Genomic DNA, 72,089 nt, shown 5'->3' on the forward strand with positions numbered 1-72,089 from the left:
AATCATGGAATGGTTTGACTTGGAAGTGTTCTTAAAGCCCATCCAGTGCTACCCCCTGCCACGGGCAGGGACACCTTCCACTATCCCAAGTTGCTCCAAGCCCCAATGTCCAACCTGCCCTTGGACACTGCCAGGGATCCAGGGGCAGTGTCAGCTTCTCTGGGCATCCTGTGCCAGGGCCTCCCCACCCTCCCAGGGAACAATTCCTTCCCAATATCCCACCTACCCCTGCCCTCTGGCACTGGGAGGCATTCCCTATGTCCTGTCCTTCCAGCCCTTGTGAATTGTCTCTCCACATCTTTCCTGCAGCTCCCTCAGGCCATGCAAGGCCACACTGAGATCACCCCAAAGCTTCTCCTCTTCAGGCTGAACAATTCCAATTCTCTCCACCTTTAAGGAAAGTTTAAAGGTATACAAGAGCAGCACAAAAACAATTAGGCAATGGTATGTGGTGGTGCATTTTTGGTTTTACCAGTTTTCTGTATGCGTTTTTTCTTTGTTTCATACTGTTTTTATATAAGTTATAATGATTTGTCCAATGTACCCCCATGTTAACCCCTTTTTGGTTTCCCCTGAGTGACTGTCAGGTGTCAATCATAATTATAGGTCCTGTCCATCACTTCACAGCCTCGCCCTGATGTCTAGAAGGTTCTAGTGAGGACATCAAGTGATTGGGTTCCTGGTTCTCCTCTCCCTTGATTTATTGATTTGTTCTATTGACTGTCATTTATGTTCAGGGTCACTCCTTCACCTTTTGGATTGGTTCCAAGCTGTCTCCTTCCCATTTCTCCACCCCCATACTTAAGGTGCTGTACAGAGAGGAAACCCAGCTTTGGCAGGTTGACTCTCTGGGTGTGAAGGAGTTCTGCATGGACTTAATAAAACCCACCAGAAGTGCCCACCAGAGTCCTGCCTTTATTCCTTTGCCACTGTTGACACTTCTGCAGGGCAAGGACCCACAGGATCAGGGATGCATCTCAGGATACCAAACCGTACCTTCACTGCAGCTCTGGTGCCAGGGCTGGCCAGGACGTGGGACACGGGTCCAGAAAGACACACCGGACCTCCGCAATGGTAAATAACAAAGAGTCAGTTGCAGCATTAATCTGCACATTTGGGAGACTTCCTAAATTGTGGCCACATACACCAAAGTCAGACACTGAAACACAAGGGTGGTCTTCCAAAGGTCTTCCAAAGCTGCTGTAAGAAGTACCTCTCTTGACTCTCTTACTATTTCAGTCAATGTTGCTTGATGGTCATTGAAAAGGAAATCAAATTGAACTCCCACATCATGAGGCACTGGGAATATTTATTTATTTTTATTTATGCAGAGTTACATAACCATACCTTGGAATTGTAGAATATAAATGTTTGTGGATGACTGGACATTCCTGCTCTGGCACAAATGTTACCTCCTTATAAAATTTAATCATATAATTTTTCTGTATAACTGCACTGTATCACACCATATCATCAGTCCCACCTGCCCAACTGTCCTCTTTCAATACGCAACATGCTCTACGGAACCATTGGAACAAGTGCAAATTCCACCGGTTTGGTTATGAGAGATCACAGAGTCCCATGAACATTACTGCAAATGCTGTTACCTTTCAAAGGGAGGAAAAGAAAACCCTCTTCCTTTTTTATTTTTTATTTTATATCCTTCCAAGCCATGCAGGCACTATCAAGCAATGTATTTTACTATTGAATTGTCTGACCCTTAGCTTTTGGCAAGTAACAGGTGGAATGGATTATGAGTTTTATTTTAAGTAGACACCATATCTGGGCTTAGAACAGTCACTGTTCTAGTTTTCATAATCTAAAAAGCTCAGCATTAAACAGCATATTACTGGTTTTTATCAGAAAGTCATCATTACAAAAAAAAAAAAAAAAAGGAAAGAAAAAAGAATTTACATTAGATTGCTATTAGATTTTCAAAATTAATGCTAAGCCTGCAGTACTTTTTATATTATTAAAAGCGGGTTATGCTTGTGCTGAAAGAAAACAGTGTCTCACCAGCTGGGACTGATTTCTAGCCTCAGATTGAGGGACTGTGGTAGTGCAGAATTTTCCCAGCCTTGCGCCTATGCTCCAAGCCCTGCCTCCCAAGAGATGGATCCCAGTTGGCATGACTGCATTTCCTCTTTTGGATGTGTTGGTACAGCAGCAGAGAGTGAAAGCAGTAGGAAACCAGAGGAAGTACCATGAGTGATGGGATAATGCCAGAGTGGAGCAAAGATAGCTCCAACTCAGATTCTCCTCACACAGAAGCTGGTTCTCCTGAAAAAAAAAAAATGCTTTGTGTTCCTGTGTTACTGCTTTTCTTCCCTAGATGAGAGTTAAATATAATTCTGATTTGCAAGGTTTGCAGGGAATTGGGCTCTTTCTTATTATTTGCTGTGACAAGATATGGTCTACGCACCACAAGAAACAAGCCTGTAAATAGAATAATGAAAGTTCTCCAGCCACCCTTTCCCTCCTCCTATTCCATTTCTCAGGAGGTGTGGTAGCTTTTAAATGTACTCAGAAAAACACAGAACCAATTGATTTTATGTTGCACAAAACAGGATTAATTGATTTGCTGCAAGCCATATTTGCTTGCCAAACTTTGCAAGGTTGTTTTGCTTTATTAAATGTATTATATTTTTTATTTTTGGCACAACACAAAAATTGTAAAATAACAGCTGGGTGGACAGGAAAACAAATACATTGTTACAAGGAGGCAGAGTAGAACATAAGTAAAGTGAGAGGACCCTTAAAAATAAATGGGAAGCTGGATGGGAGCAAACGCAGATCCAATGACTATGATTAATGCTACATTCTCCGTTTATTTCGTCTAAAATGGCAGGTTATATACTCTTCTAGATAGTTTACTGTGGTAGTCAGGGACACGCCCAGAAGATCTCGGGCTGTCACGGGCAGATAGGACCGCCCTTCCCCCCGCGGTTTTATTGTCAATTATGTTATATCAGCCAATCATTAAGCCAGTTATGAAGAAGAAGGATGTGACGACACAAGCATGGGGTATATAATAGCGTGCAATCCGTTAATAAACGCCATTTGCCATCCACCACATTGGTGTTTGCGTGCCCTTGGCCCGAGCGACTTGAGGTAGTTGCCATGCTGCGCTTGAACCAGGTTGCCACGCCTCGATTCCCCCGAGGCAACAGTTTACAAATACAGATACATTTTCATTGGCAGGCAACACAAAAAAAGAATGTAAATAGATACTGTTTCACTTGTTCCTTAAATGAAGTGGCTAAAGGGTTCACACTAATAACTATACTTATTAACACCTAGAAAACCCACTATTTCCCATTAACACCTTAACATCTAATTTTTAGCTGCACCACAGGCTTCACAGTTGGCCTTGGTGTGGGGCCCAGGATGGGTAGTTCAAACTTAATTCCAAAATATCTACACATAAGTAGAAAAGTTCAGCTTAAAACCACATTATTTGGTGTTTTTTCACAAGTCCTCTTTAATTTAAAAAATAAACTCATCCATTTATGTCGATCTTCCTGAGATATCATGTACATACCTGCAAGATATATTTCAATCAATTTTCTATACAATCAAGAGATTATATTTTCTATATTACACAGCTTTATTACCAAAATTGCCTGTTCCTATTGGTTGGTTTAACTGAAAAACTGTTTTGATTTTTATAAACTGGTTATTATGTTTAACACAATGTGACAATGTAGGACTGAAAACTCTCATTACAGTACATCAGAATACAAGAGGAGAGTTTATAACCCAGTCCTTTACAGCCTTCTTCTGTCCTGATACAATCTCAGTTCTCAAAAACATGCTCCAAAATCCTGAAGCACAAGCAAGTATTTATTTGCAATCCTGTCTGAGCTCTGTAGCACCTTGGGTTTAATTGCCTAATTTTAAAATATTTAAGGGAAATTATAATCAGGACTCAGCAGATTCTGGAATAAGCTTCAAAACACAGTTGACTGCATTGTTTTAACCTGTTTTCATAGGTTTCTTTAGGAAATATTTTTGTCAAGGGTCTTTGTTTTGGGGTACAGTAACAAGCAGAAGTCACTGCACAGACACACAACAAAGCTACCATGACATGAACTTTTCTTATAAAATGTTTTTCAAGCTGATTCAATAACAAATCTTTCTTACCTGCTTAAGTCTCATACAACATTAAAAAAAATCCTGTGTATCAGAAGTATTTTGATCATTAGCATTGACTTAGAATGTTTTAACCCTTTATGAATTAGTAGGAACACAAAACAATTATCAGTTTTCTGCATCCTCCACTGCAAGTAGTTCAGACTGAACACCACTAAGCTGGCACTGAAGGATTTGAATTTGCAATGACTGCTGCATTTGTGTCATCAAATAAATGGAGACACAACAGAAGATTTTGAGAATACAGAAAAACTAACTCAAAAAAGGAACCTGAAAACTTGAAGTAGCAAGAGATTTCTATCAAATAAAGAAAATTATGAAAGCACGGAAAAGAGCATTTTTCTTCTCATGCTTTGCCTTTCCTTCTCTACTGCTTCTGTGCCTTGCCTTGCCTAAATTTCCAAAGGTTTGGTTGCTTTGCCTACTCCTCCCTAACTTGCCTAGCCTTTAGTGCCTCTGCTTGCCTTGTCCTGCCCTTTTCCACCCATGAGAGATGCATTTTGTCTCTTTATTCTTTTCTAACCACTGCTTTTAGACTCACAGATTTCTTTATAGAGCACTATTATACAAACACACCTAAAGCAGCCTAAAACATGAGAAATGTATTTTCATGGAGATTTCTAAAAGTGAGGCAGTGCCAAAGTTATTTCCCACCTAGGACTCACTCCTACCATGCTGCCAGCTATTCCATGTGGATCAGCTCCCAGCTATCCATCCTTGCCATATATACAGAGTTAATAATCTGCAAAATCAGTGTCCTTGGCCCTTCTGCATTAACAGGGCATGACCTGCACAGATCACTGAACTAAGAGAGTGAATCTCCAGCTTCCTCGAGCACAATTATGTCCATGCCTTACAAATCAACTATCAAAATGGTCAGTTCTTAAACACTCTAAAAATAAACTAGTGACAATGTAACACTAGAGAATAAGAATTAAGAATGACACAAATAAAGATCAGTGCCACGATGCATCAGTAAATATCCATTGGTCAGGCAGGTCTATCACATTGTAGATCTCAAGATAAAATTTGGAATAAAGTTTCTGTTTTATAAAATAATCAAAATAGTGAAAATCACAGTTGAGAATGTTATACTCTGCTCCATATATATTGCCTCTATTCTTAAAATATATCTATGTACATTTTAGAAGAAATGGATAAAAAGATGGATTTTAAAACAAGGAACTATCCTCATTTTCATTGCAAATCAAGTATTTCTGTTAATGTCTGAGATGCTTGGTTGCCTTTTAAGTATCACTATTTTGTGGTAAAAAATAGAGGAACTTATGCACATTCATCTCCTCTTCGGTGCAATACTGTTTGGAATTATCTCTATACTGAGTTTTGTGAGACCTTACCTGGAATGCTGGAAACAGTTCTAGTACCCCCAACACAAGAAGGACATGGAACTGCTGGAACAAATCCAGGCAAGGCCTCAGATACACTGAGGGGACTGGGGCACCTCCCCTGTGGAGCCAGGCTGGGAGAGCTGGGGCTGCACAGCCTGGAGAGGAGAAGGTTGTGTGGAGACCCCAAAGCTCCTTCCAGGTCTGAGGGGCTGCAGGGAAACCAGAGAGGGACAATTCCTCAGGAACTGCAATGACAGGACACAAGGACTGGCTCTCAGTGCCACAGGACAAAGATAGATGGGATATTGGGAAGGAATTGTTCCCTGGGAGGCTGGGGAGGCCCTGGCACAGGGTGCCCAGAGAAGCTGTGGCTGCCACTGGATCCCTAGCAGCATCCAAGGCCAGGTTGGACATTGGGGCTTGGAGCAGCCTGGGACAGTGGAAGGTGTCCCTGCCCATGGCAGCGGGGCAACTGAGATGAGCTTTAAGGTCCCTTCCAACCCTACCCAACCCAATCCATGATTCTGTGATCTCTGGAACACAGTAGTAAAAGCAGTATTTCTTTATTAATTTCTTGTCATGATGGGAACATGTTCAGTTTTCTAATTGAATGTTGTCTAATTCCAAAGTCAACTCAATCACTCAAGGAGGGACAGCTGAATAGGAGTTCATAATGAAAATACACATTTGTTGGGAAAAACTAGTGAAAGCTAAAAGGGTTTGAAATAGTGAGGAAAGAATTGTTATAAGGATTCTTTCAAAAAAATTATAGCTGTATTTACACACGTAGTAACACACTCTAGTTTGTCGTAAGCAAACCATTGGTTTAGGCTTAGGGTGGTTTATGGAAAATATATAATAGCACTGGCACATTTTCTATCAGCAATTGAGAAATGGGAGCATTTCGAGTTCTGATCAGAAGCCAAGTGATATTGAGCATACAAGGTGTTTATATAGGGGTTTTCTTGTATAGCACTTATACAGAGCTCTAGTTTTGGTGACAATTTCTCATTGGTTATATATTCTTTATGACATCAGTTACTTGGTAATCATTATAAAGTTTCACAAGGTGTTTCTTGGTCACTTCTACCCCAGGGAGCCTTTATCTGTGTTGGTCTCTCCCACAGTTTCTGCTCGATCAGGACTAAGATAACAGTCTTCTTTATCAGTTCCATTATACTCTCTACTTCATTCCCCATAATTTCCCAGAAGGTTTTTAGGACCTGACAGTAGAGACATTAAAAAAGAATCTTAGGACTTTGTTGATTAGTCATAAAACACTTAAGGAATTATACTTCTCCAAGATGATAAACCAGTGGGATATTTATAGGCTGAGTGAAGCCCATGAATCTGTGTACAGGCTGAAAAAGAAGAGGTGAACACTTTTGAGTACTTTCAGGAATACCAAAGAGGTACCCTGCAAATTACTGGAAGCTCCATTATAGAATCCACTCTCTAAAACATCCCCTACATAGCAAGAGGGGATGGCAAAACTGCAAGAGCACTTGTCAAATGTAAAATACTTCCCCAGTAAACAGCTTCATGGAGTGGACACATTTCCAAGATCACCAAGAAACTGTGGAACGGAGGATATGTAGAGTTTTTGAACAACTATATATATAAAAAATACACTTTCCTTCTAAAACATGGTAACATGATGTAGGATATCAGCCATTCCAGAGGGCAAACTGATCCTGATAAACTGAAGGAACAGACATAAACCAGCAAGGTACAATATAATACAGAAAAGTGTGAGGGATCACATTTTCATACAAATAATCTGTTACACACAACACCAGGAACAACTGGTTAAGCAGCATGAATAACAAGTGGGCTTGCAGCAATCCACAAGCTAAATTAAAATCAGGATTATCTTTTTTTTTTTTTTTTTTTTTTTTTTTTTTTAAACAGGTTAATATCTTACTAGGTCAGTAAGATTTGTTGCAAGTCAATTGAAACCATCCTTTTACTTTCTTCAGTACTCTCACCATCCTGTGAAAAGACAAATTAATCAGCTGGAATGGATCTAGCAGAGTCAGAGTGGTTGAAGGTCTAGAAAATAACAATTTGTTAATCCTAAGGAAGGACTGAACTAACAGCCCTGTTAATGCAGAAAAGCACATACTGAAAATCAGACATTAAGAAAATCTACATTCTGAGACAGCTAAAAAAACCCATAAAAACTTGAGTTTTGATTTTCAAAGAAGTTGTAATGCTCATAAATTACAACAAGGAAGAATAGAAGTGTACATTAGGGAAAAAATCATCAGTGTCAGGATAACTGAATATTGGTAAAATTGTTCATCTGTGAAGGTGTTGTATCTTTAAAAAACCACAAAATATAAGCACAAAAATAAACAAACAAGCAAATGAAAGTTGCTAAAAATACAGAATTTTGTCAAATAAACACCTGACCGAGTTACAAATATTAGTATTTAATAAAGGGACCGATCTAATCACTTTCTCTTTGTTGCCAATATTTCAATTTTTTACAATTTTGTGCTTCTACTGTTAGCCGAGGAAAGAACACACAATCGCGAAATTGTATGCGGTGCTTTATTTCAGAGCTCTGGAAGCCGGGGGTCCAGACCCAGACCTCAGCTTGTCCAACATGCTTTATGGTTACAATTTTATACCTTTCTTGTTACATAAGGATTCGTGTTAATCATTAAACCCCATTGTTCCATTGATTCCATCCCGAGGAACAATAGTCTGTGTGATTCTTGCTTAAGATTCTGGTTAGAGAAAATAATCACATTTAATTACCAAACTGATATTACAATTGACAATTCTAGCATGTGTCCTGCTAATGATTATATCGGTACAGATCCTCCTGACCTAACTTTATTCTTTTAGGGCCTGTGCATTCTACCAAGGTTCCCTCTTTCTCTCCCCCTACCACCTGTGCAAAGTTATGCTTTATACTTCATTTAATTAAAACAATAGCATGGAATAACATCCTGGTTACAAGTGGAGCCGATCCCTGTTCTTGGGCCCTTGCTATTTCAGAAATCAATTTAATCCTATGTTATCACTACAAGAATGAAAAATCCTCTTAAACTGCTGAAATCTATAAATGTTTGGATGATGGTGATGTGACCAGTACAATTGTACACTCATTTACTCAAAAAACCCCCAAATTTAGGGAGATGACAGAACCTGAAACATGACAGGTTTCCTGATAATTCCACTTTCTCTAATGAATTTAAATTCTAATTTAACTGATGCAAAACTTGTCTAAATGAGTTTAAAATCAGACTTATCTTCCTCATGTTTCTGGGGAAGGTTTTGAATCTTCAGGCCTATGGAATTTTCCTGATATAATAAGGAAAACAGACAATCCCTGCTGTAACACTGACACAGCAGAATAAATGGGCATTTTATGAGTTATACTTTTGGCATCAAAATATGGTACAGGGGAGGGTTTTTATCCCAGAGTCTTGAAAACTGGCTGGAATTTAGATCCAGGAAGGAAAGGAATTGGCTGTGCAGAGACTGACATGAAAAGCATTGATATCATCTAGGTGGTCTGTCACACACAAAGATGCAAGAGTCACTCAACAGGATCTGCTTGAAATATGTTTAAAAAATAGGTAAGTGCTTCTTAGGTAAATGTGTGTATAGCAAAAAGAAGAAAATTTAATTTTTAATGTCTGCTTAAAAGAAATGCACGTCCTATTGTCTTCAGTCCTTCATACGGAATGTTTTAATTTTCTATATATGCCTCCCAATCCAATGTCTTCAGAAGTAAAGGTAGGTGAACTAAAAATTCAAACAAAATTTAGTATCAGCTGATATCAGTAGAATCAGACAGGTATCAGTCCTATTTATTCTCCTCCAGTTCAGGAAACTACAAACATATGTTTTCAGAATCCAGTTTATTCTCTGTGATGCTGAGAGCTCTATTTCAAAATATGTAGCACACTTGCTTTCTGCTTGTAAATCCTAAAGGATCTGTGTGTTCCAGACAAATTGTGGCAAACTAGGAATCACAAATACAACCAGGCATGCATGTCCAAATTAGCGGAAGAGTGGGGAATTGCAATTAGCAAATACTACCTAGAATTGCACTGCATTGCTACTTGTCCTCTTAGAAGCACAGCAAAGCCAATAAATGTTTTTGTTTGGCAAACCATGAGCTGTGAACTGAAAGAAGCAGGTCACTTGCGTCTGAAGTCAGGTACACTCTGCTCACCAGTGCAACATGTTTTTCCAGATTGTTTTAGGATTTTTCTTCTGCCTGAAAGAGACGACAGTTACAAAATCTGCCGCTTAATTCCCTTCTGATTTAATTCTGCTTCAGTACACATTGTCTCAAGATGTGAAATCATAAGCTTGGGATGGATTTCAATTAACGTCTTTAAGTTCTCCTTTCTGGCTGGGAAACCCGGCTTTTAGAACTAGAAAGAGGAATTGGATGTTGGCCAGGGAATGCAAAAAATCGGAAAGGTGTGCTGCTGGTGCTGTTTCTCTGCAGCCTGATTTCTAATCTCTGACATGGTGCACATACCGGCCAATATTAAACCAAGCTTAAGGACATGAAACAACAGCCCCCCTGAACTTGACTGGTTTTAGCTGTCACCTATCTCAGCTTGGCACCCTCAGCCTTTTCCCCCTGATAACCCCAGACAGAGATTACCAACCAAAGTGAAAATAGCCTGGCCAACACCAAGATCCCTGAAGCCAGAGAGGAGCAGGTGATCCCACAAAAGTCATCTGGTTTCTGCTCTTCCTCACATGTAAGATGACCAGAGATACCAATCTTCAGGATTCCATTCCTATTAGTCATACACCTGTTGGAAGCTTTATTAGCTGTAAGTTGATTTCTTCTCCTCTTCCCTAATAAAAACCATGCAAAAATAATGACATTTTAAGTCACCTGAACATTTCCACTCCAACACAGTTATTTGGGGGTGGCCTCACACTAATCTATATCATTTTGATGTGACAAGAAAAGAGAACTTGTAAGCGATGGGAAGATGGAAACAAAGATTTGTTGCAATTTAATTTCTTAAGCTATTTCAGAAAGATCACCAAGGGCAGATTGTCTGAACACAGCATTTTAATCTGCATGCACAAGTGGGAACAAATTTTAGTTTCACAGGTGGTTGATATTCTATATGCACTTTCTATAAATTCATCAAATCCCTCTTATAAATCAAAAGAAACTTTTTATGTTGCTGGAAATATGTAACTAAAAATAGATTACATAGGAAAAAGATAAGTAGATTGTGCAAGAGACAAGTGTTACAGGCTAAATGTAAAAATCTCACAAATAAACAACCTCAGCTATTTGTTCAAACCATTTTCAATAATCCAAACAGTTTTAAGACAACAATATTTTGCATAAGTTATTCAAATTTCAAATATATTCAGTGGGAACAAACAAAAACAATTCCAATCTTAAATGAATGAACAATTACTCTTGTGACAGGTATTGCCTTTGATAACCACTGGGCTGAATCTCTGAGATTCAACTGAGCAGACTGAGGAGAATGTAAATTAAAACAAGGTTGCAGTAATATTAACTCAAACTAGTAATTTTTCTTTGCCTCATTCTATCTATGTGAAGTTCTACTTTGCTTGGCAGAGGTGGGAAAATGCATGAGGCATATGTATTAAAGATATCTGAAGAAGGAATTCAGAACTCTGAGAGATTTGTTTGGGTTATTAATCTTCATATTAAATCTGAGATTTTATGAAGGGAAAGAGAAAGATACTCATAAACATGCACTGTTCTTGGGGCAACATAGCATCATTATCTGTGTTATCTGTAGGGTATTATCCCTCCAATCATTACAATTCTCTAAGAAAATTATACATTACAAATTTCTAAGAAAAAAAAAATTTTGTGAAATATTGAAGGTGTCAGTATTGCAATTTTCCTTGCACTGATGGACACAGCTCCAGTAACTGGAATTTGGAGTTATGTCTTTCTCCACATATTTTCCCTTTACCTCCTAAAACTTCTGAATGTACTTTTACCTGTGTTTTAAGTTTCTTAATCAAAAATTACCAGCTTTATGCTCTCAACTGATTTCCACAAGTCAGTACAGACCATTAGCCAAATTTGTAGGGATTTTTCTCATTCCCCCTTTAATTTTAGGAAGCCTAAGGATAACACCTTGCTTTAACAGGTGAGGTTCTTCCTCTCCCTGCTGGACAAATGTTAATCCCTGCAACATTTGAATCTACAATCAGCAACATATCACAGCAATGTGGCAGATCCAAAGCAGCAGCACAGAACAGGCTATAAGATGTCAGTATTTTCTATGTCAGTGTATTCTGTGCAGAACAGTAAAAATCTGCAAGAAGAGCTCGTCCCCTGCAAAGGACAGATCTGTTAGAGCAGCACTGTCAAAATCATTCCGTCCTGCTGGATAAATCTATCTTATTTGAAATTATGTCCAGGACCTTTTTTATGAGATATACCTTAACAGATAGTAGCAGCAATTACTAGTTCAGTGCCCATCTCAGCTAACTGAAGGACAAAGGCAAGACAACCTCTCAGAGTACAAGAGTTGTAAATTATCAGAAAAAGCTCTCCAGCTATTTTGGTTCGGGGTTTGTGTGGTTTGGTTTGGTTTTTTCCCTTTAGGTTCCTCTTTGGAGCTCTTTTCTGCCTTAAAGTTTTAAAAATGCACAGGTAAATAGCAAAAATTAGAATTCTATCTACTATGTATGTACATGGCTTCTCCTCATTACTGAGGTTTACATTCTGTAATCTCATTGATACAAACCAACAGGTGTTCCCTCAATTACCAATAGGAATTTCTCCATTAGGGATTTACCAGAGTGCAGCAAACCATGGAAGGAGGCAAAAAAGCCCACAAACCCTGAAGGCAGGAAAAATGTTGAAGTTAGACAAATAAAGTGTTCTGCCTTTAAATTGAAATTCCCTGTGCCATTGCAATTCTGTTAAGAGTTCTGCAAATATTTCTGTGAAAGGAGTTATTAGGAGCTGTCAGCAATCTGAAGAGATCATGGACCTGCCTGTGGCTGAGGAGAGTGCTGGTGGAATGGATGATGCTCTCCATTCGTCACCACGACTCAGGATAATTCCCCTTCTGCAGAGGGAGCAGGAAAGGGAAAACAGTCCCAACCCACTAAGTGCTCATAATTTTTGCAAGAACCAATTCAGCATGAACAAGACTGTTTCGCCTCAGTAGGTGATCAGTGGAGAGCCTGAGACACTGCCTGAAGTGCAGTTTTATGGGTTTGTCAGAAGGAAAAAACAAACACAGCTCCCCAAACCCACAGCCAGCCCTTTTACCCACTACCAAGAGTAGTCAGTGTTTTGATATTGCATTGAATCAGGCATTCCCTGTGCTGTGATAGGGGCTGCGCCCATGACCTCTGTGACTCAGGTGGCAGTGCAGAGCAGAAAGGCTATAGCTGCTCTTCTGCTGTGTGACTGATAATAAAATGTGTCGAGGAGTGACAGCGAAGAAGGAAGGAGGAACTCCTGCATACTGTATCCAAAAGGACCTCACATACCGACGGGACAGCAAGGACAAGAGCCATAAGACAAAGGGTAACGCAGGGTTTTAACTGGAGGAGGTACAAGGGGTGGACACCAGACATAAACCAATCAGGGGAAACCAAAGGAGGACTCAGCCAGGAACAGACAGGTTAAGTAATCCAATCATGGTGCAGGGGACGAGGGTACATATCCAGACAGCCAATGGCTTATCGAGTGCCAGAGAACTTTCTAGAGGGGGAAGGGTTCAGGGAGGATTGACAACTAGGTAGGTGTTGCTTAGGGCTGGGTCTAGAACAAGGGGCTGGGACATAGATAAGACTGGCAGGAGAATGGGCAGGGTTTAAGGTTGGAGTATACCAAGGGGAGAGAGGAGGAGACCTGGGAGTACCACATAAATATGGAGGTACTGAACAGTCAAAGAACTTAAACTAATTAATTAACACACGAGCACAGTTCTGTGACTCTCTGAAAACTGGGCCCAAATCACACATCATATGGACTCTCCTGAGATCCATTCTGACACCTTGGGTGGCTTTTTTTCCCCTATTTTTTTTTTCTAGTAAGTTTGCTTAAATTTAGCAGTCCCTGCCCAGCTCTCCAGAATTATGAATGAACTTATACTGAAAGTATTTGCTTTTTTTGTACCTCTCACATATTTCAAGAAGCTGAATGTCCATAACATTAAACTGCCATGAGGCAGAGCCACATGACTGAAATTGGAAGCCTAATCCACAGAAGGAACATAGTTCTATGTGTGATAAAACTCACATAGAGCTCAGGGGAGCTCAGCTATCCCTATCCTTACTCCTTTTCTCCTGATTTGAAAAACTGCAGTACTTCCAAAGCTTTAATTCTAACATTTATTTCATCTGCTCTTGTCTTGGGGTGCTTTAAAGAAATGCACCTCATTTAAAAAAAAAAAAAAATAAGTATTTCCACAGCCTACAGAAAAATGATCATCAGACACCTGTGGAGCAAAGAATGGGGAAGAAACTCATCATTTTAGGGGTAAATGTTTTGGCAGGTGGGAGAATGTATAAGGAGTAAGGTGACCACGACCCCACAGCTTTTTAGAATATTTTTGGCATTAAGTGTATTTGTTTACAAAAAAAAAAACAAAAAAAAAAAAAAAACAAAAAACAAAAAACAAAAAAAAAAAAAAAAAAAAAAAAAAAAAAAAACAAAAAAACACACCACAAGTAGCTCTGCTACAATGAAATTGGTAAATATTTTAATAATTTTTTTAAAAAAGTAAATATTATTACTTTGATTTTTCACTGCAGTAGAACCTTGGAGTTTTAATTTTGTTGAAAAATTTCAAGGAAATCATAAAAATAATCTCAAAATTTGTCTATCCTTTAAATTACAAATATTATTTCACCTGAATACTCTCAGTTAGGTGCAATATGTATTTAGTTCAACTTCTTGCATGGCAGACAGCTTTCCTCAGGCTAAAAGGAAGGGAAATAATGCGGACAAGCTGCCCTTGCTAATGAGGCAGCCCCAGGTTTGCAGAGGGGTTTTTAGTGAGACTGTTCCTACCCAGGACACATCCCTGTCATTAACACCACATCATTCCCCTTGTGATTGCAGGTGGGAGCTTTGGAAATGATACTGCAAGTACGTCACCAGAACACTGCAATTTCACTGCACACACTGAAAACAGTCATTATTTGACCTTGGCTGTGTTATGTATTCATTTAACCCCAAAAATGTAAGCTATTTCAGCATATTCTTGCACTGGCTTAAGCTCTGGGTTTCTTTTAAAACCTCTAGGTTCTATTTAATTCAAGTTTATTAGAACTTTAAGAAAATTTAATGAGGTTGTAATTAAACATGCTAGAATATCTTCTGGTGCAAACTTCTCATGTTCAGTTCTACAAGTTAATAACCACCCTAATTAGAATGATGTCCTTATTTATCCCATTTTTAGTTTTAGATTTAAAAGTACACTGATCTGTCTGAATTAATTGTCTGTACTGATATAAGCCTCTTGCCAAGATCCTATTTCCCCCCAAATTAACCACTTTCCATGATATTAATTTGTTTCTTCAATACATTAATACTGCACAACATACTAAAAATAGCATCTTGTACAACGCCGTATTTAAAATTCCAGATGAACCCACATTCTGAGGTCATTGCAGCTGTTCCCTCTGTAAAAACTGTTCAGTTCCTTTTTTTTCAGGAGAAAAAGAATGGATAACAAGTATTAAGTGGACTAAAAGCAAATAAAGTATTAAAGAGACCATCCTTCTGTATTTAAAAATACATTAAAATGGAGTCAAGTAACAACCCTTAACTTCCACAGCTACCGTTACTGCTGATTTATGATTTATGACTCACTGCTGACCTTGCATTGTGCAAACATTTATCTCCAAGCCACTTTAGCCAACCAAAATCCTCAAAAGGATTTTTTAATATGCCATATGGAAAATGAGAACAAAGGTTGTCTCACCAGTTTTTTAATCTCAAAAAAATTAGTTACTCACAACACTGAACCAAACATCAATACCTGAATTAAAAGGTTGATCCAACTCTATCATGCTGCAGTGTTGCTTTCCTCTTACACTTGGAATATAGGTATTTATATTTTAGATTAAAATATTAATAAATTAAAATAATCATTTAATTTATACTAAGCTTGCGAATTAATACACCACAATTAAGATTCCTTCTCTGCATAGTCACTATTTACTCAGATGTGTGTACTGATTATCCTGTTTTGATAAAAGCAACTGGGCATAACATTCCCCCATGATAAAGAATTTTAATAAGGCTTTTTCCATTGTCTTCCTCATCCATATTCCCATAACCCTTAATGTAGATCATGACCATGCACTGCTTTCTTAAGGGAATTCTCATTTTGGGACAACCTTTTGATAGGAAAGAATGAGAATATTTTGTCCTGTTTTTATTATTGATCACCACATGGCCATAGAGTAATGCCCAGGACAGATTGAATTTCACCTGCCAGTTCCCTGCCAAACAAACTGAGTTTGCATTTCATATAGGCAGAAAAAAAAGCCCAAGTGATTAGTCTATTTTAGAGATATGTTCAACTGATTTTTTCCTCAGAAAAACGCGAGAAACAATACAGGACTGATTAGTAATAATTATGACTAGACTAGAGATTTTCTTTCATCAGGAATAAAAATTGATGGTCTTGTTTCCTCTGTTTATGGCTCCTAGAAACTGATTTCAGAAAGACATCCAAGAGCTCTTTTCCTCCTCTTTCCCTAGACAAGGATAATAGGATATTCATTTCCCACCAAAAACTAAACAGAATGGGATCTCTTTTCATCAGCTGCTCAAGTAGGAGTCAGAATTCCTGAGTATGGAACTGTTCTACTTCCCAAAATTACTTCCTGAAGGAAGTGCTGGAGCATGAGCAGGACTTGGGGAGGATTTCCTATTTCCTTATGCCTTGGGAGCAGAAGGGCTCCATTTGGGAGGCACTTGTCATCTGGAAACATTGAGGCAGAAGCTGCAGCGAGACATGCTACGAGGGGAAAACAACCTTCTGGCACTTCCAGATGGTGCATCTCCCACAGATCCCTACTCCCCAGGGACAACAAACAGGGAACAACATGAGGCTGAGAAGGGAAGCAACAGCCTGGTCACAAAGAGAGCAGGAAAGAAATGCAAAGGGACTGCCACAAGAGACAAATGACCTTTCCTACCTTCGAGGATGAGAAATGCTGAACTCTAGGAAGGATGATTTGAGTGAACAGACTTAGGCCCTATTTTAGGCAAGGTTTCATCAAGGCAGGATTTACTCAATCCTTTCACTCAGAGTGAAATTTACTTCTCTCTGTTCCAAAGCTAAGGCAAGTGTATAGGAGAGACCCTTCTCCACTTGATAATCCATGTGGTATCTTAGCAAATGTTATAGATCTAAGGACTGAAAGAGCAGCTACTGTTCCCCTAACCCCTGGATTTCACTCTATACATAGAGCATGCTTCCAACAAATGCTGATTTTAGATAGCAAAGGATCTTGCACAGACTTCTAAGCAAAGCAGATAGTTTAATTTCATAATATCCAGAAAGACTCTGTTTCTTAACCCTTTGGTGGGCATCTGACATGAATTTCTGTCTTAAACCCCCTTGTCAGTACTGAGATCTGTGTCAGTAAATTTTGATTTCTAATGGGTATTTCTGCCCCTAACTTGCAGAAGCCATATTAATATCAACTCCAAGTGGATTAGAGTGGGAAAAGTCACCTTCCAGCATCAAAGTACAAAAGCTACAGTACTGTGCCATATGTGGCTTACATAATGATTAGTTCAACTTCTATTATTATTGTGTTTTATCTATGAGTAGCTCATTGCCACTTATGTCTGGCACTGTTTTCAAGAACTACAAATGAAAACACCAAGCAGATGCTGTGAAGAGAATACCCCTACAAGGCAATGTGCGTTGGATTCATCCTGCAAGCAATTCAGAGGGTTGCCTAATAGCAACACACTTCCACTTTGACCATTAAGTGCATTGCTATTATTATGTGTTATGAACCATCCCAAAGAATCAAGACATTAAAAATCAACTCCAAAGCGCATCAAGAGTTTGTTTCTGCAGGGTGAAAACCTGAAGCATCTTTGCAGCAGCTGAGTAATATGATAGATTTCATAAGTGGTCCTGGTGAAATACAGTGGTCTGATTGCTCTGGCAATCAGCACGGATAATGGCTGGGCTTAATGGTCTCAGATAACAACTCTGGACAACACTCACTCTGCACTGAATTCTGCAACTAAAATACATTATTATTGGTCTTCCACCTCTCACTTTATGAGCTTTCTCTAATATGTGGGTGTATTTTATAGACTAGGGAGACTGATAAGGAAGGAGCACATTTGCTGCAGTTGAGAGATTTCCCTATTTTCATTAACGTTTGTTTTCATTAAGGCAAAGTTGCTGTGTGTTGAAGAACCTGATATTTATCACTATATGGACAGATGAATTCCTGCCTAAATATGAATTTAGGCAAAATATTATCTGCAAGAAGAGAATAAGAAAATAATTAGCTCATCTGGAAATGTTTTATCCCTGCACACACACGGCACCCCACATTTGAGGACAAAAGAACTTTCACACATCTGCCTTTTATTCTTTCTTCTTTTGCATGCTATCTAAATATGCTTTTGAAGACACCTTCTGGCACATCTAACTTTTAACTTTTAGATCTTGAAATATTGCTTCTACTATGCTTCTTGCCAAAGCTTGTTTGGATGAGGTTCATTATTGCTCAATAAAGAAACCTTCAGAGAATACTTCAGAGAAACCCAGTGACATCATTCTCAAGATGGTGCTGCCAGAATTGAAAAGCTATATCCTCCTTAGGTGTTGGCAAAGTACTACTGGAATATTCTGACTAGAAGGCACCCACCAGGATCGTCCAGTCCTGGCCCTGCACAGACACCCCAACAATGCCCCCCTCTGAATCCATAATATCCAGAAAGACTCTGTTTCTTGACCGGTGGATGATGTCACTGGGTTCCTCAGAAGGATTCTTTGACAACAGAACAGTCATGCAGCAATGGTTTTTTTATTACGCAATAGTGAACCTCATCCAAGCAAGCCTTGGAGAGAAGCACAGTAGAAACAATATTTCAAGATCTAAAAGTTAGATGTCCAGAAGGTGTCTTCAAAAGCATATTTAGATAGCATGCAAAAGGAGAAAGAATAAAAGGCAGATGTGTGAAAGTTTTTTTTGTCCTCAACTGTGGGGGTGTGCATCCCTGAGAATGTTGTCCAAAGGCTTTCTAATGCAGAAAATTAACCAAGAGTAGGTGAGGATGTGGACCAAAACATCCCAACTGCATGACTTCCAATTGCAATTTCTGGAAACTAAAGAAATGTGATGATAAGACTCATATTTCAAACCAGCACACTACTATTAGCATTGAGATCTAAAAGCAATTCTTAGCCCTAACATGTTAAGATATCTTTTATTCACCAGAAGAAGTTGAAGTAACTTCAAAGAAACCTGATCAGTAAGCATGAGGAACATGGATGCGTTATTACATGGAAACTCTGCCTCTAAATCCCCTCAGTGGTAAATTAGAATAACTTTGACATATACTGGATGAGATATATTTATTTTTCAGAATTAGAAATTGAGAGAGTGCAGGAGTTCAGGACCTCTGGACTACCAATCAATATGACTGAGCAGAAAACAGAAGCCATTTATTGTTTACATTAAGCTAGCTTTATACATTCTAAGACTACTTGTTCATACGTTCACACATTTGCTTGGTCCCTTTATTTTTTCCACGCATCCAGTATGCACTCTTCAGGAAATATGATTGGTTACAGGTCATCTCTTTGTGGCTCCCCTTTATCTAATTCTTGCATTCTTGGTATTCTGCTTCTCAGGCTCTTCCTTCTTAATTTAGTACTCTTTCTGTCTCAGTAACCTTGACAAATTCCTAAGAGTTCTGACAAAAATAACTAAAGATGGTTAGGCTGGTGCACATTATGGGCTAAGCTGTTCAAATACATTGCTACAAGGGGGTTTTTTGCCTCCTTCTATGGATCCAAGGATATATACTGCAAGCTTAGAGTCCTGTTTTCTGACTTTGCTCACAGTGACTTACACTGCATGTAATATCTATTTTCTAAATAAACATCAACTTTAACATAATTCTAGCCCTTGGAAGCTGCTGCTTTAAAGAATTTGGAAGTAAACTGTATCTGTATATATTTTTTATTTTTCAAGCAATTTTTTTTTAGTAATGGATGTTGAGAGAAGACCACAGTTCATGCATTAAAGAGCATGATAAGTTGTACTGAAGATTTCTATCTAGAAGGGAGTTTAGGAATGTGCAATAGGGATCATAAAGGACCAGACCAGTCAGGGAAGAGCCTACCAGGAAGAGTGATTTCTTTCTTCTCTAGCTGTTTGTCAGCTGAATCAACTCCCCACAACTTCTTCCATGTCCTCCACTCCTTTAAAGAACACAAAAATTAAGAAGTTCCCATGACCACAAATGTTTTGGAGAGCTGCACTTTGAGCTGAGAGCATGGAGCCCTTCCTGGGAGGGCTGTGTCCTGGCACCCTTGGGAGCACAGCATCTGCTGCAGTCACATCCCATCAGCCGCAGGCAATGACCCCGTTCCTCAGCTTGTGGCTCTGTTCTCCAAGTGGCAGAGATGTGAATCTGTCTCAGCTTAGTGGCATCTGAAAAGAACTACATCATATATATTTAATTGGCATCAATTTTAGAACATTTGCTGTTATGATTTTTTTTTTCCTATTTCATGAAATGTGTAATCCTAAACTTAACTTTAAGGGATATTGGGTTTTTTCATTCTTTGGGAGCACATTTTGCCTTTACATGTCTGTAGATATTAAGGCTTCCACATGCATTCTGTTAAAGAAAGCATCTGATTTTTATTAACATATTGCTTCTCAGATCATGACTCATCAGTCTGATGGAAACATGCAGATGCAGCTACAGAGAGCTCAAGTTCAGAAAAGCTTTCTCATAGAAAATGAGACTGAAAATATTGCATGCTCTCAAAAATATCAAAAGGATTCTTAAAATCCTTCTGGGTCCTAAGTTCATTGAAGTAAAGAGGAAATTCTCCTTTGATTTGAGCAGGCTTAGAAACAGAGTAAATTATCCATGGCTCTTGCTGTTTTCTCCCCGTCCTATGAATTCCCTGGCAACAAGGTCACTCCTTTGACTACAAAACACAGACTTTATGGAAATGGGAGCAGCTGAAGAATGTGGCAATGCACTTTGTTATGTTGAGGTTATTTGTGTCCCCAAATTAGTTGTGTGCTGGATGCTGAAATAACTACATTGCAATTAAAGCACAGATATATGTCCATTTAACAATTGTTTACTACATAACATATATATTTTAGAATAATTAGTTGATTTATTAAACTTCTATTTGCTGATTAATTTATGTCTCCTTGATTGAATTAATGGCTTTTCTCTCTCTTCTATATCATTAAAAATATACCAAGAAATAATAAAATTAAAAGTTAAATAAAAATCTAATTTTTTTCATTAGTTCATTCTGGTTCTCATTTTCTTTTCCAAATTTGCCTGCCAGTTACCAGAACACACTTAGGTTACTCTTTTCTCATCATTTTTAACAGGAAAAATAGTGCCCAAGAAAGCCATCCTTCCTCTTTAGCTAAGCGGAGACTAATGCTATATAAACAAAGCATACATAAGATGATACATTAAATATGTCAATAACTAACCGGTATTTGACATGGCCCTATTTCAGTGCAGATAAAGAGGTGCCACACATTCTGTCTGACACAGTAAATCCTAAATCCTGCCCATGCCTTTGGATGTCAAGGCATTATTAATTACAATTTCTCTCAAAGAGGGCTTTTAACTCCTAGATAAAGGAATTAGTAGAAAAGCTGCCAAATTTTCGAAAGGCTTCATCTCTGGGGGTACTGTCAACTTAGTCAACGACTGCAGAACCTGAACAAATTGCAGCTCAGTTGGTGCCTCAGCTGGGTTATGTGTTCATGCTTTCCCTGCTTCCAGCCACAAGCTTTTTATTGCCCCTTACCCTGAATAAATTTGGAAGAATCCCATACTGTCTGTCACATACGAGTTTCAGGCTCCACATCACAATGCAGTTTTCAAACATTTAATTTCTCCTCCTGCTTACCTTGTGCAGATCTTCCACTCTCAGCATGGGTGAAAAATTATTTAAATACATTGAGATTTTCTTCCTTTGAAAACAAACATCCCTCCCCTCACTGTGAAAAGCTCAGATCTTTTTAAAAGCTGTTTTTAGTGGTTGCTTTAATGAATGCTGTGTCCTCAGGAAGGTTTCTGCTATGATTAGTTTGCCATCTCCCATACAAAACATATAATCCCCCTTTCATTCTTTGAGTCTTAAACTTATTTTGTGCTGTATTTATAGAGCAGAGACACAGCATGGTGCACAGTTCATGTTTGGGGAGCTTCACAGAAATCTGAGTGATGACAACCTCAAAAGCGCTGCAACGCTGGCTGGTAATTGAGGGGAAAGTCAAGTGAAGGCTGAAAGAAAGAGCTCTCAGCAAAGTAAGTTCTTTAGCCTGGATTGTGTCAAGGAATCACTGGTAGTTTTTGAGATAAATGTAGCACTAAAGGGGAAGCAGACTGGATATGCTGGGACTTCCAGGGACTGGGTTGGTTTATCTAAGCTGGAAGTGATCAGCTAATTCAGATCATGCCACATTCCCTTCAAGCTCCCTGGAATTACATCGGTTGCTGTCTCCTTTCTTCTCTTGTGATATTAAGGAAGGCAGAATGTTTGACAGGGAGGCCTGATCTTGGAATAACTGGTGTTCACAAGAATGCTTTGTGCACCAGATTAAAGAAAACTAGAAGTTCTTGTAAATAAAATCCTCATTCATATGAAGTCAGGTGAACAAAAATATTGTGTAAAGAGGAAACTAAGCTACCTGATCTCTAAAATTACAGAAGTGTAGAAAACCAGCAATAAAATCCTGTCAAGGAAAAGTAGCAGAGATTTACAAAAAACAAGAAACAAGTAACAAAATAAAACAAAAAAAAATTTCAAGAATACAAGCAATATCCAAAAAGTATGTGGTGCTGAAGCAATGTCAGGCTGTTCTAACAGTCCACTGAAGCATTCATGAGACAGGTAAAAAATCCAAACCCAACTAGAAAAATAAGTTAACATGGTCTTAATATCTTTCTTGGTCAAACAATTGCTCATGTGAAGTATTGAGGTGAAAAAAAAAAGCCATATTCTGACCTAATTATCTGGATAAATGCTGATTACAAATTTTAAAACAGATTCTAAAAACTGTAAGGCAGAAAAACCATTTTGACTAGCCAGCATCTGTTCTGCCCTCTGATTTGATTTATCATGAACTCACCAGATAGGGGGAGAATAAATAGACAAAAGAAACATAGATTAGAGCCTGAGAGAAAGAAACACTATTTCATTAGTCCCGCCAAATTATTAAATACAAATCTACAGGTGATATGCAAAAGAAGGTGCTTTTAAATAAGCCATAAAGCATTTAGAATTCCAGGATATTTGAAGAAAAACTCTTTTGGAAGAAGTCTTTCAATTTTCATTTCTCAGGAAACAAATGTAAGAAATAATGTTGTTTCGGTTCCTTCAAAGAAATGTATTAATTTTCAGAGCCTGAAATATTTCCTGAAGTGATATCTGATAATTCTTTTTTGTTTCTCTGTTATCAGCCCTGCCGAGAACTGCAGAACAAGGTCTTGATTTGAATATCTCTAATGTGTCCTGTCCAGTAAGAAATGAGTTCTCTGCCCTCAAGGTTCTCCTCTTGGGAGTTCCTAAATTAGGTAAGGAGAAAGAAAACATTCCATATTACTGGCATTCCTTAGCTCCCATGCCTTCCACCTCAGGTGTCGTTTCCCTCAGATCGTGAGGTGGAACACAACAAGGGGGACCAACACAACAATTCCTGATTCACTGAATCCAGTGCCAACCTCTATTTCATGAACTCAGAACAAGAGCAGTGTTGCTAAATTTTTTAGGGAAAGAAAACATGATTTATATATAGATACTGAACTACCTTGACTGAGGCCTAACTTGAGGCCCAAGGCCTGTGACACAGCAAAAAAATTTCTCAGTTAGTTGTGGCGCAATTAGAATTAGGTATTAAGGTGTTTGGGAAAGATAATAGGGTGTTGAAGATCACTGAATAGAATTGTTAGTATGCAGGTGTTAGCCACCTTAAGAATAAACCAAACAATGTGTGTTTACATTCTTTCCTCTGCTGTGTGCCAATGAAAAGGTTGTTACATGTATAAACAATGTAGAATAGTGTGTAAGTTGCTGCACTGCACGAAATAGAGGGACTTTTAGAATTAACCATATTGGTCGTATCTACGTCTGTCTCAGTCCAACCCTCTCTTATTATCAGCATCCCTGGCTTCTGAGCAGGAATTAAAACCTACCATCCTTGTGCCACTCACAGCTGTGCTTTCTAATCCTTAGAAGTAGAAAGATATGTAAGTGGAGTTTGAGAGCATGAACCTTCTTGGCACATTATGTGTGACTAAAAATGTACCAAGTGCACAAGATAAAGAAACAAGTAAGGACTGGCAGTGATTTGGAAAATGTAATAGTTTAGTTTAGAGGAATTAGTAAGTGGATTTAGCCAGAACAAAAGGAAGAAACAGGTGACCTGGAAGGCAAACTCACCTTTTATATTAACTGAACTCACCTTTTATGTTAACTGAAAAAGAAAAAAACCTCAACTCTACTCATTAGCAGCGGAGCTGGGGTCAGTCATGAACCAAAAATTATTGGGTTACTACAGAAAATTCTCAGATCTAGGGGCACTTAAGAGCTGCAATTCCATACATGTTGGAGACTTTCTAAAGCTGAATTTGCCTACACTAATTTTATTTCAATCGCTCTATGCCAAGTTGTTTCAAATTGGTTTTTTTTCTAGGGTGAGGCTAATTATAGGATCATTTAGACACTCTGATGCTCTTGCATGAGTTATTCCATTAAAAACACAGTGGCCCTAATATAAAAATATATGGAAGGCATCTACTAAAAGGCAGGAAATCAATTCTTAGAAAAATAATAGGAAAAAAATTGTGACACTTGAAGTTTAACCTTTTGTTTCTCTCTCCTTATAAAACTAGTTTTAGTTGGAGCTATATATAGCATATACCTAAGGGAAATAAAGGGGTACATTTCTCATTGTCTTCAGAAGTATTTTATGCCCTGCTAGATTCAGCACTAAATTTGAAACAGAACATGGATAGCAGCCATTGAGCAGAAGGTTTGGCAGAAAGATCTGATGGAAAAGTTATGGCTTTTATACGGAAGTGCTAATATACACAAATGGAATCCCCTGCCTAAATCCTCAGCCAGCCATATAAAGTGCACATTCCAGCCAAAATACAGGTGTTAGATTAAAAGCTCTCAGCATACCAGGAACCACAAGTCTTTAGGTTCATGTCTGATTTTATTCCAAATAGAAAAAATCCCCCCCAAAACCAATGAAGCTATAAACATCTCTGTTCCCTATCTCTGGCAAGCAATGATTGATTATTTTAACATCATTATTTTTATCAGTAACTCTTACCTCATGTCTCTGAAAGTGTGGAACACTACTGGTTTCACGAAAATACATTTCTGTATAATTGTGTCTATTTTAGTTTATTCTAAGGAAACAATCATTCCATGGCCAAGCCCCAGAATACTTTTAGAGCTACATTTAGAAGCAGTCATCCAAGGGACTTCACCTTTTCCATGACATGTCAACTTGCACATTTACTGGCTTTTTCTCTTTTCATATTAAAACATATTTTACAGGTTTTCACCAGTTCTTTCTGGCTGGGTAAGCTATTAAAAATATTGTACTTTTCTAAGAGTGTGTGTGAAGATTTTATGCTGAAGAATCTCTCACTGCAATTAGGTGAACCAGGTCACCAGCCCAGGACTAAACTCACAGTAATATTTGCACCTTTACATCCCCAGTGATCTATCTTTAACAATAACTCCTGCAAATAACATGCAGAAAGTAAAAGTACAAAACCTAGAGATAAACAAGGTTTTCATTAATCTGTCTCTCCATGAGATACAGAACTGAAGAGGATTAAAATTATTGGAAGGTAAATATCTCCATTAAAATGTAGAAATGTATGTTAATTCATTAACCAAACCATCCCACTAGACATTAATGAATATTCCTTTCTTACTTTTATTTTGTATTCCTTTTTTTCCTAAAACTTAGATTTAGGAAGCAGAATAGATATAGATAATATGTAATTTGCGGTAAGGAAAAATAGGGCTGAGGGAATTGGGATCACTCAGCCTGGGAAGGAGATGATTGTATGGAGCACTCATACCCCCTTCCAAGGTCTGAAGGGACTACAGGGAAGGCAAAGTGGAACAATTTATCAGGAACTGGAGTGACAGGACAACCTTGTTTATGTTGTAGAACTGCATTGTAGGGAAAAAGTAACACATAAAATGTTGCCCTGTATTTTCTTGCTTTCAAGTGTTTGAATCTTTTCAGCCTGATTCTCACACTGCTTTATGTAAACTATATGTATTTTTAGAATTTATCTTGTGTTTTGCATAGTTCTTCTCTGAGAGGAGAACTTGACACTGGTCAGAGTGACCAATGGAGTCAGGAGGTCGTAACCTTCTTTGGCCAATCCTGGCCTTCTGTAAAAAGTGTATATAAGTGAATGGAATCAGAAAAATAAAGAAGCTTTCCATGTCTGACCTTGCTGCTTGCCTGCTGTCCTCTGTGAGGGTCCACACCCACGTCGCAACTTGTGGCCCCTCTGAGTGAGGGGGCCACATATTAAATATTGAAAACCAGTTTAGGAAAACATATTAGCCAACTACACCAATACATTGTTATAGTGATTCTTTGAACTGAAGCAGAATTGCCAGGGTGAATTCTGGGTTCCCATATGGAATTTGCTATTAGGTAGAATATTGCTTCTGATCTGTTCCTCTGTCTGAGTTACTTGTAGGTACTTTGGGGAAATTTCTATAAATTCTGTAATAAAATAAGCCATTTTTAAAATAAATTTAATCATTATCTTGCTATGTTTGATACACTGAAATTTGTAAGAGTCTGACTTTTTCTATTGCATTTGAAGATCTACATTATACAGAACTCCCAAAACAGAAACCACCCACTATTCTACAGTTTGTGGCAGTGAGTTCCCCAGACTATTTTTATGTTTTGGTGAAAAAGTACATATTCAGCTATAAAAGCAATAAATGGGGTTTTTTCATCCCTCATTTTCAGTCTTTTGATGTCCTATTTCACTGCTTTCTCTTCCACAAAGAGGGTTCTAATAATTCCAAATCTATCCTCTTACAAAGCCATCCAAGGTCTCTAATTATATTGTCACCCTTCTCTGGACCTCTTCTGTTTCTGCTAAATGTTTTTCAAGTGCCTCCTGTGACATTTGAATTTACATATTTTGAAAAGAGGTCCAAGTCACTTAGCTTTGCAGCAGAAACCTTCCTCATCTTAAGTGCTCCCTTCACTCTTTGCTCAGCTCAAAGACCCAGCAGCTCTCTCACAGACTGCATGTATCTGAAATATTTAATTTCTCATTAACTACTGCTTGGACATAACTCCATCAGAGCCCACCTAATTCCCAGCTTTTAATCTAGCATGGGTAAAACTTTTAACTTCTTAATGTGCTCAACTAGATCTGCATTTCCATTTGCGGAAGATTTTCCTAAAACCCTCCAATCATATACTTGGTTGCAGGGACAGAGAGTTTTTGCCTGTTCCCTCTTTATTTTACCACTCTTCTGTTGTTTGGGGGATTTTTTTGTTTGGTTTGGATTTCTTTTATTTTTATGGTGGGTTTGAGATTTTGTTTGTTTTATTTTTCTGTGCTTTTTTTTCTTTTTTAGGATGTGTGATTCTTTCATTCATTTGTTGGGGTTTTTTTTGTTGTTTTTTTTTGTTTAATAGATTCTTCTTTTAAAAAAATCTCAAAATGTAGTTTATTTGGATACCTCTTAGTGACTCAATTCCTCTGTTGCCAGATAGTGAATTCTCTTCAGAATCAGTTATGGCTAACTTTGTGCTCCAAGTTAAACACACTTGACTTCTACCTTGAAAAGATTCTAACTTTTCATACTAAATGCTGTCCTAAATAAGGATTCTGTCTGAATGCTCTGGAATGAGCTGCCAGTCTCTAATGTCTGATTCTCCCAGAAATGCCTTGTCTATTGGACAGATAAGAGTTTTTGAAATCAAAAAGAGACAGATTAGCAGAAGTACTAAAACCTCATGGTAAAAAAAAAAAAAAAAAAATAAAATATCCTTGAGAAAAAAAAATCTGAAATTTTTGAAAAATTGCCAAGAAACAGATATATATTGATTAGGCAACATTTACATTCTCCTTGTCCTTGGAAAGCTTCACATGGACCTATAACTTGGCATTGCTAAACAAAACAGCTAAAAGGTAAATACAAGATTTCTTTCCAATATTTAATAAAGGAAAGTATGTACTGCTTTTAAATATTTAGCTTTTTATAACTGATTTTATTTGCAATAGAAGGTTGATATTGTAATTTGCCTATTATATCAGCACTGATTCATATACAAATATCTTTTCCTTACATATAGCATATTTTAAGTGAATATGCAGGGACAACTGAGCATTTTGATAATCCTGCTGCCAAAACCATAGACTGAATAAAGATTTTTTAGTTAAATGACACTGAAGCAGTCTTGAGGAGCTGTTGAATGCCCCTGGTACTAAAGACAAGTTAGGAAGACACAAATGTTCATAAAGAGTCCTCAAATATAAAGGTAAATGAAGAACAGGACCTGAAAAGGACACAAAAAGCATAGCATGGAAGCAACCAAGTTTCTCCACTGACACCAATTAGCAAACTAACAATCTGAGCTATTCATTTGTAAATAAATTTTTGATGGAGATAATACCCACATATTCTCAGCAGCTTTTCCTTCCTTCTACATTTGTCATTATTCTGACTGCATTGTGTTGCTGAGGCAAGGTTTTGATGGTGGTGGGGCTGCAGGGGTGGCTTCTGTGAGAAACTGCCAGAATCTCCTTCTCCTGTGTCCAACAGAGCCAAACTCAGCTGACTCCAAGACCAGGGCCAAGCCCATCAGTGACACTGGTGTCGCCTCTGGGGCAACATGTAAAGAAGAGGGGAAAAAAATCCCACAAAACTCTTACTAAAGAGTCAAAAGTATGGTCCTGTGAAGGAAAATAATCAGGGAACATCATCTGTTAGAGAGGCACGTCCCCCTGGTTTCCATGCATTTGGAGGAGAACCAAAATTAATTCATAACTGATGAGAAAAGCCTTTGGAAAAGCTGTTACTGCAGTTGTGTTGAGTGTAGTGCTCCACAATGGAAAATCACTGTCTTTGTAAATCTATGCAAACCTCTGGATAGTTTTGCTTTAATTTTTGCTACTCATACAACTGATAATCTGCATCTAAAATAAATAAATAAATAATTAAATAAACTTGTACACAGGACAGTTGCCTGTGGCCCCCTCACTCAGAGGGGCCACAATTTGTGACGTGGGTGTGGACCCTGACAGAGAACAAGCAGGCAGCAGCAGGTGAAGACATGGAAAGCTTCTTTATTTTTCTGACTCCATCACTTATATACACGTTTTACAGAAGGCCAGGATTGGCCAAAGAATGTTACAACCTCATGACTTCATTGGTCACTCTGATCATCAGTCAAGTTCTCCTCTCAGAGAAGAACTATGCAAAACACACAGATAAATTCTAAAAATACATATATTTTACATAAAGCAGTGTGAGAATAAGGCTGCAAAGATTCAAACACTTGAAAGCAAGAAAATGCAGAGCGACAGTTGCCAATGTTTAACTGTGCTCCCTGACATGCTCTTGGAACACAGCCTGGCAATTTTCCCCTTCTGTGCCTTTGTGGCCTCTTTGCCATGTATTGATTGCTGACAGTGTTTCCCTACTCAGAGCAATCCTCTGCTCCAACCTCGTCATGAGGAGAACCATGGGGAAAACAACCCCTGTGTTCAGGAAATCCCTGCATGCCGAGAGTCCCTGGAATATGGCACAGCAACACAGAAATGCAATGATACCAAAGCTTTGACCATGCCAGCCTCCTTCATTCTTCAGGCAGGATGTTCCTGAGCCTGCTAACACACTTTATCTCCTGCAATTCTTCCTGAGAGTTTCATATTCCACTCTTCCAAGTGGCAGAACTCATCAGTCCATCTGCAAGACTGAAAGGCTCGTTGGGGCTGGAATGAAGGAAACTAATCAGCTTTCCATGTCTTGACTTCCTCTACCTCCTCTTACACTGCCTTAGTATTTACTCCTAAATAATCTTCCTTTAGTTTTGCATCTGAGTGCATTTCAGGGACAGCTCAATTTGCTTTATCCTGCACGCAAGTCTAATTTCAAACTATATCTCAAGCAGAAATAATTGAGGCACTTTATAGGTTTTTTCGCAATGTAGTCATCTTCCTCAGCCTTGACAATTTAAGATACTGCAACTGCTACTTAAAAAAAATTATCATTTACATATCCCACAAATATCATGTCAGTAAAATTTTGCCAAAAGCCCTTTGCTCACATTTGTGATGATAATACAATCCTCCCTGGCATTCATTCTAAAAATAATAAATATTTTTCTAAATGAAATTTTTGATATTCCATTATAGCTCAATAGCATTTTTAGTACCATTTTTAGGTCTTTGTTATAGCATCCCCTGAAAAAATAATAAAAGGAAACAGGTTCAGAAGCAGGCATGGGTATAATATCTCAGTCAGGAGTACTTAATGGCTTTTTGTTGTAAAATACAAGCATTTCTATCATTTTATAAGCCACAAAATTATAAATGAAAGTGACATGCATACAGAGGTCAAGTAAATGATTTTAACCTGGCTAAAATCATGCATTTAAAGATACAGCATCTCTCTTTACCTCTTTCTTGATCTGATGGTATTTTACAAATCTGTGCCTTGTGTTGACCTGCCTCATATCATGACCTTGAAAACAGGTAATGTGTTTCTCACAGAACTCAGAGTTTTGTCTCTAATCTCTAACAACAAAAAACACAAACAACAAAAAACTCCCAACAGCAACACCCTAACAGGTTTATAAGTAAGAAATTGCCATGTTACTATTGCTAATGTAGATGTGTGTCAGCTCTATAGCTGATATAAAAGTTTTCAGAATTGCTTTAAAAATGCTTTAAGAATTGTGCTATCATAAGGTTTTACTATATTTAGAAAAAAAATCTAAATTTCTAATTTCTAAAATTTAGAAAACTTAGGTGCTCCCTAAATTTTCTGCAAAAGAAAGCAGCAACACAGTGATACAGGTAGGTATTACTAAAATTCATTCAAATTCATTGTCTTCATAAGAAGTTATTTGAAGCACACATATAATTTTAAAAGGAATTCTTAAAAGATAATATGAAACTTTTGGACTTGGGTTTTACATATAAGTTGTATTTCATTCCTTTAAATATTCATGCATATTTAATTAATAGTCAACTGGAGAGAAAGTCTCCAGTACAAAGTAATAAAAGGTGGTGTTTATGTATTTTCACCCACTGTTTCCATCTCCTTCCACTTCAGGTCAGGAATATCCTTTTGTTGGCACAGACAAAATACTCAATTATAGGGTAAATTGCTAATTTTTGTTTGTTTGTTTGTTTTGGTTGGTTGGTTGGTTGGTTGGTTGGTTGGTTGGTTGATTGGTTGGGGGTTTTTTTAGGGTTTTTTAAGTATTTATGTCAGATGTGCCCTAGGAACATTTGTAAAACCCACTGCTGAAATAAGGGCAGGAATCAGGGATCAGTCTATGCCTGTTACAAGAGATGAAGGATTTGAAAAGACAGCCACAATGAGCAGCTGTTTGTTTGCTGCTGGTTTTGGATGGAGCCTGAAAGATTTATCATTCGATGTAGACTGGAACTGAAACAGAACACTGAAAGTTATACAGGGTATTTGCAGCTTTGTTTGTTTGGTTTAAATTTTAGCACCCTTCATTTAGTAATGTCCTCTCCAAAAATATTTACTTAACTTTTATTTAAAGACAATAAAAACTCTAAGCTTCTAAGTGCACTTGCTAACACTTAAAGAAAAAGGAAAATCATTTCAGAATCAACTAAGTCCCATATTTTCCACTCTCTACCAGGTGCACATGAAGCACTACTCAATAAAAGGTAGCAGAAATCAAGTTAATCTTCCCTTCCCTTCCCTTCCCTTCCCTTCCCTTCCCTTCCCTTCCCTTCCCTTCCCTTCCCTTCCCTTCCCTTCCCTTCCCTTCCCTTCCCTTCCCTTCCCTTCCCTTCCCTTCCCTTCCCTTCCCTTCCCTTCCCTTCCCTTCCCTTCCCTTCTGTAAACCAGCAGGCCCAGCCTTCTCAGGCTGCAGGGACACAGGACAGCCCCAAGCTCAGCACCAGCCCCAAAAAACCTCCAGCTCTCCAGAGCCCACCTGGGGAGGGAACTGCAGTACCAAAGGCTCCTGATAAAGCGGGGCTGCAACAGCTTATGGAAGATGATGGAAACAGGCCCTTTCTCCCAAGTGGAGAAAATCCAGCTCTGCGGATCTAGGAGCAGCATTTAAAGAACAGGAGTCTTGGATTCACAAAGTGCAATGCAGGTGTTATGAGGAACATACTGCGTTAAATAATTCGTGATAAAATGAAATATAAATAAAAGCAATGAACAGATCTGATTCCGGGAAACTAGGTTTGCATTCCCGTATGGGTGGCTCCCAAAAGGGTAATATGAATAAACACTTGAAAAGAAGGTCCCAGCCCTAGAGATGGGCCATTGACAATGATTAATCAAGGATATGCCGAATCAGATAAGATTCAACTTCCCAGAAAATTCATCAATTCTTCAGGCTCTGCCCAGAAAACTTTTCAAACGAAAACTGCCTCAAAAGAAAACTCAAGAATACATCATCCAAGCAAAAGTGGACAAAGAATCTAGCCTTGGGGAAAATAAAGAGTATAAAAACTGGACTCTTGGTGATGGGACTCATGAACGGGGAAGGGCAAGTGCAACAGAGATTTGTCCATACATTCACCCAGTGTCGATCTCAGGATCGGGGCTGTCTTTTTATTGTGGCTTTCCGTGTTCGCTGTTACGCAAAAAATAAATTGCTTGTTATTTTATTTTTCAAATCTGGTTGTCTCATTTATAACACAAATATTGCAGAGATGACATTAATCAACATAAAAGACCAGACTGCAGCTAAAAAATAGAGTTTATGTGCTGCATTCTATAGAGAGTTTATTTCTCCTATTTTTCCTCTGCCACAGAGAGCACTTGGAGCAGGATCTACCACACCTCCACATCTCAGCTTCCATTCTTTAAACTCCAAATTCTCAGCAATAACTCACCATTCAAATATATCAAAAAGATCTTTGAGATTAAACATATCACCGAAAGTCGGGTGTAAGAGCTTGCCAATCCCTCTTGTGGGGGTTGTGATTTATGGGCTGTATCACACTCTCTACATGCCCTCACAGTGTGGAACTCAGCACAAGGGTCCATTTGTTCCTCCACCACAATCTGTTGGCAGGTCAGACTGTCAGCTTCCCACCAATGAGCTGGGTTATAAAATGTACTCTAAAACTGACCCAGGTATTTATAGTCATTAAAAGTGATCTCAGACCAATACAGGATGGATGCATTTAAAAACACAAAGTATCTTACCTATTTATCAAAATGTTATTAGTAAATTCTGAAGAAGGTCTTAAACTGAAATCTCTTGAGGAATAATTAGCCACCAGACTATATCGCTCTCTTTTATATCACTCATTGAAAAAAAGTTGATGGCCAGAAGTCAGCCCCTAAAAATGATCAGCAGCATATTTCTTCACTCCAAATGGAGGAGAAAAACAACATGTTACTGCACCAGCATGTGCCTTGTCAAAGACATCTACATGTTCTCCTTTAAGTGCTAGAAAGCAGTAGTTTTGGTAGGGTTGTGCTCCTTTGGCTGGACCAAATCCTAGCATCTCATCTGTGGTGACAAAAGAACCCCAGGGGTAGTTTTATTGTTTATTATTTAGAAAAAAATGTAAATATTGATAGGAAATAGTTTCAGAGACAAGTTAATTGCTCTTATTTTTAGTGACTCATGTAAGAAGCAGCCATTTGGCAAAAGCATTAGTAGCTGAATAATGTTCTTAGTGAAGACTACTAGCACTCTTCCAAATTCTCTACTTTAAAATCACATCATTAATGACATACTTACAGTAGAAATAGGAAGAAAGCAAATCGCTTTGCAAAACAACAATCATGCCAAAAAAAAAAAAACAACCTCTTGAAAAACCCATTCATTATTAATTCTAACAGATCATTAAAGAAATTATTCCTTTGTATGCTTGTACTTTCATCAGTCAGGAAAAATAAAGTATGTTAATGTCTTTCATTTGTTGTACTGATAATTAAAACCTGTGTAAAAATTACAATGTTGGAGCTAATTTAGCTTTCTAGACATCTCATTTCCAGAAGTGCAAAGTAGACAGATACTGATTATTGGAACCCAGGCTGTTGGTTTAGCACGTCTTTCTATGTTGCCTTTTTTTCTTTTTAGCTGAATAGTGTAAGCAAAATTATCCCTAAATTAAATATCCTCTTTCTCAGTTTGAAGCCATTTCCCCTTGTCCTATCACTCCAGTTCCTGAAGAATTGTCCCCTCCTGGTTTCCCTGCAGCCCCTCAGACCCTGGAAGGAGCTGTGAGGTCTCCACACAACCTTCTCCTCCCTGGGCTCAGCAGCCCCAGGTCTCTCAGCCTTGCTCCACATCCATTTCATTTATCAAGTTCATTTATCAATGGCCGGCTCTGGACTTCCTCCAACAGTTCCATGTCCTTCTTAAATTGAGAGTACCAGAGCTGTGCTTTCCCACATAAGAGTTAATGGGGTAGGTGATATAATTTCTAATACTGCCTTAAAAGCCAAATGGTTCTGAGTCAAACTTTGTTTCTTACCTTTCACACTTGAGTAATAAAGCAGATAATAAAATAATTCCTTTTCAGGATATCTTTAAAATTCATATTCTGAATCAGTTGGGTTTGTTTCCAATAAGTAATTCAGAAAAGTGAGAAGAATGGCAATCTAAGTTTAACTTCCCAGCACATTACCAAGGGTTTCAGCATGTTTTTGAAGCACTTTCACAGTGCATGATGAATCAATCAAATTGGGAAGCAGATGTCTAATGTATTCTTTTCACATAAGCCAAATAGAAGAGGGTCACACTGTGTCAGATGCAGCACAACTTCTTGTCAGCCAGGCTGGCCACAAGATAATGGTGTTGATTGACAGTATCAAGTATCAAAGGTTGAAGCTGGGGTTCCAGAGAAATTCAGACTGGATATTTTAGGGTTAAGAGGTATGTTCCTCCTAAGAATTAATTACTTTTTAACTGATTGCTTTTAAAAGCTGCTGGTTTAGCTTTGTAATATAAATATATTTTCAGATCAACAGCAGCCCTGCCAGAAGGATTTGCAGGAGCTGGTGGGTGAGAATTGAATATGCCTGATCCCAGAACCTCCTCCTGGCCCTGAGCTGAGCCCCAGTGTGGGCAGCAGGAAAGGAGGATTCTGCCCCTCTGCCCTCTCAGGTGAGACCCCACCTGTAGAGCTGCCCCAGCCCTGAGCCAGTACAGCAAGGACCTGGAGCTGCTGGAGAGACCCCAGAGGAGGCACCAACATGAGCAGAGGGATGGAGCAGCTCTGCTGAGAGGAAACACTGGGAGACCTGGGATTGTTCACCTGGAGAGGAGAAGCTTTAGGATGACCTCAATGTGGCCTTGCAGGGCCTGAGGGAGCTGCAGGAAAGATGGAGAGAGACAATTGGCAAGGGCTGGAGGGAGAAGAACACAAGGAATGGCTGCCAGTGCCAGAGGGCAGGGATGGATGGGACATTGGGAAAGAATTGTTTTCTGGGAGGGTGGGCAGGCCCTGGCACAGGGTGCCCAGAGAAGCTGTGGCTGCTCCTCTATCCCTGGCCAGATTGGACACTGGGGCTTGGAGCAGCCTGGGGCAGTGGAAGGTGTCCCTGTCCATGGCAGGGTGGCACTGGATGAGTGTTAAGATTCCTTTCAACCCAAACCAGTCCATGTTTTTATGATTTATGTATAAATGAATATATGTAGCTATTCCAGCTCTTGAAGCATCAAATAGTAAGTCTATTGATTTTTATCAGAACCAGCTAGATTAGATATGTACTTTTGATTCATGTTGAAAGAAATGAAGTTTAAAAGACTCCTGGTTAAATGTTAAAAGTTTAAAGTGTTAAAATCCTCTTAATTGTTGTATAATAAGTGTATTAACGTTCTAAATAATTTGTAATTGTAAGTCCCTGTGGTGTGGCAGTGGGGGCCACTCCGTAATCCCCCTGCAGAGGTGGGGAGCACATTTGCTACCGACGCCCGTGCTCCCCAGAGGGGGCTAGGACCGTCGCTGCCGTCGCGGAGCCGCCCGTGCCCCCCGCCACCGCCTCGGAGAGGGCCAGGGCACAGCCGCTTCGCTCTTCGCCCTACAACAAACCAGCGTTCTCAGCGGCGCCGCGGGACCCCCGGGCCGCCCGCCGCCGCTGCCGGCCCGCCCCCGCCGAGCGCCGCCGGGGCCGCCGCCGTCGGGGCCGTGCACCCCCGCAGCGGCTGTTGCCGCCGCCGCCAAAGTCCCTGCTGGCGGCCCCGCGCCGCCCCTCTGGAGCCGCCGCCGCCGCTGCCGGCGGCCCCGCGCCTCCACCGCCATGGGGTCAGCCCCGGGCCACCGCCACCCAGCCCGGCCCCGCACCCCCTGCACCGCCGATATCACCGTCGCCGAGGTCGTGTGCCCCCTCCCGCAGCTGCCGCCGCTGATACCACCCCTGCTGCCGCTGCCAGCGGCCCCGCGCCCCCCACAGTGGGGGTCTGCCCCAGCCGCAGCACGCCGCACGCCCTGCCGCTGCACCAGTTCTCAAGCACTGCCAGCACGTGTGCCCCATCGGCATTTCCTGCTGGCATGGAAATTAGTAGAACACCCATGAAACCCTGCTGTAAACCTGAACTTAATCGGCACCAAAAATCCCCAGCCGAAACAAACTGATGCAAAATCCAGACCCACAAAAGACAGTACTGAACTGGCTATGCCCTAAAGTGTTGGTAAACAGGTTTTTTGTATCTCGCTGTAACTTAAAGAGTGCCCAAGATACCCCCGGAGCGGGCGGTCTGGGTGAGCTCTAGGAACAACTGCGAGGGTAGGCTCCCAGGTTTGTGGAAACCGAAGCTGCAAAGATGAGTGGTACCTCTTCCTCAAAGGTGAACCGAGAAATCAGCAAAGGGTCAAACCATCCCTTGAGCTACCACTTTAAGAGCTAATCAATAAAGGCATTTTAAAGAGAAAACATTGTCTCCTGCCCATTTTTAACAATGTGACCTGTATTTTGCTAATCAGTGATCAACTTTATTAAATGTAATGACTCTCCCAAGTAAAAGAATATCCATATTGCTTTAACAAGAAATATAAATATTGATACATTAACGGAAAAAAGATGCAAAATTAGTTATGTAGATATAGTGTATCCTGCTCCGGCACAACTTTTCATCAACTTAAACACAGAAAGAGGTGAACTCCAGAGGAAACCAAGGCTTCTCTCCCCTCCAGACTTTACCAGTGATATTGCTGTCCTTATTACTGAAATTTACTACCTAAGCCTGTACTACCTGATCCATCCCTGACTCTTCCTATGGAACGAGGGATTGACTCAGTTTCAATGCCTTCTTCCAGCAAAATTTCTCAGGTAAAAATGCTCAGTAATCATCTTGTTTGCTTCTTTGTTTTAAATTTCCCATTCTGCTGAATTCATTAATAGCAACCTGAAACAAAGCAGAATATGCTCTCCAGACTCGTGCCTAATTCCTGCTGTCTTGGCTTTCATCACTGCTTCTCCTTCAGTTATTCTGACCTCTCTTTTCCCACTTGATCATCAAGAATCAGTTCTTCAAGGCAAACACAGAGGTGTTCCTGCTCCCTAACCTGCCTCCTCCCTCCAGGGCTGCTGCACAACCTCTGTCCTACCACCAGGGACACTTGATCAGCTCCTTCAGTCTCTGCTCTTGCTTCCAAATCACCTTTCCTGGCCTGTGACTTCCTCCAGTGATACAATTTAACACGTGGCGAGAATGTTATGAACCAGGTGTAAATGTATCAATCTCTGAGCGCCCATCCCTTCCAGACTGGCTTAAAATAACCTTGGCGAGACTGCTCTTCAGAGGTGTTTTGTTAAGTAAAAGGTTTAATAAATGAAAAATTAGAGAAAACAAAAGAAAAGCCACACACTGGTGTCTGAGAAAACTGCTGACACCCTGCTAGAAATACTCCAAAAATCACCTTAGTTCCTTTTTGCTCTGTCCTATATACTTAATGTTTTAGGAGGGACAATTGTCTTGCTGCCAATACGGAGAGGTACAGGACTTGAAGAACAGTGACAAGGTCCAACAGGTGCTTCTCTCTTGGCACTGAGCCAATTACAATGAGATAGGCACAGTGTTTTCTAGTTAAATTTCCTAAATTGTCTAAAGGTAAACTGAAACTCTTTCCATATACAAAGATGTCCACTTGGGGCTGGGGGATGCTTTGCTACACTCCAGCTCTCCTGAAATGTAATAGGAAAATACTGCAAAGCACTGCATCTCCAATGCAGTCTTTTCTTAATACTCACCTGTCTTAGAATGCCTAAGACAACAAACTTGTGCTGAGAAGAATAAAAAATGCAATTGGGAGCCTGAGAAGTGCTAACACTTCAAATAAAAGCCACCTAATTGTCCTAGGTTGCAGTGTAGGATGTACACAAAGTATTTATTCTATCACCATCTCCATGAACTGTTGAAACCAGGTGGGCTAGTGTTTTCCCAAGCCCCCTGCCTTTCCTGCTAATGGCCCATTAACGCCCTTGGGGTGTTTTCTGCTAATGACTTTTGGGGTGTCTTCTGCTAATGACCCATGAGTCACAGGTAACTCCCTCCAGGGGTTATCTCTCTTTAATGGGCCATCAAGGACCCATTTCACACTTCTCATGCTATTGTGAGATGCTCTGCCCAGGGGGAGGAGCCAAGCATTCTCACCTGGATCTAAGCTGGGATTTGGGACAGTGCAAGTAGCACTTATCCACTGGATTCCCAGAGGACCAGAGCTACCAGACCTTTCTACAGGATCACTGCTTCAGGAAGAGCACCTCACCTGGACTGCTTCCACCATCCTGCTCAGGTTGTATTCTGACTCTGTCAGTGATCCTTTGCGTTATTGTATTTATTTTATTTTACTTTTACCTTTTTACTTTTCTTCTTATTAAATTATATCTCTGACTTGGAGCCTCTCATTCATTTTGCTTTCAAACCACAACACTTATGCTTTTCATCACAGAATGAATAAATTAAATTTTATCTAGTATGATTTTTAAAACTGAATGTTTCTAAAAAAGCTTTGGACTCTGTCTCAAAGATAATTTTGGGGTCGTTAAACAAATGTGTTTTGCTGGTCCCATGAAATGCCATTTAAATTTGGCCATTTTAAACTAAAGACAGTCATTATTTCCCATTCGTGATTTCAATTCTAAAACTTGATTTCAGCAACCTGTCAGAACTCTGGAGCTTTCCCAAGCCCTGCTCACAGCCCACACATGGCCACATCAGAGCTCAGCCCAGAGCCCAGAAAAGCCACTGGGACTGAAGAGCTGTGGGAGCAGAGCCTCAGCCTAGAACCAGGACACAGCACATGGAACACCAGGACTTAGAAATTCTGACAATCAACCTTTTTGTTCACTTAATATTGATTGTTTCCATTAGAGCATCCCTTGTCCAAATCCTGCCAAGCAGGCCCTCTCCCAGATTGTCCTAGAAGAGACCTCTTTGGGAATCACTTTTCTATTTTACAAGCCCAGATTTTGATTTTAATTCCTTTTTCCTGATCAATCTGACTTGGAAGAGCACAATAGTTCCACAACATGTTTCATGGCTGAATATTTCCTTGTCATTTGAGAGTAATTTAACTCTCATTTAACTGCATTCTGCTTTCTGTAATATGATTTGGTTTGGTACAGTACATAGAAAATGTCTTCATTTCACGGAATCAATTGCAGTGAAAGAAAAGGAACATAGAAAGCTGGCTGTAGAAAATAATTTAAGACTATTCTTGCCTTGTCTATACTACCCTTTGTATTTTAATAAATTAAATTTGCACTGTAAATTATATTAGCAATGTTAGTGCTCAACATACTGGCATCTGATTTATGTTTCCAAGTCTGTTTATTGTAATCCAGCTCATTACTGAGCTATAAAACAACCATGGAAACATATAATCAAATATATCACCAGAATATTCTGTTCACTGGACAACACGTGTTTGAAGCCAAATCTTTTTTCCACTGGAAAAACAGCTTGATTTCAGAAAGTAAGGACAACATTTCCTAAAAATTATAATGAGATCTCAGACTGAAACATCATTTACTCATCAGTAACACACAAAAATTTAGACTACACTTTAAGATGAATCAAAAAGCAATTTTTCCCTTGAAATATGATTCACACCTGTGTCTGTATTAAAGTGATACTGGTTGAAGAGCATTTTGTTTAATCTATTTGTTTCAGCATTTGCTTGATTTTATTTTGGAAATGTCAGGCTCAATTATGCTCTTTGACTGATTAAGGAATTAATCTGAGGGGGCAGATTATCAGATATTAAGCTGCAGTGTTTTCACCTAAATCCAGAGCCTACACAAATTACACATTACACAAATATAATACACTGCCATGGTTATTGTGAACACACAACCTGAGTCTCCTCAAGTCATGAATAAGAATTTCTACAGGCTTTCAATTCCTTCTTCCATGGGCAGAAGCATTACATCCCAAAAAGGTGTTTTTGCAGGACTAATTCCCCATCAATAATTTTTCTTTCCTCCCTACTGCCTTTAAGCCATTATACTAAAGAAAATATGTATAGAGAAACTTCTCACCTGAGGTTTTGACTCTTGAAGAATGAATAAGCAAACCCTTTTACTTTTCTTCCTTTACATTAAGGAAAATATCACTTGCAATAAAAAGAAAGAAAACTTCAAGCAGTGCAAAGTAAAAGTAATAAATACCTAATTTTCTTATTCTGAATTTAAAACCAAACCTATGAAAAAAGCCCAGAGCAGTGACTTCAAGGATTTGTTTGAGGGGGACTTTTCTCTGGGTCACAGAACAAGGACAAAAGCCCTTAGAGAAGGAAAGTCACAGATGTATTTCACTTGATCTTGGAGAAATCTGATACAGTGGTGTGTGTAAGGAGAATGATTACAATATCAGCACTGCTGAGCTGCTGTTGTGGATAATGGACTGGCCCAGTTATTACAGACAAGTGCTTATAAAATAATTCACTTCAGAGCAGAGGGAAAACACTAACAGCATGCTCTAAAGATCAATACCAGGCTGCTTTTGTGTGATTTATTAATCAGTGACCCCAAAGAACAAGGAAGGAGGAAGGAAATCTGCTGATTGTGGGAAACAGAGGCCAGGCAGCAGGGAGGGTGGAGAAGGGAGAGAGGAGATGTGGAGAGAGCTCAGCACAAATGGCTGAGGGAAAAGGGTATGGAAGAGAACAGGTACCAATCCTGGGGATCCACAGCAAGGAATGGACAATCTATAAAACACTGACTTCAATAATTTCATACAGAGGTTGAAGTGATGCTTCCATTTTGCAGTTTTGTGGCTATCATAGCTTCTTACTGTGGTTTTGACTGTATAAAAGAAAAACTGACCAAAGATGTGAAGGAGAAGCTCACACACTTTTCCAGCACTTATGGGTGGGAAAAATGTAAAAAACAAGGTGCAACAAGAAATTTGGCATTGTTTGTTTTTAAACACCAGTAAAATTTCTGATACTGAAGTAGTAGAGAAGGTTTCTGACAGTGCAGTTTTCAGTGCAGTACCAGACCGGACAGCCTGAGGAGATCATGTGCATTCTTTGGTACAGAACCTGTGCAAACACCTGCCAGGAATGTGTGATTATGGCTGATAAGGAATAAATCTGCTACATTATGTAATGAAGCTCCTTTGAGTCCTACTTCTTATGATTGTATTTTGCTGGTAGAGAAGCAACCCAAGACTTGTCATAGAGCTCAATTGGACTAAAAGCATTATAGTGTGCAAAAGCATGACTGCAAAATACTTACAGCAAATAAAAACCCAAATATAAACCAAAGGATATTATATTGCTACTCGGATTGCAGTGTTCTATTAAAAACATTTTGAAAATTATTATAAAAAGTGCATCAAATATTTAGAAAAAGTTAAGCCAAGGTCATGCAGAATTCAACAGCTCTAATTAAATGACATTTCTGTTTAGAAAACTGTAGATAAAAAGTATATTAAATTCTTAAGTGAAAATATAATTCTGTTACAAAGAATTTCATGCCAATATCTAGTATGGAAAAGTAGACTGGCTTGTACTAAACTAACTCATAAAAAACTGGACAACAAGAACCTCTGAGTAAAAGTTCTATTATCACAGAAAGGACCGTCAGGACGTCCTTTAACTGATAAGGGGGAAAAGTACCACAGAATTCTCCAGTGTACCTATTTTCCCCTTAAAAATCCAAGCACAAAATGTTGAACTCATTAATGACATAATTTATGCACTTTCTTCATGTACACTTAATATTTATTTAGGTAAGTAAATATATTATTAGGTTTAGCTTTTGCTGTTGTAGCAGAATCTTTTTCCCACTTATGATGAGACTTTTTTGTGTGTTTTGTTAGTTTGTTTGATTGGCGCTTTTTTTTCCTAAAAAGAATTTACTTTCCTGAAAACAGAGAATTTTGGACAGAGCCCATGAGAAGATGTAAGCGCACAGATGGGCATATTCGGGTACATCACTACATCAGCTGCTTACAAGGTCTGCATTCCCACTTTTTGGGTTTCTCCATCTGAAAATAGTCTAAACAGGAACTCTCAAAGGACATCTTGGTCTCAAAATACACAAACAAGTCCTCTACTCCATTATATTCTACTGGACTATTACATTTGCCATTTTTCAGTAGAAGAAAAATAAAGTTACTTCAGACAATGCCACAGAAATCTTCTATGGGGGCTGACATTTCAAATCTTGCTGTAACAAAGTGAGTAGAACAGTCTTTTTTAGATCTAGAGAGAGAATTGGCAAATATTTCTTCTTGTGAAGGATCAGGAAGACTTTTCTTTCTGATACATTGAGATAGTATATTTTAGAAATCTTTTGGTTTTATTGGGTATTGTGGTTTGTTCCGTTGCTGCCCCGTTGCAATGGTCCCTCACTGGTGGTATCCTCCCGTTGAATTGTCAGTTTCCCCTAGCCCTGCCTTTGTTCCTGATTGTTTTATGCCAATTCTATGAGTCTGTCTCCCACCTCCCTTGTCAATTCTTATTGTACTTGCCCCTTACTCCAGAATGTTCTGTAGTCCTTGATGAGTGATTGGCTATGACAAGTTGTATCCTCCCCTGATGTCTCCTCATAGGCCCCTTCAATGTCTGTCAGATTCTTGGATCCTCCTATATGCTCTCCTCATTGGCTATGTACTTGTCCCTGCCTGTAAGACTACCCCTGTTTAAAAGCCTATGTTCATCCCTGAGTGTTGTCTTCGGTCACTTTATTCTCAGTTGTGACCCTCCCTCTTTAGGAATAAAACCCCTCTTGGATTTACAACTTAGAGACACTCCTCTCATCCTTTGCCTCTGCCTTATGTCTTGCTTGCCTTCCATGCTAGAGCCCCAGCTCTGAGCCACCCTCTGGAACAACCTGCTCCTGGAGAGTGTCCCCTGCTGTGTGCTGCTGGCCACTGGGCTGGACTGGGCTGTGGGACAACTAGGCACTGTGTCAATTGGGCAATGTAGCCCCAAATAAGCTGGAGGAATATTTGCCTTGCAGTAATCATAGTTAGAATTGTCCCAGCTGTATTCTTTGGGTCATGTTTTGTGGTGTAGCAATCATTCAGGTTCTTTAGGTTTCCATGAAAGAATAAAACTGATTGTTCCTTTCTTCTTCAGCAAGGCCCAGGCAGAAAAATAAGGCAGAACTGGGAAAGAATAAAATACCCCTATTGAACCAAGAATAGGTTTTGGATCATACCAACTTCACTATTCTTCTTCTTTTGTCAAAATGGATGATTTCAAAAACAATCACTTAACATGTAAACCTGATAAAAAGACTTTCTTGTCCAACAGAAATCTATAATCCATAAAAGCTGCTCTTTACACCAATTGCACATCATTTTGCCCATTGTTTTTAATTTCATTCACCACAGATAGAGGTTCAGACCAAAATCTAATTAATTACTTGCTCCAACCCACAAAATTAAGCTGAAAATCCCTTGTTTTCAAATCTCATTGTAAATATTAAGTCATTAAATCTTTTTTCCCCTTTAGCAGAATTTTAGCTCATCACCTCACTGTGCTACACTGAGTAGCTAAAAAAACCCCTCTCTTTTATGTAGAAATGTGTCCTCAAAGTAAATTCAGGGGCCCAATTCGTTATAAATGTTTTGCCAAGGTCTGAAGACAGTTTACACTTTTAATTTGCAGTTTCTCCAAACTGTTAATTGTATTCTTAATTTATACTAGATTATTTACATACAGGTCACACACTGTTGAGTGTGCTAGGTTTAATGCCATTATAAAAGTGTCTTCTGAGAAAGACAAGAGTTGATAATATATTCCGTTTTAGCATGAGAAAACAAATTCTGATAGGCCCAGTAACTAATTTGTGTCTTTACTTTGAAAGAACATGTTAGAAACAAACAGGGAGGTGCTGGTAAGGGAAAGAATGTAATTTTGGCACTGATGAATGCAAGAAAGGGCAAAGCAAAACACATGCGCCTTTATCATTGTATTATTAATACTATAATGTCACTAAGGATATTATAAAAGCACAAGCTTGGTGGTTTCCACTGTTCCCTGGAGCACAGAACACAGGTTAGGTTCAGAAAATAAAGCCACCAGGATTTCACAATAGCAGACCCTGGCATCAAATTATGTCTCTGCTAGACTGAAAGCACTTGTTATATCTCAATGTAAAGTAAAAAAAAGGACAAAGAGGACATAGCAGGTTTGAAACCCGAAAGGTAATTTTTTTTTTATTTTGAAAAAAACACTGCGTAGTATAAAAACTATCACTTCAGAGAAATACCAAGTTGGTGTAACAGTGTTCAACAGTGATCCTAATGGTAGCAATAAAAGTATCTACTCTAATAATCTAAAAGAATTATGTGTGAAGAGCTGGAGCTCGTCCAGGGCAGGCACAAACTGCACCACAGCGAAAGGTTCTGCTGCCCCCAGAGGGTTCAGGCACTGCCCAGGCTCTTCAGGGAATGGGCACAGCCCTGAGGCTGCCAGAGCCCCAGAGGCCTTTGGACAGCGCTGCCAGGGATGCACAGGGGGGATTGTTGGGATGTCTGGGCAGGGACAGGATCACTGGTTCAATGATCCTTGGGAACCCTTCCAACTCAGAAGAGTCCATGAGTCCATGACTTTTGCACTCAGAAGATACATAGCACATCTTTCAATAGATCACAACAACTATATAATTTTGTCAGTTGTTGTTACACTAGATGGTAGTTTTGTGGAAATATGACCAATTTTAGTAAAACATTCTTATTCTCATTATCATTTCTGTAAAAATTAATTTATATTGTATTGTTACCCATGGTAAAGTTCATTACATACCACTAAAAATCCAATAAGGCAATATGCTGCACCTATGCTGAGAAAGTTAAGAGCAAATTGCCTTATACTGACATTATTAGTGTTATGTGATTTCATTTGTCATTTCCTTTTGCTTTGTTTATATACTCAGTATCTTCTAAGAGTATAGATCGTCATTAAAAAAACAAGGAATATTGGAATGAAAAACTTTGTGTATGAGTTTAATTTCATGTACTATAGGGGAAGTGTAAATTCAGAGTCCTTTTCAAACAAATGAAAAAGAGACTGCCCTTACAATTATTCCTATATGTCCTCAGTCTCCCACCCACCCCTCAAATTATGTCTACTTAAAATAAAACAACATATTGTTTTATTTGTGAATCATAAAACATGCATTTCCATCTTTTCAGCCAAAACCAAGCACAATGAATTAAAATTAACTGGGATTTTCAAAAGTTTAAATAAAAATTTTTGAAGTTCGCAATAATTTGCTTTGCAGCAAGGCAAAACTCTAACCAATTTTTTTAATTATTATTATTGAGCTTCATATTGAGCTCTTTGATTAATATTTCTTCCTGGGAATTCCTAAATACTTGTCAAGAGAAATAAAATTTGAAATTCTGTTAAGCATTAAAAGTACTGTTCACTTAAAACCAATTTTTCAAACCAGCTCCATTCTTATAAATATTGGCAGGGTTGGCTTGCTCCAAGAAGCAGGAAATTATAAGAAACAAAAGTTAGAATTTTCGTCATGCAATGGATCTGTTGATTGATCATAATGACACTAAACACTTACAACTTTTGAAACAGAAAATAATGTTCTATCCAACACTCCATCCCTAGGCAAGGTACATTTTATGCTCCCAGAATATTTATGTGCAATTTTGAGGCAAAGTGCAATGTGAGCAATAACCTCACTGTTTCAAAGAAAGATGGATGTAGAGCTCTTCTCATTTGCTAAATTCAAGTTATTCCAACACAAGCCCTGTCAGAACACTGTATTATGACAAATACATTAACCTTTTTACAGATCTAAAGGCACAGGAATCTTTTCAATCATGTTGTTTGCTTTCTGTGGTTTGCTCTGTGGTGCTGCTTATTGACTGAACCATAGCACATGTTCAGATATCCATCAGGTCAAGAAACTCAAGACACCGAATGAATTATTAAAAGTTTTGTATGAAAAAAACAGGCAAAAGGAACCCTCATCAGAATCCATGTGAGTCATGGAAATTTTACTCAGAATAAGGATTTCAAATGAAAATACACAATAACTTTGTGTTACAAATTTTGTGCTCCTCCTGTACTCAGAAAGTGCTCAGAGGCGCAGGCAATGAAAGCTCAGCTTCCAGTTTGCCAAATCCATGCTTACGGAATCAAGGGATTCTTATATCTGAATCACTGAATCACAGCATGGTTTGGATTGGAAGGGAACTTAAAAATTCATCTTATGTCATCTCCTGCCATGGGCAGGGACACCTTCCACTGCCCCAGGCTGCTCCAAGCCCCATCCAACCCTATCTTGGAAAATTCCAGAGATCCAGGTGCAGCTACAGCTTCTCTAAGCACCCTGCGCCAGGGCCTCCCCAGCCTCACAGGGAAGAATTTCTGTCTACCTGACCTAAATTTCCTCTTATCCAATTTGCATGTTAAACATATCAAATCAGTATTTTAAATATTTCTCTGTAACCCATTCTAAATCATGTCAAGTCTTCTTTACAGTGTGTCTGTGGACCTCCTCTTACTTCTCCAAGATCCTTTGCAGTCTTTCAAAGAGGATCGCCTTCTGTAGGATACCTCCTTCTCTACAACCCTGCCATTTATATCCTTGCCCCCATCCCTCCTGTAGGCATTTCCCAACTCAGGTGTCTCCTCACAGATGTGGAGGAAAGGTGACACAGTTACACTTCCTATTAGATTTTTGTTTCCAGATTTGCTTTACATCCTGCTCAAGTGAGACTCAGAAACAAAACTGCAAATTAGGCATTGAGCCATGGCATAAGACATGGCAATTTTCCCTTGTGATAACAGTAGGTGAGTTGAATATTAATTCCTTCATCAGGTTTATACAACTCTACTGTGATCATTAAAGATATTTTACACTTTCTGGTCAGAAAGAAAGAACTTTTTCCTAAACTTGGAGTACCACAAGAAGGACAATCTGAGAAACACTTTCAATAAAAATATTTGCACTTTTAAACTCAGAGGGGAATGCATTGTTTGTTTTTAAAAAATGTCATCCTCAAAGCCTCTGCTAATCCCATAGCCAAAACAGTCCATTTTATTTATTATTTATCTGCATTTCTTATTTATCTGTCCATAACAAATAAACTCTTCTTCATTTCTTTGTCCAAATAAGAAGTCTTTTTTTTTTCTACAGGGATTTTGGGAATCAAGTATTGAATATTGAAAATACAAATACCAGTTTATGTAATATTTTATTGTAGGTTTATTCTACTGGATTCATTTTACATGTGTTTCATGGATTCAATTACATGAACAGAATTCCATTTAATTCCATTTCTCTTAAGGAAAAATGTAATGATAAAATAGAAGCTGAATTTTATAAGATGTGAATCACAAACACAATCACTATTGGGGTTTTCCATAAATTCACATAAATTAATTTTATTTTTTTAATCAGTTCTGTAGAATGCAGTCCATCATAAGCAGATCTGTGTCTTCTTCAGAGGAAAAGTATTTCTATAAGGATATCCATTATTTGGTTATGGCTTACTGTGATTGACTTCTTGTTCCTCATCTATTAAAAGCTCTGATCATTACCAAAAAGAAAATTTTTCCTGTTCTGTTACAAATTAAGCAACAGCGAGAATGAACAAAAAAAACTTCAGAAAGTGATTCATGCATCCTCATATATGGCAAGTAATCTATTTGCTGAAATACATAAATTCCTTGGCAAATACTTGATAAAACCCTGACCACTTAGGATCAATCTGAGAGCTGCACACATAAGGGACAAGACCAGGAACATCATCCAAAGCTGAGTCAAAGAAAGGATTTTTTTTTTTTTTAATGTCAACCTCAATGGACTTTTGATAAAACCCTAAAAACTGAATGATAAACTTAGCATGCTGTGCTCAAAGGTGAACATTAAAATAAAATGTCTGCTGTGCCAAGAACAACTCAGCAGCTCCCACTGCAAGCTTAATACATTGCAGATGAAAGAAATGTAGATTTGAAAGGAGACTCTGAAGAATAATTACCAAAGTACAATCAATCATATAAAATGCAAACGCATTCTGGTGATCAACAATAGCTGCACTCCAGAATATTTCTACAACCTGAAATATCTAACTAACATCTATGGAAATACCAGGCATTGTCAACAAAAGCACCAGCTGCAGCCGGACAAATTCCTTGATAACCTCCAAAGAACTTGTGAAGTTATGGGCACAGAAGTTTACACAAACACCAGAGATCTGAGTGAAAAACTGAGCTCAGAAGTTCCACATTTCACATTGATGTGATGGTGCATGGATATCTACCCTTGCTGTCCTTATTTGTTCTCTTCAATGAATATGGATTAGCAATTAACCACTGCTCCTCTGGAAGTTAAGATGTGTTACAAGAATAAATTCTACGTGGATTATAGGATGTGAACTTCTTATTGACTAACTTGCAGAAAATTACCTCAAAACTGCTGCCAGGCTTGAATGATTGGAATTACCTGTTTTATTGTTGTTGTACCCAATTGTGTGAGATACATCATTATAGATTTGTCAGTGTTGCTAAGAAGTAATTATGATTAAAATTATTCCAATAATTCTGCACATTCCCCACTTCCCAATACATATTTCATTTTCTTTTGCTCCTCTGCATGAAGTACCTGAGAGAAGAAAATGGATGCAGCTTGTACAGCTCAGTTCTTTCAGCACAAAACGCATCAAGCAATTACAAATAAAACAACACACAAGTGCATTTAGTGGAGTTTGCATAACTTGGGAGTGAGAACCACATATTTCAGTTAGATGTGGGTACTCTGTAGAAAAATAACAAGACCAAAAGCTTTTCTTTGCTGTGGAAGAACCATGGAACTCCACATACCATGACTCCATTAGGAAAAGTGCAAACCTCTGATTCCATAGTGGTGGATGGAGCTGAACCACACTGAATCACAAAATACTGTAAAAGAAACTAAACCACGACCAAGCACAAGAAAGAAATTACAACAAAAAATTATATCTCATTTTAAGCTGTAGCACACTGAGCAGCTGAAAGGTTTGAATAGCACACTGCACTGAGGGGTAAATACCAGGAAAAGAAAGATAAAATTGCCAAAATAGTTCCTTGTCACTGACAAAGCAGATACTAAACCCTTACTGCTAAGTAAACTTGAGGCAGAATGTGAGAATTACAAATCCAAATTATAAACTCCCAAGTGACAGAAACACACATACAGAAATTTGCAGTCCCGATGTAAAAATGTAGAGAATTATTTACAACAAAACATAATCACTTGGTTCATCTTTTGGACACTTGACAGTCTTAAAAGGACTAACCTCTAACCAAGATCTGTGACAAAACGTAAGAGAACTAAATTAAGTTACCTAAGGCAGAGTGAAACTTAAGTGCCAAAACTCCTTTGATCCTTTCAAAGCTCCACTACAGCAAATATTGCCATTCTGACATTTAGGAAAAGCCATTCTGGTGCTAGTTTAGCCTCATTTTCAGGAGCACCAGTAGAGCAAGCACAGCAAAGATGGGAACAGAAGCAATATTAATTCAAAAGTATATTCAGATGGATCAGAAAAAACTATCAAATTCATATGGAGGGGAGAAAAAGGAAAAGTCAGTGTACAAACAATTCATGTAACTCCCAGAAAATAAGGAACGGGTACAAATATTTCTGGCTTTAGTCATGGGAATGAGGAGTGGCCTGACTTCATGCAGGAGGGAATGCCTGCTATCTCACAGTGAGCTCACACTGCTGCCTGTCACAGTTAGGGACACGAAAAGAACCACATTCACCTGTCAGGTAGGAGCAGGGAAAAGAAAGCAGGTTTATTATGATTTAGGGTTTATATAGTATTTGGGATTTGGTCAAGGACTGGTCATTGAGAGGAACACCTCTCTGACTCCAGTGGTCAATACAGAAGTTCATCACCAAGAGGAATGAAAACAATATAGATTGTTTTGAGAGACTTTGCAGGAAGGTATGTAAACTATCATCAGAAGGCTAGGGATTATGGCAATATCTCACCCTTTCTGCATTAGGAAAAAAGAAAAGGAAAAAGGAAAAATGAACATTGTTCAGTCTGGTGGAAGGACCAGTGGAGTGAACACCCGCATCTCACATCTGAATCATCACTTGATGGTTCTTCCATTTGCTGCCTTTCATTTGGTCACGGTCTCCAGCTTTCAACATGGCAGGGTTAATAGAATTCTGTGGCACCAGTAAGGTGCTTGATGGCATGCAAAGCTTTGCCAATCGCCTCTGCGGGGTTTCACCCTGCATTCCCCATTTTTGTTTAAAAGAATTTTTATTTTTTTTTTTCCTCAACGACACAACACAGAGTTATCAACAAATGAAACAAAGCAGCATCGCTGATTCTCTACGAAACTGAATGACTCAACTGCTGTGCCATGTTGGCAACACAAATTCCGTGACTAAATTGAAAGGTTCCTGGGAAAATTTGGAAATGCCATGACAGCACCCTCAATGCAATTGGGCTGACCCATCTTCATGACCTTCCAAACTGGCCACTCAGATCCATCCTCCAAGTAACAATGGCCTTTCCTGTCCTTCCCAAACCATCAGTAACGACAGTGCACTGGCTCCTGGGTATTATTAAAGAATTTTGCCACATGCAATAGCTCATGGCTGGGCAGATGACAGGTGATCTGCCCTAAAAAACTTTCAGAGCACTTTGCAGAAAAACACTGCTTGCAAAGCTCCGGTCAAACGCCTCCCGTAAAACCGAGAGTATAAATTTTACAAAAATCTGCACCCATCAATCACAAGCACTGTTGCCTGCATTTAATTATCCATCAAGCAAAGCTCAAACAAAAGGATCGCCATCATTTGCGGCTGGTGTTGAGCAATCGGCTCAGACAATGTATTTTGCCGTCTTTTGCGGCTGAAATCGAGCAATTAGCTCAAACAATTAATTTTTGCTGTCTTTTGCAGCAGACGGGGCAAGATGACCCAGTCCAAAAACATGCAAGGGACTGGACATTCATCATTCCATTGGGCCATGATACCTGTAGAATGCAACTGAATAACAAACAATCTGTCAGATTCACAATGAGGATCAGCCAATCTGCGGGAAGCATGGTGGCGACTGTATCAGCCTGAAACTTCCCCATGCTGTCCACCACAGCATTAACTTTTCAGAGGTCTTGCAACAACCTCCGTTTCCCAGAGTTCTGTTTCGATGCAGAAAACAGGAGTGTCCCAAGGACTAACTGGTCGAAGGTTCCAGATGATCCTGGTCCAACAGCTCTTGAACAAGTCTCAAAGGGTGACTAGGTTGTCTTGAGAGAAAGTTCTTTCCAAGGTGCCAAGCGGCAAGGGAGAGGATCACAATGTCCATTTCAGGGACAGACAGGGTATGAATCGTTCAGAACAGTCTCTGGCCAGAACCACAGTTCAGTGACTTTGAGCCAGCCCGGTAGCTTCAGAACAGCTGTCTTCTCGCCACCGGCTCTCTGTTCTGGGAAGAGAAAACTCAGAAAACACAAGGTGCACAGTCGTGATCTCCCCAGGGAGGCACTGGCCTCCTGGGACCCATGCCCCCGCCTGTGCCCAAAGCGCATCCCCCGGGGCCAGCAACCGCTGCAGCTCCGGGTTCTGTGGGAGGCGGCGGGGCCGGGCCCGTCGGCTCCGGGGGCGCTGCGGCCCCAACGGAGCCCGTGTCTGCCGGCAGCGCAGGAGCACTGGCCACCACAGCCCGCACAGGGGACCCCGCTTCACCCACGGGCCGAGCCGGGACATGCGAACCCGGCGCGGGCCGGACCGAGACCGCCCCGCTGTCCCCCCGAACCAGCACGGGGGAGGGACGGAGAGCCAGGAGGGGCGCGGCTTGTGCAGCCGCGGCTCCGCCCCCCGCCACAGCCACAGCCTCAGCAGGCGGCGCGGGGGCAGGCTCAGGCGGCGCGGGCTGGGCTGCACCCGTGAAGAGGCCGGGGTGCGGCGCCGGGAGGGGCGCGACTGGCGCTGCACCGTCCCCTGGCACAGCCAGAGGCTCGGCAGACGGTGGGGAGCCGGCGCAGGCGGCGCGGGCGGGGCAGCACCCGCAGAGAGGGCGGGGCGCGGCTCAGGGCCGCTTGGGCCCGGGCCAGCCCCTGCGGCGGGGGCCACGGCAGTCGCCGCGCCCGGCGGGGCAGCCACAGGGAGGGGAGGGGAGGGGCCGGCATGGTCCCGCCTGTGCCGCGGGGACCCATCGGGGGCGCCGTCCCTCCCGGGTGGGGCGGGACGGACCGCTCACCTTTTGGGGTCTCCTTCACCGCTGCAGGCGTAGAGTCCGGCGCTGAGCCCGCCGCGGCCGCCTCCGGCGGAGCCTCTGCGGCAATGCCACACGGAGACGCCCCGGCTCTGGCCTCCGACAGAGGCGCGGGTCGAGTCAACGACCCCTCATCCTCCCCCGGCGCCGGGAGGGCGCAGGGGGGAGGGGGGGGGAACACCCCCCCAATCTCCCGCCTCCTGGGCACAGGAATGGGCGGGGCCGGCGCGGCCCCAGGGGCGACACAGACCCCCCACGGGGCGTCTCGAGCTCTCATATCTCTTTCTAGCATTTTTACACTCTTTGCAAAGCAGCGCCAGCTCCGTGATGCTTGCCTCGCGAGTCGCGGCCGAAGTCCGACTCAGATAATTACCAAAGCGGCTCCAGGCCTCTATCGAGGCCAGCGCCCCGTCATAAGCAAAGAAGCCTTTCACCTTTCCAAAATAATACAGACGCCGTAAATCACCGTCCGAGACGGGAGCCTTTGCCCGATCCAGCAAACCTCGCCAGACCTTCAAGGCCTCGGCATCAAACAGGGGAATACGGAATATCATTTCCGCAAAGGCTATTCACTCACGCACACAGCCGTTACCTGAAAACAATCTGCCTGCAATTCTCCCGAGCGGTCACCAGATGTGACCCAGCTGCAGTCCAGACACGGACGGGGTCACCAGATGTCACAGTTAGGGACACGAAAAGAACCACACTCACCCATCAGATAGGAGCAGGGAAAAGAAAGCAGGTTTATTATGATTTAGGTTTATATAGTATTTGAGATTGGGTCAAGGACTGGTCATTGAGAGGAACACCTCTCTGACTCCAGTGGTCAATACAGAAGTCCATCACCAAGAGGAATGAAAACAATGTAGATTGTTTTGAGAGACTTTGCAGGAAGGTATGTAAACTATCATCAGAAGGCTAGGGAATATGGCAATAGCTGCCCAGGGAAATCTGCAAACTCACAGCCAAAGCAAAGACCTGGTAATCCAAACAACTAAGGGTGGGATCAAATTACACTGAGAGAAGAATAACTACAACATAATTTGGGGTCCAAGAACTGTCATCAATTCATGTAACAAAAAACAGGAAATAGAAGAAGAATCTAAACAGAAAACCCCAGCACTAAAGGAAGCGGTGACTCCAGGGGGAGAAATTCTGCTAAATGTTTTTAAGAATTGTTCCTTTATCTCAGCAGGTTTAGGACTTGTACTACTGCATGCAGGACTTCAGTGATCCTTGTGAGTCCCTTGCAACTTAGGATATCCTATCATCATATGGATTTTAACAGCAGTATCTATATCAATGAGTTTCAATTTTTATTTGAAGTGCAGGATTTTGGAATTCCTCCTCAGCAGCATCTCATCTTATCTACTAACCAACAAATGTCCCTTTAGAGTGATCCCTGAAGTGGCTGCTTCCTCAGGTATCTTTAAAGACTAAGCTGCATGATCATGAAGACTGTTATTTATGTTTAGACAATACTGGAACTGTGAATACACAGCTCTGAGTAAATGTCAGTCCCTGATCGATAGCAACTCATCAGACTTAATCATACATTGAAGAAGGGCTGTTTAAAAATGTCATTATAAATCAGAGAGGAATTGTTGAGATGATGAACCAGTCAGACAAACTCTTGACCACAGATTTCTACAGTACAAGAAATGAATTCTGACAGTTTTCCACCAAAACGGGCTAAAATTCTAAGGCACTGCTGATCAAAGCACCTGCAGCTCTAGAACTTCTTGGAGTTTCTAGTAAATTATTTAAATATCATAAATTAAACAGCTGGACACCACACCAACCTGCTCTGAGCTGATTATCTAAAATGCCACCATATGGCTACTCAAGCATTCCCAGGCAAGTCACAGAGGTCAGACGCTGAAGGAGCCAGGGACTGCTGATCTGAAATACTGAAATAATCTTGGCTGCTCAAAAGTCTGCCTTTTGTCAAAGGAAGGTTATGGCAGGTTTTGCCAAATCTGAAGCCACCCTTCATTCTTTCATAAAGAGTGACATTTTCATAAAAAGTAAAAAGAGCAAAGGCACACATTAATCAGCACTACAGTAATATCAGACAGCAAAGTTTATTTTCATGAATTTGATTTATTCGTTCAACAAACTTGAGATCTCTCAAATGACATTCAACTATTTTCACTCATGTTACAACACAGGCAGGTTGAAGTGAAGCAAAGAAGGAAGATTATTATGATTTGGGGTTTTTATACAATTTGGAATTTGGTCAAGGATTGGTAGATGAGAGAAGCACCTCTCTGACCCCAGTGGACAGTTCAGCAGTCCATCACAGAGAGGTGTCACCCTGAATTTTCTTGCTTTTGAGTCTTTGAATCTTTGTAGCAAGGTTCTCACAGCTTCCTGAAAACAATGTATATTTTTAGAATTTATCTGTATGTTTACATATTCTCTGGGAGGAGAAATGTGATTGATGGTGATATTCACCAACGAGGTCCATGAGGTGGTAACCTCTCTAGCCAATCCTTGGCCTTTTGTACGAAGTGTATATAAGTTGTTGGAGTCAGAAAAATAAATTAGAGCTTTCCTTGTTTGATCTGCTGCTGCCTGCTCATCCTCTGTGTGTCCAAAATTCCAACAGAGAGGTATGAAAACAATGTACTTTTGTTTATGTTATAGTCGTGAGAGACTCCACTAGAAGTGTGTAAACAAGATCATCAGAAGGTTTTTGAATCAGGGCAACACACTCATAAAAATATTTTGACTACAGCATTTGTTAAAATTTAGGATAAAACCAGCTGCTGAAATACAGTAATATTTGTGGAGACAGAATATTATTTTTTCACTTTGTTCTAAGGACAGAGTTCAAACAAGTAAATGCATTAGGGTGTGAAATCATCCCAGTTAATGAAACTGAGGAGAATACTGAAGGATTTGTTTAAAATGACACAAAAACTCTTTTTCTAACCAAAGCCACTGCACCTCAAATTCCTCTGCACATTTTCCTCTTTCAGGGCATTTGTTGGTTATTTAAAACTCAGAGCAATTCACATGGTATCACTTCTAACGTGACTCTCACAAAAAAACCCCAAAAAACCCCAACCAAACAAACAAAAAAACCTCAAGTATTTCTTGTTTTCAGTTTCTTCTCAGATGAGTTATTTTTAAAGGATCAATTTGAGTAACTGCTAATAGTAATTTCTGTATCTCCAGGAGGTTAATTAGTTTGGTTTAGTTAAGCTGAAGTTTGCTTAATTTGTTTAAATTAGTTTGCTTTAGTTAAGTTTATTTTGTCTTAGGTTTAGTTGTTTTAGGTCTTCCTTTGCTCCATCTCCTGTGTTTTATTTTCAGGTAGTCTTAATGAAGGTTATCTGGACTCAATACATACAAAAATTAAATGAAAAATTAAATTATATTAAGCACACATATATATTTACATGAATTTGCTTTGAGCTTCATTTTCATGCAAGTAGCCTATAAACTTAGACAGGAGTAAACTGTGGTCAGAAGGATAAAAAATTGAAGAAGATTATTATCATTTTTCTTGGAACACGCTTTATACATAGAACTTCCCAGAGTTTACTGCTAATATAGTGAGTTAATCTACTGAATTTACTGAATTAGAGCTTGGTCTACAGTTTACTGATACAGTAAAGCATCATACCTATCATCAAGCTGATTTTATAATATCCATATTCAAGATTTTGAACTTCTCTTTTGGTGTAGTATATATAGTTTTTTAAACTTTCCTATGTAGTTCCTTATTTTTTTTAGATTCAATGTTCATGAGCAAACAACACAGAGTATTTCAGTTATGCACTGAAAGTGAGAATAGGATAATTTAAATAAAGTCAATACATCTGTGAGGCATAAGTTATATGTTTTTGTTATTTTGTATTTCTTGATATTAAGAACTAATTCATTGAGACATAGGTATTTTATGTGATCTCAGCAAAAGTTAGCAGAGTTCCTGCATTTTCTTCTCAGAAGTGGAACATGATCCTGATTCTCAGCTCTTGCATACTACGCTCTCTTTATGGCAAGGATGAATCTGCTGAGAAATGAAGATGGGGGCACCATGACTTGATGTTATATTTATTTTTTTAGTGGTCAAGTTGTGCATTAGCTCAGCCCCTTATAGCAAAGCTGCCATTCCTGACTTCATAACTGAAAGTTTCATGTTCATTAATAATGCATTTCTGTAGTAGTACTTTGGTAAGTTGATTAGAGCCATCATTGATGGACTACACTGACAATGGTGGTTCATATTCCAGACTATCTCTGCTGGGAGGAAAGGCTGGGACACCTGGGATTGTTCACTCTGGAGAGGAGAAGCTTTGGGGTGACCTCACTGGGGCCTTGCAGGGCCTGAAAGACCTACGGGAAAGATGAAGAGAGACAATTGGCAAGGGCTGGAGGCACAGGACACAGGGAATGGCTCCCACTGACAGAGAACAGGGTTAGATGGAATATTGGGAAGGAATTGTTCTCTGGGAGAGTGGGGACACCCTGGCACAGGGCACCTAGAGAAGCTGTGGCTGCCCCTGGATCCCTGGCAGTATCCAAAGTCAGGTTGGACATTGGGACTTGGAGCAGCCTGGGACAGTGGAAGGTGTCCCTGCCCATGGCAGCTGGATGTGCTTTAAGATCCCTTCCAGCCCAAACCACTCTGGGATTCAAACAATATCCCAAAGAACCTGCATTCCCAGCACCCAGCCAAGCCTCGGAATCAGCATCAGTGACAGGCCCTGCTGAGATCTGAACTCTGTATTCACAAATTTTTCCCCAGCATTTTTTCTAATGCTCCAGTATTTGGGGGTGATATTTTCAGCTTTTAAAAAGGAAATCCTCATTAATTTTTTCACTGTGTTATAAAGCTCTTACACTAGATATTTAAATATAACAACTTCTAATATGCTGTATTTATTCATATTTAATTTTTAGTGATATCATTTCCTTGCCACAACAGAATTGAAAGTATTACTCAACTGTGTAGTTTGGATCGCTGTGTTGTGTTTTATTCAAAGCTTTAACAAATAAAAAAGCTTAGAAACACAATTAGCTGCTTGTTACCACTTTGCATTAACCTTCAACTTTAGGAAGGCTCCCCCAAAATTCAGGATCATATCCTGACTCATATATTATACATGGGCACATTTACCACACATTATCAACATAAGAATTCTGAGCATTCTGCATTTTGGAAATGATGCAGTTGAGCAAATGCCTCCCTTATGGGAATGCATTATTTTAAAGATTGAAATATAAGCCCTTATAAAAATTTGAACTTTCTTCCATTCTGAAAGTTTCCAAAGTCGGCACCTCTAAAAGGTGCTCAGCATCAACAAAAAGAAAGTTTCTAAGCAGAGAATGTTTTATCTGAAAGTCTCAGCATATGATTTTGTTGAGTTTTAAGCTTCAGTAAGACAAAATTTGCTCTGCTAGAAGATACGTCCCTTCTGACATTCAAACAGCTTTTCATCTTTAATAGGTCTTTGTATTTTAATTTCATAATAAAATATTAGGGATATTTTAAAAACCTCTAAAGCATGATACTAAAAATTTTCAGGTGCTCTTGCACTTTTAAAAAACATATTTGAGCTGTTCCTAAAACAAACCTGGGAAGAGAAAATGTTCCAAAACTTGCTTTACTTCAGGATACTGTGCAACATCTGGACAAAAATTCCTTCAGTCACCAGCAAGCCTTTATGTTGCAGTAAGGGGATTACCAGAAAAAGCTCTTCACTGTCATTCTCAAGCTGAAATGAGTTTAGAAGTTAATCTTTTATTAAATTCTCTTTAATGAGATTTCTGCTAAATGCTGCAGATTGCATTTCCTTTACCCAGCTTGAAGAAAGTTTGCACTTCCATGCTCATTTAAACATTTTGGGGAGAGATGAACTGTGCTCCCCTCACATAGAGGGAAAAATGTGCCCAGATTCCAATGTGTCCATGGTGTGCACAGGTGCACTTTCCTTCCTGCCAGTGCTCTCCTCTGACACAGGCACTGGAATGGTTACCAGGTGTCTGCAAACAGATTTGCTCTGAAAATAGAGCTGGGGCCAGCAGGGAGAGGATCCAAGGGAAAGGTGGATCACCCAGATGTTCAAACCTGCCCCTCTTAGTTTGTGGATTTTTTGAGGATTTTTTTTTCCTTCTTTTTCCTCTTTTTAAAACTAAGTGATAGCAATATTCACAAAGTAGACTTTTGCACTGTAAGGACCATGGGAAAAATTAGCAAGAGCACCTGTTCATGGAGATACATCTTGTTCCTTGCTACGTCTGTGTGGAAAAGGCCCTAAGTTCACCCCTTTCCTGCTGCTGCAGATCAGAACGGAAGAAAGGAGTTCTCAGTGCTAGTACAGATAAGACATTTGTAGCTGGACTTATTTCCTCCAACTATTTCAGTTTATGTGCTGAACATAAAGTAAAAAATATATATTAACAATTGCCAGAATTGTCATATTAGTAGAATTTTTACAGCACAGCAGGGACAGGGAGCTCCTGGAGTTGAGCCAGCTGAGGCTGTGGAGCTGAGGAAGGGCCTGGAGCATCTCTGTGCCCAGAAGAGGCTGAGGGAGCTTGGGCTGTTCAGCCTGGAGAGGAGGCCCAGCAGAAAGGGGCCCTCAGCCCTGTCTGTCCCTGGGTGTCCCGGTGTGTCCCTGTCTGTCTCTGTGTGTCTCTGGGTGTCCCTGGGTGCAGGAAGGGGCAGAGCAGGCCCAGGCTCTGCTCCAGGCCCAGCAATGGCACCAGAGCCACAGGCAGGGACTGAGCCCAGGAGCTGCCCCTGCACAGGAGGCACGACTTCTGCCCTGGGCAGTGCCCAGCCCTGAGCAGATTGTGCACAGAGGCTGTGGAGTCTCCTCCCTGGGGATATTGCAGAGCCCTGTGCACACACTGCTGTGCCCTGTGCTCTGGGATGGCCCTGCTGGAGCAGGGAGGTGGCACCAGAGGAGCCCCTGTGGGCCCCTCAAGCCTCACCCATCCTGGGGTTCTGTGATATTGATGTTAATTTTAATTCTAATTGCAGCAAGACCTTATTAGAAATTTTTGTGTGCATTAGTATATAAGAAACTTAGCCCAGAACAGAGTCAAAGAAATGGCTGTAAAATTTGAATAGTTGATAGAATTGAGTAAAACTGATATGGGAATTATGGTATCCCCAGTGGCTGAAGTAAAACAAAAGCTGCTGCCTAAGGAGACATAGCACTAACATCTGGTTGCATATTTAATTGAGCACTTACTCTTTAAAAAGAATTTATCACTGAAACCTGTTTTCAAATTCCCAGCGTGGGTATTCTATAAATAAGATCATTAAACAGAAATGTTATGAACCAGAGGCAGGAGAGCACTAAAAGAGCAAGTGCCAACAAAATAGAGAAAATGCAAGATGGCTTGAATTATGATTTTGTTGTTTGTTTGAGGGTTTTTCTGTAATAGAATATTTTAGTATTGTAACACTGAGCCCACACATGAGCAGAATAATATATCCTGCGCAGGGTTACTTCAGTAAATTACAATCACGCAAAATCTGTTCAGAGTGGATGTGACTTGAGTTTTCCCTTGAATATGTCTCCTACATTCTGTAGAGCAAAGCTAAAAGTGAAGTCTTCTATGTTCTCTAATAACTTTGATTAACCTGGCATATTCTATAGTTTGATATATGCAAGTCATGTTTGAGAATTACACAGTAGCACACCCAGTCATACACAGCTTTCCTCTTTCTCTTCCATAAAAAATCTGAGGCAAAAGTATAATGAACATTAAAAATGGCTTAGATTTCATGCTCTTCCTTCCTAGGCTTGGCTGAGAGAAAATGTATCAGTCTCTCTTTAGTTTCTGCCCAACTTCTATTAAAAATTCTCTCACACTTTAAAAAAATATAACCATAACGAGAAAAAAAGTCATTGTTCTGTCACAGACTTCGCAGCACTTTACCAAAGGAAAATTTGTTCCCTACCAACTGTCATGGGTTGAAATACTATCACTCTGCTAGGACCTTAAAATTTTCTGGAAGGGACAGGGACCTATTTGGGGCAGGTTTTGGATTGACATGTAGTTCTGACCACTCAGAAAATGGAATGTGACTTTTGGAAATACCCATATAAAAGCTGAAGCGAGGTTCAAGATTTCTTCTTTCCCCTGCCCCGTCCAGTGATCAGGTAACATCGTGGGCAGCTGAGAAGAGCCCGGCTTAGGCCCTGGCTTCCCGGGCTTAGGGCCTGGCCGGACCTCCGGGAGCCGCTGCCCTCAGAGAAGGTAAGGCTGCAGTCCGGCAGGGCCAGCCAGACTCCAGGAGCCGCTGCCCTCAGAGAAGGCAAGGCTGCAGTCCGGCAGGGCCAGCCAGACTCCAGGAGCCGCTGCCCGCAGAAGAGGCAAGGCTGCAGTCTGGCAGGGCCGGCCGCGTGTCTGGGGCCACAGCGGGGATTGGGGTCGGCCGTGGCAGGGCTGTGCCCCGGCCCCCCTGGCTGCCGGCACCCCTGGCCCAAGGGGAGGATGGGATCTCCCCGCACTCTACGCTGGGCCTTACAGAGCAGCTGCGAGTGGCTCACGCTTTCGGATCGAGGGGGGTAAGAAAAGGCACCTGCCAACCCCACCGGCATGGCTCTGAAACCTTTGCAGCTGCCGAAGCAGAGAACACATGTCCACCGCAGGCCTAGGCAAAGTTTAACTCTTTCCTAATGCAGATTGGGACTTTCTTAAAGTAACCCTTTTCAGAGATGAGAGAAAAGGCCAAATTGGAGACATGTAAAGGGACAATATGGAGATCTCAAAGTCAGTAAAGGAAGAATGACTTTTAAGTGATAGAGATGACAATTTGCCTTGGTTCTAGGCTGAAAATCTCCTATGGATTATGGTAACAGGATAATCTTTTAAATCGTGGACAATATATATTGGGGAGGTGATTTGTGGATTTGAGCAAAGATATCTGTGAGGAACTGAGTGAATATTGAATTAGCAGCTGTGATTTTTGTGACCCCCATGAGAGGTTGAACAGAGAGAGATGAGAAGAAGCCCTTCACCAGTGAAGAAGTGAGAAGACATTTCTGTTCTCTGAGTTGAAAAAGATCCTTTGCTTTTTTTGAAACAGCTTATTTTTAAAAGGTACCACCCCAGTCTGTGAGTCTACGGCTCCTATGTAGTCATGGGAAAGGCTACGTGATATGGGAAGTTCCACAACTGCAGAGTCTCCTGGGCAGGCTGTTTTTGTGCGAGGTTGAAGCCGCAAGTAGACTGTTCCTCTTGTGGAAAGTTACCAAACAACAAGAGTGACTTCTCTCTCTCAAAGACTGAATGAAAGACTGTTTTCTAAGTGGTACTGACCTGGAGTTCTGAGTTTTGCCTCTTTACATTGTTGGTAGAAAATGAATAGTTTTTAGTGGGAGAAAGGGTTGGTTGTAGAAATTAATTTGTGTTATTTGTGCTGGGTTTTTTCTTCTTTTATTTTCTTCTCATAGTGTATGTTAATAAAATCTGGTTTTACTTTTAAGTTGAGCCTGTTTTTGCCTTTTTCTCCCAAAATCCTATCTCCGAGTTAGCAAACAATTTTGGCAAATGTAAAACCACCACATAAATGGTGCTGTGACTCAGATTCAAACAAAAACCACAACACCAACATGTGACCCTAAATTAATTGGGAGGAAAAGATATTCTGGAGGTGACATTACCCAGAAATAATATTCACACAGAAATTCATGCAGGAAATACAGTATTACAGTATAGTATTATAGTATGCTAAAATTATTTTCTGGAATGTATTCCATGATCAATTCTACTTTTTCAAATCTCAGGGAAAAGAAAAGTTAACCAAATCTGTAAAAGATGCATACAGTGAGGAAAATGAAATGAGTGAATCAACTTGCCACATAATTAGAATGAAAGAAGAAATGCTACATAAAACATGCAGACCTTATAAAAATACAGGACAAATATATCACAGAACACTGGGGAATAAATCAGCCAAACTGCTGAACTTCTTCAGTTTCCTCCTTGTTTTGTTCTGTGCTGTATGAATGGCAATGGATGAGCAGCAGGGTGACATGACTGGTGATCACACAGCTCACCACTGCTGGCAGCAGGGCAATGTTGGGTTCCCATCTGTCTCCCTGGGAAGTTATTTACAATCCAACTGGCACAGGGAGCAGGGAGGGCTTTAGTCCATGGTGTTGCAAAAGAACATTTCAGTGATTGCATTCTCTGAAAAATTTCCCTTCCTACTACTTAATCAACAACAGCAAAAGAAAAGCAGAACCAATTCTTCCTTGGTGTTCACAGGCTAAGCTGAAATGAAAGCAAAACCAAGAAACAGCCCACATTTTCACAGAGTTGAAACACTAGCAAGTGTTAAGAGATATGTGATGGATGAGTGGGACTGAAGCAGCTGATCATGATTCTTTACCCTTAATCAAAGAGTCACAAACTGGTTTGGTTTGGGAGGGACCTTAAAGCTCTCCAGTGCCATCCCTTGCCATAGGCAGGGACACCTTCCACTGTCCCCGGCTGCTCCAAGCCCCAGTGTCCAGCCTTGCCTTGGACACTTCAGGGTTCCAGGGGCAGCCACAGCTTCTCTGGGCACCTTGTGCCAGGACCTCCTCACTTTCCCAGGGAACAATTCCTTCCCAATATCCTATCTATCCCTGCCCTGTCACTACAGTTTGAAACTGCTCCACTTGTTCTGCCCCTTCAGGTCCTTGTAAATAATGCAGGGCACACTTTCCGCTGAAATTTTAAGACTTTCAAAGTTCCCTCATTCCTGCTGCTTCCTTGAGTGACTTGCAAGCACATTTCAGTATATTCTCCTTATTTATATCACAGTATGCAACTGCAACCATATCTTTCTTCAAAATGCAGTTAAAATCCATAAAAAAGAGGGTACCATAAAGATCATGGTATTGTTACCAGATACTAATTTAAATAGATCAGAGTTGATGAGAATAAATGATAAACACTAAGAAAATTATTTGAAAGGGTTAAACTGATTTCTAAAGTAGCAAGGGCCTGAGAACAGGGGATCGGCTCCACTGTAACCAGGATGTTATTCCATGCTATTGTTTTAACTAAATCAAGTATAACCTTGATCAGGTGGTGGGGGGGAGAAAGGGGGGAACACTGGTAGAACACATAGGCTTTAAGAATAAAGTTAGGTCAGGAGGATCTGTACCTGTATAATCATTAGTATGATGCATGCTAGAATTGTTGATTGTGATATTAGTTTGGTAATTTAATATGATTATTTTCTCAAACCAGAATCCTGAGCAAGAATCACATAGACCATTATTACTTGGGATAGACTCAATGGAACAATGGGGTTTAATGATTAACATAAATCATTATGTAACAAGAAAGGTATAAAATTGTATCCATTTAGCATGTTCGATGAAGCTGATTTGGTTCGTCCATCCGGACCCCAGCTTCCAGAGCTCTGAAATAAAGCACTGCACACAATTTCGTGATTCTGTGTTCTTTCCTCCGCTAACAAAAAGAGTATTAAAACTGAAGGATGGAAGTTAACTAGGGCTGTTAATAAGTTTATCAGTATGTAAATGGAAGGAAAACAAAATAATCCCAAATCTCAAGTAATGTTATTCACAAAGCTATGAATGAATTATTATAAGCTAATTTTATGCATCTTTCATTTGTTTTGTATTGCAAAGATTTTCAAAAAGTTCCTAGAATTCGGTAGGCAATATAAATAATATGTTTGCTAAAATGTCAAACCCCTGGCTATTCATTTCCTAGGGACTGATGAGACACATTATCAGGCTGTACATTGTAAAAACAGACAAATAATGTTAGAATGTAAAAAATATGTCATGTAAACATAACATATATCATCCTGACCAACAAACAAGTCAGGTGCCAACTAACTGTCTGATAATTTTGTGCTGAAAAGCAGCAATCGGCTTTCAGTGAAGGAAAAAGTTCCCAGATAGACTTAATTTATTGTGGTTTGTAATCACAATTTGTTTTCACCATCTTGGAATGAAAGTCAGGGCTCAATCCCACTGTTTCTCCTGTAGACTAAAGTCCAACACCCAGTGTTTTCTCCAGGGAATTTGTGATGGCAAGGAAAGGGATGGGCTGCTTTCTAGGAATATTCTCTGCTTCCCCAAGACCTTCAGTGAGTGGTGCTGTTAAAAATGGGTGGAGATAATATTTTTCTCCTTAAAATGCCTTTATTAATCAGCTCTTACAATGGTGGCTCGAGAGTTCGCCCTTGAGGAGGAGGGTCTTGGTCAGCCTTGCAGCCGGATGTTCCTGCAAAGCTGGAGAACTCTTCCCTCATCGGGAGTCTCCCTGGAGTTCTGAGTTCTGTTTGTTTGCTTCGGGGTCTCACCTTTTGTTTGGTACTTTTAGGCTACAGCGAGTTACAAAAATTGGATTAATTAGCCCTATTGATGCTCTAGGGTATATACAGCTTAGTACTGGTTTTTGTGGGTTTAAATTTTACTTAGATTTATCTTTATAGGGGGTTTTTGGTGTTAAAAAGGGTCCCAGAATGCATTTGGGATTTCTAATCTGCATGTTCTACGGCGTCGCCCCGGGGGCGCAGGGACTGCAGCAGCCTCATGGTCATTTCGCAGCTGGTATCAGCGAGATGGCTGCACTCAGGGAGCAGGCGTCTCAGAGGTCCCGCAGGCTCAATGGTGGCGGGGGGAGGGCGGGGGTGGGGGCGCCCGTGGCTGCACTTCAGCTGCGATCTGCCGCGGCGGGTCTTTTTGGAGTGGGGCGGGGTGGGGGCCGCCCCGTCGGCAGAGCTGTGCTGCCAGCGGCGGCGGCAGCGGTCGGGCGGCGGCCCAGGAGCGGGTTTTTGGAGCGGGGCCAGGCCGGGGTGGGCAGGCCGCCCCATCGGTAGAGCCACACCACCGCTGCCAGCGTGCTAGGAGCCGCGGGTTCTCTGTGCCGGGCTCGGGCTGGTTTGGCAGCCCGTGCCACGCGGCAGCGGTTTTACGGGCTCTGGGGAGCGGATCCTTTTTGGAGCGGGCCGGGGTGGGGGCCGCCCTGTCGGTATGCCGTGGCGGCGGCGGCAGCTGCAGCTGCCCGGCGGTGGCCCGGGGAGCGGAGTGGGTTGGGCTGGGGACGGGCTGCCACGTCGGTCTGCGGCGATGGCAGCGGGGGGGGAGAAGGCGTGGGGAGCCGGCATTCCGCGGGGGTCAAGGGCCTCTCCGAAGCGACGGGCGAGCCCGCTCCGGCATCGGAGGGGGGGGAGGTGCAGGCTCTCTCTCAAGGCAGCGAGTAGTCCACTCCAGCGTCGGAGTGGGGGGGGCCTGCGGGCAGCTTCCAGCGACCAGGCAGCTCCCCCCTCACTGCCCCCCCCCTCCAGGGAGACTATGGAGGTGGCTTTTTACTGTTACATTACAATTTAAGATTATTACATTTAAAATATTAATACACTTATTCTATGACAATTAAGGGTCTCAACTCTTCAAATCTTTAACATTTCTAATTTTCATTTTTATCAGTGCTTGTGACTAAAACAGAAACACCAATTCCATCCCAGAATTTTGCTTCAAATTTCTCCTGCCAGCTTCACAAAGCACAAGGCTGCAAGAAACTACTGCAAAAAATACCCTAAAATTCAGCATAAAATAACATTGATATCAGAGCAGGGAAAAAAATCATCTCATTGGGGTTCCGTCATCTCTCAGGTTAGAACACAAACCCCAGGGTATGAACAATAATGCCAAATGGAATTGATCAATAGAACAGAAATCAGGGCATAGCTAGTAATGCCAAATGGAATTGATCAATATACATAAGCCAGGTTGTGATCAATAATGCCGAACTGAGCAGCTCAGTAAGTTGTATCATCTGCTGCCTCAAAGCAGCTCAGTCTTAGGTTGTGCTGAGCCTTTTGGAGACATCAGACTATTCAAGTTCTCAGATTTCTTTCATTGCCAAGTGTCGGGGGTTGGGGTTTTTCTTTCCTTTTCTTTCCTTGTTATCTGTGGGAATTTTTTTCCCATTGAGTTGCTAAGAAGCACTGATGGCTGGATGCTTGAGGCAGTGGGGAGGGGAAACTCTTGCTCAGTCTAGGCCTTTGGAGGAGGAAGATGGAGCTGCTGCTTGGGGAAAGGAACTCACTCCTGCTACAGAAGTCCAGCCCAGTCCTATTTCTTCTGGTGTGGGGTGAGAGCCCCTGCTCCTGGGAGCAGCTACTGAACCAGGACTTTGTTCTCGCCTGCCTCACTAAAAGAGGGGCCTGTCACCATGCTGAGAGCAGAGTCGCTGTCGTCCCACCCCCCCCCCCCGCTGCTTCATCAACACTGCCCTGAGTTTTTGCTACCCTGTAGCCCACACCCCTTGCCTGTTGAGACCTCCTGAATCTTCAGCCACAGCTCCAGAGTTCCTGATCCATCCCTTCCATCCCTTCCCCGGAGCCATCAGCACCCCTGTTGGCTGTGCCCAGAACTGCACCAGAGGGGAAAGTGCCACGCTCAGGGAAGCTGTTCCTGGGTTCCTGGTTCTGTTTATTATCGATGCTGCAGTTGTTGTTGTTTGTTCGCCTTGTTATACATACTAGTAAAGAACTGTTATTCCTATCCCCAAATCTTTGCCTGAGAGCCCCTTAATTTTCAAAATTATTATAATTTGGAGGGAGGAGGTTTGCATTCTCCATTCCAAGAGAGACCCTGCTCTCTCTAGCAGACACCTGTCCTTTCAAACCAAGACACTAAAGAAAACAAACTTTCTCTCTTATTACATTTGCAATTGGCTAATTAATTAATTAATTGAATAATAAATTTAATTTTTTTTCCTGCATTTACACTGATAAACGGGAACAGGGAGCAGTGCAGTCAATAAGAAAAGGGAAGTGCAATCAATATAACATTATTGTTTGTTGGGAAAAACTCAAAAAGCCAAAAGTAATCTAGAGGATATACCCTTACTACTGCTGCAGGCTACACTTAAAATCAAAATTTGGTCTGAGCTAATTAGCACAAGCAAGTAAATGGCCCTGATCATTGGCTCCTGTAAATCACATTCTTGTACTGTGCTACAATAAGAAATGTTCTTTCATTTCAGTTTTAGGGAACGTTTTACTGTAAATCACAGCTAGAATTTTTTTCTCTTGTATAGTTCTTGGCATTGGTAAAGTAATCTTGAAAAATTATCAGCAAAATTTACCTAAATGTTAATGGCAAAATGTTCTGAAATTTATAGAACCTTTGGCTTTTATGAATGTTGCTGGGAGCAACAATTAACTGAGAAGGAAAGTTTGGTAATCATCACATATAACATGTGATGCAGATGTTGAATGATAGGATAGTTAGAAAATGCATCCACTTAATTCATGTGTAGCCCTGGTTCCATGCCTGAGATGTGTTGGTTTTCTGAAATTCTTTTCCCAGGGAAATTTCTGTAAACAGGAAAAATGTTTTTGTAAATGTACTATGTTATTGATTCCTTTTCCTAGGAGGGACTTCTTCTTGATGTCCCTCTAGTCTGACCAATGTGATTGAAGAAGTTTGCCTTTGTTTCACCAATCAAATTGGTCTATGTAAAATAGTATAAAAGAGAGACACATCCCAAAAATGAAAGAGTAATTTTCAGCCGTCTGAATCTCGAAGTCTGTGTCGTAGTGTAAAACAGTGTCATCCATGCAATGTGATTTACTGACTGAAAAAAGATAGGAAAACCTCAGATTCCAAGGCCAGAAGAGGGATAAAAACCCTTATTGGGCCTCCTCTGTCTTGAGGTTGTAGTTCAACAGTCTCTTGTGTCAAAGGAAAAGATTTTGTGGTAGCCAGCTAATCCCATCCTTCTAGCCAAAGTGCCTCCTTGCTTTACTGCATCTGCCCTTTCCTTGCAAATGAATTGCAGATCCCATTTCCTATCCTCAGAAAGAAAGAAATTTCTCGTATTTTTTATATTATTGGTTTATTAGTGCTGGAGAAGGGACTTACACACTTGTTCCCACTGAAAATATTCCTCTCAGCATATCAAGAACAACTTTATTTTTGCCTGTAGCAGGTGTTACTCAGAAATCTCAAACAACAAGTGATTGAAATGCTATAAAAATTATGATTCGGAAGTTTTATATAGTTTTATGCATAAATGATATCAAAATATTTTGCTCCTGCACCTGCCTACTCTTTACATTAGCATAATTATTCATATCTTAACAAACACATCAGTGGCATTTTGTTAAATGAACAGAAAAATCGGAGCTTTGTCCATCCATCTGTAAAGCAACTGCCATGACAGGAAAATTCCTGTCTTTTTATTACTTAAAAAAAAACAGGTGAGGGTTGTTTTATTGTTTTTCTTTCATCAATAGGTCCTCAGTTTTATTTTCTTAACTTAATCTAAGAACCACCATATGTTGTTAAACTGTTTGTTCCAGTAAGTATTTCCTTTAAAAATGAGGTTCCAGACATGGCCACAATAATCACCAGAGCCCACCACCAGCTCCACTGCCTAACACTTTTCTGACCATTACATGATCTTCACTGGGAAAGAGTTCCCCATTGAAAGTGTATTTATCTCAGATGTGAATATATCAGGAAGAGAGAATGTAATTTTTTTTTAACTTTCGGACATGTGTAGACTTTTTATAAAGGTGACAAAATAGCTCTAGATGCAGTAATAAATCACTTGGTTGTGCAGGAATTTTACACTGGGCAGTTAAAAGCTTTCCATACGGTTATAAATTCAAATGTATGCTAAGATATTATTCACATCAGTTAGAAGTGGCTTCTGCCTGTGGGAGACAGGGTATCAGTTATCGCTGAAAGCTCTGACAGAACAGTCAGCTGTAGCAATGGCAGAAAAAGGTGTCTTACATAAAGTCATCAAATTATGGAATGGTTTGGAGTGGACCTTAAAGCTCATCCCGTCCCACCTCTGCCATGGAAAGGGACACCTCCCACTGTCCCACGTTGCTCCAAGCCCAAATGTCCAACCTGGCCTTGGACACTGCCAGGGATCCAGGGACAGCCACAGCTTCTCTGGGAATCCCATTCCAGAGCTTCACCACACTCACCACCAGGTTTCTTCCCTATATCTGACGACAATTGACAGAGAGACATGGACTTCTTAGGTTGCATGCATTAAGATGTTTATTAATACCCCTAGCTGAGTTTATATACCTTTTCATTGTATAATGAGTAATATTGCCAAGTACATTGCTTAAGTCATGCCTCACACTAACTAAGACAGGTATGTGCTGTCTTATTTCAGTTCTGCTTGCTAAGCATGAATCGTACCAAGCACATCCCTGTCTCTTACGTTCCTTTCTCAAACTTCTGCTTTTCAGTTGCCAAGGCTTGCGGCCTACTACTGCTAACATGTCCATTTCTGTCATGAGCTGAGCAGTGTCCCAGCTCGGCTCTCTAGCTGTATTCCCACATATATCCAATCTAAATTTCCCCTCTTTCAATGTGAATCCATTGCCCCTTGCCCCATCACTTCAGTTCCTGATGAATTGTCCGTCTCCTGTCTTCTGGTATCATCTCAGTTATGCATCATTTTCCATATTTCTGTTTGAATGGTATTTCAACTTCATCACTTTCACTGGGGATTTTTTCAAAATCCATCAGAAAGTTCTGTCTAGGAAGGGAAATGAATGCTTGAAATCATGTTACATAAAGAACAATCCCTCTGCAGCTGTGACATGAGGGTATTAATTGACTTGAATGATGGCTTTTTAATACTTTGACATGTTTTTGGATGGCAAAAAAAAAGATTTACAATATGGAGCAAGAAATACTAAGTTATTTTGTGACAACAGAATTCATAAGTGTATTTATATAATATAAAGCATTTTAAAGGAAAAGTTAGGATGGGTACGTTTTAATCCACTGCATTCAGAAAAAAAAAATCAGTTTAGCAAAAACATACTCCTTGGGCGTTTTTTTTTGCTGTTCTTTTTTTTTTCTTTTCTCTGGTATTACAGCCTACTGTTTGAATTGTCAAAGATGTGTAAGAAGTTTTAAGAAATACATCAAGCTGACACAAAATATTTTATAAGGTTTTATTTTTCCTACTTACAGTGTGTCTTATTTGGTGAGCTTTCTTTTGCCTGACAATGAATTTTTATTATCTAACTCCTTCATCACTCACACAAAAATTATAACAAGAACAAAATCTACATATGATTTGAGCAAGAAATTCTGTGATCATTTTGGCTTTCAGGATGGATCAATCACCTCAGTAATCAGTGGCTCTAGTCAATTATAATACAGAGACTTTTTCAGTTAGTTTACCAATCACTTCAGCTTGATTTATAGAATGTATTTAAAACATGAAGTATTATACAAGCAGAATAATAAAAACATGTCCCAGCCAAGTGTGGTGTGGGACAAATTTGCACTTGTTTGTGTCTGAAAATGGGGGCGTTCAATATCCCTCAGAATATCTCAGAATCTACTTCTAAATCTCACCTAAAATAGAGTTTAAAATCTCTTTTTTATAACTTTGTGTGCAAGAGCATAAGATTTGTAACAGAAAGAAAACTACTGCACTTTAAGAAAAAAACACTGTCCCCAGCCACATCTCAAAATAATTATCTATCAAGAGCCACAATTCTTCATCACAAGTAATCTTGAAGTAAACAAAGCATAATCCAAAGGAAAAAAAAAAAATTCCTATGTCTCTTTCTTTCATTCCTAATTAAAAATGTGTTTTAGCATAAGAAGAGGGATCATTTTTCCTAATTTTCATTTAGCAGGATCAAAAGTACTAATGCCCTGAAGGTTGTATGGTACCTTATCTGGGGAGTTCTTACCAGGATATTAGAATCTGAATAGTAAAAACTTTGTTAGATACCACATAAAACAAATGCCCATTAGGCAACAAAGTCATTTATCTGAAATAATTGAACAGTTAGTACTTTCATTTCCTGCTGTTTTGTGTAACCCGCTAAGCTACAGTGAGTGTTATAAAGCCATCCCTTCTGCTGGTCACCTCAGTTTCACTCCTTTATTTGTTCCTGTTGAGTTCTTGTTCCCTGAAAGGCACAATATGCAATTGTTCCAAGGATTTTTTTAAATCATATGATGTCATGTTAAATGTAGACAACACATTTTGCTATCAATTTTTATTTTTTTTATTTTGATCAACTTCAGATCAAGTTTTTGTGCAAAAATCAGGGACTGATTCGGAGCATTCAGGGAAGGGTAGGACTTGATATCCCTGTTGTGGTTTGAAAGCAAAATGAATCAGAGGCTCCAAGTCAAAGATATAATTTAATAAGAAGAAAGGTAAAAAGGTAAAAGTAAAATAAAATAAATGCAATAGCACAAAGGATCCCTGACAGAGTCAGAATACAACCTGAGCAGGATGGTGGAAGCAGTCCAGGTGAGGTGCTCTTCCTGAAGCAGTGATCCTGTAGAAAGGTCTGGTAGCCCTGCTCCTCTGGGAATCCAGTGGATAAGTGCTCTTACACTGTCCCAGATACCAGCTTATATCCAGGTGAGAATGCTTGGCTCCTTGCCCTGGGCAGAGCATCTCACAATAGCATGAGAAGTGTGAAGTGGGTCC

Source organism: Zosterops lateralis (assembly GCF_965231275.1).
Source record: "Zosterops lateralis genome assembly, chromosome: 12".
Classification (NCBI taxonomy): Eukaryota; Metazoa; Chordata; class Aves; order Passeriformes; family Zosteropidae; genus Zosterops; species Zosterops lateralis.